The sequence below is a fragment of the Cajanus cajan genome, chromosome 2, assembly GCF_000230855.2.
Source record: "Cajanus cajan strain Asha chromosome 2, NIPB_CcT2T_4, whole genome shotgun sequence".
NCBI lineage: Eukaryota > Viridiplantae > Streptophyta > Magnoliopsida > Fabales > Fabaceae > Cajanus > Cajanus cajan.
In genome coordinates this window covers 75,041,282-75,113,370 of record NC_138518.1, presented here as the reverse complement: position 1 = coordinate 75,113,370, position 72,089 = coordinate 75,041,282, and the positions used below count along the sequence as shown (strand labels likewise).

Here is a 72,089-nt window from a genome sequence, read left to right as displayed (position 1 = left end):
CATTGACATCAATTCAGATTAATGGTCTTTTACTTGTGGCTTATCCAAGTTCAAAAGGTGATGTAAATAGCCACTAACAGTAGGTGCCGTCACAAACAACAGCTTTATCTTTATAACTTCTATGACCAAGTTTAGCCCATCTCTTTAAATTATTTAATCAACCGTATACATCTATTTAGATTAGAGGAATATTTAAGCAACTATTGAAATTAAATTGTTTAAAATTTTAAAATTTTCCATACAAGTGTTTGGGGTACTTAATGAATTTCTTTTCTCAAGCTTCGTTTCTCCCAAGTCACCCTTAGTCCTTGTATTCTCCACTGCCCCTTAACAATGCAAAGTTTTTTAGTTGTTTCATTGAATATTTATATTAATCACAACTTAACCATAAAACCCATAAACATGACCAGCAAGGCACACACACCATTCTTTCCTTTCATTACTTTCCTTTCATTACTTTCTTTCAACAGAAATGTCAGAGTTCATCTCTCCTTTTAGATACGAGAATAATCAAAGCAATCTAGCCACTCTAACCTTGCAGGTTGCAATCCCAGATCAAACCACAAAATCAAGCCTCATTTACACATCAGCAGAAAACTTAATTCATATTCTTTAAACCTGTTTAACTTAAAGTTACAGTATATCCTGATTTCCAATAGTTTTACTATCATTTTGGTGAAATATGTTTATTTCATGAAAATTACCATTAAAAAAAAAATCCTTCATTTTAGAAGTTACTGTTTTTTTTTGGTATAAAAAGGTAACCATGATATACTTTGAAAATCATACAATGTATATCCTCAAACTGATAACAGATAAAGCTTAACAATTGGTTTAGAAGAATAAGTTGAAAAACCTTCACTCCACGAAGTATAGGATCATTACTGATCAAGTCGATCAATGGTGGGCCGCTTAGAGGGGTTCCAGTTGTCAACAAGTCACCTTCTATTCGAGCACCAAATACATTAGCTCCATCCCAGAGACTGGTAACAAACAGGGAGAGGGAATAAGAACAGTAAGATGTATCAGTCTACAAAAAAATTTGAGAAATAATGCACCATATATAACCTGCTACTTCTGCTCATAATAGAAGCAAGATCGAAGCGAAAACCATCCACGTGCATTTCTGTTACCCAATATCTGTTGTATAAGAGAAAAATAATAAGACCTTGATTAGCAACTTGTAACCTTAGTAAATAATAGTTGAAACTTGAAACAAATCTGACCAGACTGCAATAAACAGAAAGAGTATACAATTATGCATTATAAATGTAAAGGTAAAGCTTGTTAAGGTAAATTATGTTAGAATTAATATGCTAGCTGTGTGACAGGAGACTCAGAACTTAATCAATAATCAAGGATCTAGATTTTATATATTCTCATGGCTTTAAGATTACATGCACCTTTACATATGAAATTTATAATATAAACATGCTTGTAATTGTACATCAATGGTACAGCAATGTACACAAGTGTGTAAATGCCCATAGGCATGAAAGTCAACGATCTTATAATAGTTAATTTTCAATCAAGAATTGAGAGATATGATATACAGAAATAGATTTAAAACAAATTTTAAAAAACCCAAGAGAAATTAATTTCACAAAACCATACAACTGATAGTCATTGTAATACCTTAAGCAGTCCACTATAAACTGTCGTACAACTGGGTGATTGCAATTGAACGTGTTTCCACATCCTGAATAGTTATAAAACTCCCCCTAAAAGATCATGAAAGTAGGTATAATAATGTGGTTGACATTATCCATGAATTAGAAGTAACAAAATTTACAAGTATAAATTAAAATAAATTTGAAAATAGTCATAGAGCCATAAAAACCCAATCTTCATAAAACTACAATCCTTAAGAAGTAAAGATGCAATTTATAAAATAAAAAGGTATTTTATTCAGGTCAGTTAGTTATTTTTCATAATTGGAAATATTTTTACCAATAATCCCTTCATATAATTTTAGGAACCTTTCACTTTTATATTTGAGTTCCTCCAACAACTACAACAACAAAAGGCATTTGCTACCAAGTGGGGAAGATTTAGTTATTCCAAGTCTTCAAAACTTCCAACTGATAAGCCATTAACACACGCATATAGGAGAAGGGAAAACAAGGAAGGGGCAGTTAAATCAGGCCAAGAAGGGCAAGGAGTTGGGCATTGTAATCGGCCTATGTGAATATGTGAGAAGAAAGAAGATGGATGAGAAAATGAGTTAGTTAGAGGAGAGAGGGGGAAAATAACAGAAAGGACAGGTGGCATGAAAGGAGTAGAGGAAGGGGATTCTGCTAATGATTAACAAGAGCAGAACTAGAATAGGAGGAATGGAGTGGTGGTGGGTATTTGAGGATTACAGTTTCTTGGGGAATTTTTATTCTGTAATTTAGCAATTATCTATATATTTTCCGTATTTCTGCTTCATTTATCAAAGGAGCTGAGTTCTGCTAGAGTGATTCAGTTTCTGTTAATTCAATCTACTTCAGAAATTCAGTCTTAACACCAACTAAATAGCTGAAACACAGCAAAAATAGAGCTCACCTTGGGTGCTAACATGTAATAGACACTGTTGTCAACACCTCTGAAAGAAATAATGGGACCATTCTCATTCCCTTCAGCTGTATGATTGAAAACAACATCCATGATAACCTGCAGTAGTAATATAGTAATGAAATCATAATTCATTTATTAAAAAGAACAAAAAGAAAAAGAAGCAAAAGACAATTGATGAAATAAGGAAGTAATATAGTATTTTTAGTGACCTCTATTCCTCGCTTGTGTGCCTCTTTGATCAGGAATTTAATTTCATTAATCCCATCATGGCCACAGTTTCTTATGCCAGCAGATGAGTATCTGATCATTGGGGAGAAGTAATTGATGGTTGAATAGCCCCAAAAATTGACCCTAAAACAAAGATACAGCATTATAATATAATTAAGATAAAAATTAAAAGAGAGGTAAAAAAAAAATGCTAAGAGCCTCAAATGTAGGATATCATCCAATGAGATCACAAGTTGATCAAAATAAGCTACGAAATTGGAAGAAAAATTACGACATAATTACTTTTGCAAGATGCAAGGCATCAAGGGTTAAAAAGTTATCCCAAAGAATCTAATGAATAGCAAAATATGAATAAAATCTGACTTGAAGATTTGAATATAACCAGAAGTCAATGATAAAAATAATTACTCCATCAGCAAATAACTCCCTTACCTGTAGTCCCCTTGTACAGAATTGTAACTGAAGTATTCCAGCTCGTTGAATTCATGACATGGCATTAATTCTAGACAATTTACTCCAAGTTCCTGAAAAATAAATAAAGCCAAACAAAAGCAGTTTCATTGTGGATTAGCAAACAATTTAAGCATTCATATCTACTTTATGCAGTAACGCGAAACAGAGACCAAACAAATAATGTGCAATCCCAAGCTCATGAAAAACAAATATTGTAGACCAACAGCATGCGAAAATAGTATGGAATTATGGATAATGACGCTATATGACTGAATAATGTCAATGGCTTAAATAATTCCATACTATTTTCGCATTGAACTGGGATATGAACTGTCATAATCCCAAGCTCATGGAATTTACAGTCATACATTGAACTGTCTCACTGAAAAATTAATGTCAATGGCTTAAATAAAGACACACAAATGTTTCCTTATACCATTGAGGATTTCATTACAATTAGTTCAAGAATGTACAATCTATTTGATACTTTAATGTTGTTGCCATCAGAGAGATGCTAGAACTTTTAGGTTCAGAAATAAATTAAAAAAGTACTGGATTGTTTTCACATAATAACTATTTGTAGAAATGTTGGAAGGAAATCTTATCTACGAAAATGATCAGAAACTTCACCTTTAAGTGGTCAAGCTTCTCCACCACACCAAGATATGTACCAGGGAACTTGGTATTGCTCGACTCATGCTTCGTGAACCCACGCACATGCATTTCATATATAACAAGATCCCTTTGTGGATACTTGAGAGGCAAATCTCCTTCCCAGTCAAACTAAACAAGTTGCACAACATCAATACAAAAATGAAACATAGTTTTCAAAAAGTTAGAGTAAAAGCTAAAAAAATATTAAAATAAATAAAGCACCTCATCATCATCCGAAGGTACCATGCCAGCCATCTGGGGCCAGCAATTAGCATCAGGACCTAAAGCCCCAAACTCCCCTCTGCTTATAACTGCCTAGACAAATCAGAAATATAATATTAGGGTCCACTCCAACAACCCAATTAAATATTATAACGAAAAAACGGACAAATCAACAACAGATGGAATTTTGTTGCATCACTCTTCACTAGCCTTCCAATTTATACATCATAAATAATCAAAACAAGAAGGGTGCAGAGGGACTAACTTTTGCATAAGGGTCCAGTACTATACGAGAAGGGTCATAGTAATGTCCCTCCAGAGGAGAAAACTTTCCATCAAATTTGTATCCATAAAGCATGTCTCTAAAATCCCCTTTCAGGAAAACATGCCAGACACCTCCAGTCCTATTGATCAACGGGTCGAGAGGAACATACTCCGTCACTCGATCCTGCAACAAACAAATAAACTCCAATTGTCAGCAACCACAAACCATTACTGAGTTACGTTTCAGAAGTTTCAGTGCATGTTTGGGCGAGCATTTGCAAAATTGACGTGAACAAAATTAATTTTAGTTAAAATTGATTTTACATTGAAGTGATTATGTTCGAATATTTTAGTAGTAAAACTTAATATAAAATTTTCTACACCACAGACTTGCTTTAATTCATAACCTAGAATGAGTTTCTGCACATGCAACCAAACATGTGAACACTTTTACTTAAAATTAAGCTAATTAGTATTTCAGCGTGATTTTTGGAAGATCCAACATGCATGAATCCAAACATGCAGTATATTATTGAATTGATTCTGCGACATCGGGAAATGAAGGGAGGAGTGACTGACATTCTGAAAATCAGAGAGAGTAAACAAACAGAGAGTGGCGGAGAGTGCATTGAGAGAGTAAATGGCGAAATTGACCCCGCCGTCTCGAACGGTGGCACCAAAGGGAGAAGCGTAGCCTCTGGAAACTTGAAAGAGAGTTTCCAATTGCGGCTTTTCCACCACCGCGGTTTCGGTCTCAAAACTAGCGTTTCCAGCAGCGTGAGTTTTCGTCGCTGAACGAATAACGGAATTGGTCTTGCGGCGATGGGAGAGGCTTCTGGTGAGAGAAACCGTGACGGTAACTGTGACGGCGCATTGGGAACGGGAGTGAGGGAGGAGGGTGAGAGTGGGAGGAGAGAGTGTGGAGGTCATTTCATCAAACAGGTGCGAGGCAGAGATTTGAAAGGTGTGGACTGTACTAGTTAGTGACTACATCGGGTGAGGGTTACTATACTCGTATCATTCATCATCGATCGTTTCTTGAATCGAACACATTCTCTTTAAACGCATATCTGACACCTTTTCAATTCAGACAAATGGCATGTTTGTTCGCCCTTTCTCATGGGCCCTCTCTGCATTTTCTTCCTTCGTTCTTTGCAACCGTTAATTTTTTTCTCGCTCTACTCATTCTCCTTCTTATTTTTTTATTGTTGTTGCTATCAGTGCCATGCACTTTTGGATAGGACGCTTCTGAGATCGTCGTCCACTTCTGTTTTTGCCAATCGCTAATTCTGGGCTGGAAAAACAAACCCAGGCCCATTTTTCTGTTTTCACTTTTACTTGTCATAAAAAGGGCCCGTTTCAATAAATTACACTAGAACAAATTATTTATGTTCTCTTCGCACGAAACAAAGTTGTGTGGAGAGTTGAGGATGAAGCATTACTTTGGCTACATCAAAGAATTTTTTACCATAGGTCTTGTCTTCTTGTCGTACTTTGTGTTTGAGTTTGAAGAAACTTGAAGAAAAACAAAATGCTTCTAGTAAAGTGGAATAACGATTTCAATAAATGTTAATTGAATAATGGGTGGTGGGGTCAATGACTTAATGTAGTCTTTGGAAGACTAACCAGTAACCAGCATAGATATATTCTTTTCCTCTTCTTTATTTGTTTACTAGTTGAGAGACTTGAATTGTTCTCGTATTGTCTTTAAGCTTTCAATTTTGTTTGTTTTAAATAAATACCTCATTTGACCTAATATGATTCACTCGTTTACAAATAGGTGTTTTAAGAAAGTTTTTGTAAAATAAAAATAATATACAAAATTTAACTCCTTTATTGTGTTTATTTATATATTACAAGTAACATATCATCATTTTATTATCGGAAAAGGAACTTGAAATGGAATAATGTCTCTTTTATGTAATCTTTAATTTTACTAAAAATATATACTGCAGAATATAAACAAGTATCAATATATAACAGGAAAACATTTGTATTTTTAAAATTAATTATTTTATATAAACATGAAAAAAAAAAAAAGGTTATCTCTTAATCAAAATTATAATTCTTTCGTGATAAAAGAGTGTATGGGTTATATTGGACAATTTTTTCTTAGCAAAAAGTTTAAAAGTGGAGTAAATTGTAGCAGGCGCATATATATATATATATATATATATATATATATATATATATATATATATATATATATATATATATATATATATATATATATGGCCTTGTTTAAAATAAAGTTAAAATAATTTATTTAGACTTATTAATTCAGTATATCTTCATACGACTCTTAGTATATATATTAGTTTAAGTATAACTTATAGGACTCTTATGAAAAAAATTATACATTTGAATCATTTTATGGTCCGAAATATAAAGCTAGCATTTTTTTTATATATTTTTCGTTTTTTCTCCTAAAATAAATGTATTTTGTTTTTTTACCTAAATTTAATATAAATATTAAATATCACCTTTTACACAAAAAAATATATATAATTATTTGTTCCTAATAATTTTTTCTTTATATACTTTTATAACTCAACCCAAATAACTAATTAAATTTTAAAAATTACAACATAAGGTCTTATATAATAGAATAACTTATTAAAAAATATCTTAAGTTCTTAATTAAATTGTTTTTTTTTTCAAACGGATCTGAGTGGAAGAAAGTGCTTGTCTTCAACACAAGAAAGAACGGCATTATTGCAATGCCGACTTCTCTAGAAAAAAAAATGAAATGGAAAGTGTAATTTACATTAAATGTTAAGATATTTTTATTTATTAGTTACCATCTAGATATTTATATTTTTTGTATTCATTACCTAAATATATATACGATGCACAACTAAATGATTTTGACAATTTTTTTTTAAGAAAAAAGCTTAAATGACGGATAATTTGATATGAAGAGAGTATTGAAAGATTCTTAGAAGAAAGTACACCACCATTCATATAACTTGTCAATTAAGAAAAGAAAAAAATGCTAACATGAACGCAACTACTAAAATAACTGGGAAAAAAATGCTTTATAGTGTGTTTGGATGGGGAATTTTACAAATTCAAGAAATTTTAAATTTTTTGTATTTGAATTACTTTGATTTCAATTTCTATCATTCTTAAAATATTTTGTTTTGATGAGTCTATTCAAATTTCTTAAAATTTAAATTGTTAGGTTGAATATGATAATTTGATTCCTGATTTTAAAAATATATTTATATATTGAGATTTTTAAATTAAATTTTATAAAAATAAATATTAACCCATTTTAAATATTTAATAATTTTAAAAAGTAATGTTAGATAATATTTAATAATTTTAAAAATTAATATAAGATAATATTTAATAATTTTAAAAATTAATATAAGATAATATTTAATAATTTTAAAAATATTTTTGAATATCCAATAATTAAAAGGATGAAGAGATAAAATAAAATATATAGGTGAAATAAGAAAAACAAATATGAGAAATTTCAAATTTTTCTATTTTTGAAAGAATTTGAAATTCTACTATTTTAAAGAATTTCACAAATGCTTGAATTTCAAATTCTTTGTAAATTCTTCATCCAAACAAAACATTTCACCTCAAGGAATTTGAAATTCTTCAAATAAATGAATTACCCTATATAAATTCTTCATCCAAATACACCATTAGAGATTTCATTCCGATTATTCTTTGTACATTTGGTGATCGCGAGATGTTATAGTCACCGGTTTAAGGTTATGTAAAAATATTTTTTAATGTATATTTTTATATAATATTTATTATTTGTTAAAAATTATTAAAATTTACAAAATAAGAATTATAAATTAAGTAAGCTTCGCAAAGTTTTATGATTTTCTAAATATTTTAATCAATAATAAAAAAATGTATTTTTTTAAAACTGTATTTTAATCAATAAAGTTTTATAATACATTACAGCATTTTTCCATGTTTAAATATATTCAGTATTAAGTTTGAGAATACTGATATAAAAAAAAAAGTTATAAGTCAAATAAAAATATTTTTAACTGGATAAAGTAAAATGAAGTTACTAATTTTAAAGTTAACATTATGAAAAAACGGGGAAAAAAGAAAACAAAATGATACTGGTTGAATTTTACAGTTTAAAGCAAAAGTTAAAAAGTTTTCCTATAAAACTACATTTTTGTTTTCACCACCACGTAAATTTTCCGTCAATTTGGTTTGGCATCTGTATTAATGAATGCATGTAAAGTCATTTAGTTTCTACTCCTCCATGTTTAAATATAAGTAAAAAAAAAATCTGATAAATTATGAATATAAATATAAGTAAATTTTAATTAAATTTATTCTAATCAATGATATTGTCTTTAAAATATTTTATTTAATTAAAATTTTATTTTTTTTATTTTTTATATAAAATTCTAATGAAAGATAATATAAAAAAATAATTAAAATTAAATAAATTAACCAATTTTCTTGATTAATAAAAATCATTTAAATTAACTTATAATTGAGTCTGGTTTTTATGAAATTTTGAAGTGGATTTGCATGGAAACGTGGTCCTTCAATTCTAATACGCACTTTATTTATTGTATTCTTTATTCAAACAACTGAGCAAATTGTCAAAATTCATTTTTTTCAACCCAAAACTGTCGACGTTTTGTTTCATGCCTCTGGATTCTAAAACAAATTACTACTGTATAAATACAGTATTTTATAATAAAATGAATGAAACATACATTTAATTATTTGGTCAATATATGACATTAGTCATGCCTCGTTAGCATCACCCGAGAGTGTTTTTGCATGCATGATATCCTGACATATTTAATGTAGCGGCTCCTGCCACTTGAATGCAATGTATTGACATTTGAACATATTGCCCATAGCCATAAATACGTATATCTCTGTCATTAATCAATGACATACTATAATAGCAGAACCCTACAATAATAGCGCAGTGGTAATGGATAGCAATTTGATTTCATATACAGCGGATCCTTTATCAATGATTTTAAGTTATTTTGATATATATTTTATTTACGAATGCTTTCAAGGTATGTTCACCGATATGGTATGTTAGATTTAGAGATAAAAATAAATAAATAAATAAATAAAAGTGTTTCGGTATGGAGAATCATACCTAAAGATATTTAGTGATTGTCTAGGTTTATTTAAAAGGGTAATTTGTGCGTCTTAACTCTAAGTCTTGATTATATATATACTCCTATTATATTAGATGCAACAATATTACGTGATATTTGATGATGAGTGCTATAAGTCTTGGCAAAATTATGCGATCACTAATAAGATTATTCTCAGCATTTTATGAATTTTAAGTAAAATAATAAATATAAGTTTTTATATATGAATTTTAGTCTAATGCAACTAAAACTAACGAGTAACGGTTTGATGGTATAAGTATAAGACTTTATATATAAATATTTTAAAATATAAACATTTATAGTATAAAAATATATGCATTACTTAATTAAAAATAACATTTTATTACATTAAGTAAATAATATAATGCTAAAAAGTCTCAAAAGGATGTACTATATTTTTCATTTAATTTAGGTTAATTATTTTTTTAATCCTTTTATTTATTTATTTTAATATATAGTGACTCTTTAATTTTTAAAATATTTATTTTGGTTCTTTATCTATTAAATTTATATTAATTTGGTCTTTTTGAATTATTTTTGACTAATTTAAGACTTAAAATATGTCTCATAAGATCCAATTTATGTAAAAATTATTGAATGAAATTAAAATTCAAACGAAATGTGTTATAAATATGATAAAAATAAAAATTTTAAAATTTTTGTATTCATATTATTTTTTAGTTATTCAAGAGACAAAATTTTCACACGGTTTTTATTATGTTTATAACCTTTTTAGTTTCAAATGTCAATTGCATTATATACTTTTCATATAGATAATTCCAATGTTACAAGTTTCACATTTTGAATCAATAAAAAATTAATTCAAAATTATGTCGCAAAATTGAAAATAATCATTATCTTAAAAGGAGCAAATTGATTCAAATAAAAACAAAATAATCAAAATGAACATTTTAACAAATAAGGACTCAAAATTAATCTAAAAAATAAGATAAATGACCAAAAATATAATTTAACCTTTGATTTACTTTTATACCATCATTTATTATAAAAGTGCTATATAAGTAACTTCAAAGATCAATAATGGTGCATCTTAAAGTTATAATGACCCAAATTTTGAAAGACTAAAATCAAACTTGAAATATTCTAGAGCCCACAAAAATATATTTACTGTTTTATGAATATAATATATATAGCTAAAAAAAATAAAATATTTATAATTATATCATAATTTTATATTTAAATATAAAATGTAAGGGATAATTTTATTTTTAAAAGTAATATAAAAAATTATCTCACAATTATATATATTTTAAAAATCTTAGACCTCTTCTAATCATGGGCTCAAACTAGTTGCACCTCTAAACGACTTCGAGACTGGTCTTATTACTTACCATAAATAATTATGTATAGTTTGCAACATTTGAGAAATAATTAACCACGACTAAAAATAAAATAAAATGATGTAGGGAGGAAAGAATTTTCAATAAAAGGAGAAGAAGAATGTTTCGGAGTCTAGATAACTTTTCTCTTAAATTTCTTAAAACATGCACTTATAAGATTTATGTCTTAAAATAAATTTTATATAGCATTATTTAAGTTAAACTAACTTAACTCAACTACTTTATAAACAACTTAAGTCTCAATAATTTTTTAACTTTCAAAATTTCAAAACAACAACACATGCAATATTTTTATGAATTTTTTATTTTCAGAGTTCTAAAACAATAATGCTAACAATACATATCATTTAATCATATATCACACATGTAATTAAATTAAATACTCCAAAATTAATAGTGTTACAGAATCAACAATATCTCAATGAAGAATAAACACATTAACAAAATCAAATAAAAAGGTTAAACAAAACATTAAAATAGTTTAATTCGTAGCTTTAAATATAATCCCACAGATGATATAAATGATTATTAATGACCAAATAGGAAGTTAAGATCCTATATATAAGATTCTATATTTAAATCATGTTATTATTATTATTAGATATTAAAAAAATCCTAAAAATAATATTTGATTTAAATTGTCATAATTTTATTAAATGAATATAAATTGTTACGATTGCCTTACCTTAATTTTAGAATTCGATTTTTATGTTTAAAAACAAATTGAGCAGCCTCTAAAATTTAATTTGATGTTCGTATGCCAATAACATATACTTCCTCTTTTTCATAATTGTTAATTTTAAAATGTTTTAATATAATATATACTTCCTCTTATTTAAAGTTAGTATAATTTTTTTAAAATAAATGTCTTGTTAATTTTTTAATATAGTGTTATTTTTTATTTCATTTATAATGTTATTTAGAAAGTGATTTGTGTTGTATAGTTTAAAAAATATAAAGTTAATTTGTAAAATAAAAATATTATTTAAAAAAGTGTAATGTTAATTTTGTAATGTAATATTATTATTTTTTAATTTATTTCGTTCATAAGATTATTTAGAAGGTGATTTTATGTTATATAATTTTTAAAAAATTATAAAGTTAATTTGTAAAATAAAAAAAACTATTTATTACTTGTAAAAAAAATTTAGTCCGTTTAAAATAATTTAGATAATAAAGTAGGATGATTCCGAGAGAACTTTAATTTGAAGTTGACAGTTCTTTGAATTGTATGATCCCGTATCAGCTACCACCGATCACCATGACCGAGGGAGATTTTATTGCATTTTATCCGGCTAAATGACCATTATAGTGTAGTTTTACAAACAAAATACCAAAATGGGGCTGTTTTGAAACATTTTACACTTTTGGGATAGTTTTCATGGGTGTCGCTATGGGTCATAGCGACACCCATGACACATGGCAATTTTGAGTGTGCTTCTAAGCCATGAACGCCATATTAAAGGAGGCGCTGTAGCTGGTGGCGACCCTCAGAAGTCGCTATAGACTACAACGACTTCACTTGGCTACCCCATTTATATAATAAATTTTTAAAAATAGAAAATTTTATGTGAAGAAAAAGTAATAAAAATAACTTAATGTAATATATAAGAAAAAAAATTAAAAATGAACAAATATTATGTGAATAAAAAATTAAAAATTTCAAGTCGCTATGGGCCATAGCTCCAGTTAAAAAATATATATATTATTTTATAAATACAAAAATTGTTTACAAATTTATAAAAAATTCACAGATAAAAGGGAAAATAAAAATTCATATAATATAAAATGTAAATTTCAAAAAATAAGTAATATAATGTAAAAAAATAATTCATAAACGAAAAAAAAAATTAAAATTTGGGGCGCTATGGGCCACAGCTGCACCCAGGCGCTGTGGCCCATAGTGCCGGTTAAGGAAAATATATATATTATTTTATAAATACAAAAATTGTTTACAAATTTATCAAAAATTAACAGATAAAAGGGAAAATAAAAATTCATTTAATATAAAATGTAAATTTTTTAAAAAAAGTAATATAATGTAAAAAAATAATTCCTAAACGAAAAAAAATAAAAAAATTTTGGGGTGCTATGAGCCACAGCTCCACATAGGCGCTGTGGCCCATAGCGCCAGTTAAGGAAAATATATATATTATTTTATAAATACAAAAATTGTTTACAAATTTATCAAAAATCAACAGATAAAAGGGAAAAAATTAATTCATATAATATAAAATGTAAATTTTAAAAAATAAGTAATATAATGTAAAAAAATAATTCAAAAACGAAAAAATAAAATAAAATTTTGGGGCGCTGTGGGCCACAGCTCCACTCAGACGCTGTGGCCCATAGCGCCAGTTAAGGAAATTATATATATTATTTTATAAATACAAAAATTGTTTACAAATTTATAAAAAATTAACAGATAAAAGGGAATAAAATAATTCAAATAATAAATAATGTAAATTTGAAAAAAGAAGTAAATAATGTAAAAAAATTATTTAAAAACGAATAAAAAAAAATTTGGGGCGCTATGGGCCACAACGTCAGTTTAAAAAAATACATATTATTTATTTAAAATTACTTTTTTATAAAAATTTGTTTTCTTTTTATAATTATATAATAATAACTTTCAGTTTATTATATTTATTCTACATTATTATTAATTTCGTATTTTTTTTTTCTTTGCTTAGTGTCGCTATGGGCTATATAATTTTTTTTAGCCCATCAGGTGTGGTGCTTCAGCCTATAGCGACAGTGGTCCAGCCCGGTCCAGCCCACCAAGCCACAAAAAAAAAAAGCCACGTGTCATGGGTGTCGCTATGGCCCATAGCGACACCCATGAAAACTACCCCAAAGGTGTAAAATGTTTCAAAACAGCCCCATTTTGGTATTTTGTTTGTAAAACTACACTATAATGGTCGTTTAGCCCATTTTATCCCCGTTGTATGTTTCTAATGAAACTAAAGATCCACGTGCAAACTTATCCATCTTTCTATTTTATTTTGTGTTATTATTATTATTTATTTATTTTTAAAGCAACGAAATGCCATATTTTTATTTTTCCCCTCTTTTTAACTAATTCAAACAAAACATAAAACCTCAAGTTTGGTTGACCAACTTAATATTTATCTAATAAATTAGAAAATTTAAAAAATATATTTTATTTCTCTTCGTTCTTGTTCTGACCTGAAAGACAATTAAGATTCTTCATTAGCGAGTTTCTAAGGTCATAACATTCAAGTGTGTAACCTGTCCTCTTAGTTCTAGGGTTCGAGGCTTTATATTTACTTGTTAATGGGTCTCATGGGTCTCGTGAGTATCGGGATTTTTTATGATAGTTTTTATGTTGGAAATATTCGATCATTAATGATAAAATTTTATTCCTAATATGGCCACCTCTATCAAGGGTCTCGTCCTGGAACTCTTGGTGGACTCTCTCCTTAGTAACAACATCTTAACATTTGTCCGATGCGTGTTGGGGATCTTAACTTAACTCAGGCTCTTGGTGAACTCCTCATCTTTGGAGGCATATTGACATTTACCCAAATGTGTTGTGGGTCTCGACCATCCTCTAAGTGAAATTATCTCGAAATTGATCCGAAATGGTACACTTGCCTTCCAGCTTTGAGTCTATAAGAGGAAAGGGTTTGAGTAATCATAATAGTGGCTTAATATCTCTTGGTAAAGCAATAAAGAGACACATCTAGAACGATGTAGTGTCTCCCCTCGATGGCGCTATACTAGAGATTTGTAAGAGAGTAATGCTTCAATTTAACCTTTACAATTTTTACACTAATTTTAAATGTACAACTCCCCTAAAAAGAAACTATAGAGAATACACTTTTACACCAATTTCAAATATAAAAAACATAAAAATTAAGTTGAAAGATTCTTTCTTACGAACCTTCTTCACAAAATATTGGGAGAGTACATGAAGAATAGTGAAAAAAAATCAAATTGAAATAAAAATAAAAGAAGTTTTTTTTTTTTTTTTAAATATGTCTTTAAGAATCAACTTTCATTCCTTTCTTTTTCACTTTCTCTCCAATAAAAAAAATTATATTTTAAAACTTTCTTTCTTTTTTATTTTTTATTTCTCTTTATTTTCATCTTCCAAACATAATACGAATTCCTAAAAAAAAAAAAAAAGAAGAATAGGAAGAGTTATTTATGGTTGATGTTGATTTTACCATTTCAGGAAACTAACGAAAGGAGACGAAACAGAACTGTAATCTGAAGCTTTCCCGACCGTCGGATCATGGTTATCTTGATCCTCTGGTGCACCAAACTGTAAAAACTGCCAAGGTTATGTCTCGTCATTCGAGGCTACTGATCAGGCTTCAGTTATCCATAGCGTCACGCGCAAAGAAGCGCGTCACTCAAACAACCCACCCCTCTTGCGCTCGTACACTACACGTGTCTCCACAACTGTGGGTCGACGGTTTTGCATGGTCACAGCACGAATCTGTACTTGGTATGCGTGGTTCCATATTTTACCCGACACAAACCTCTGCCTTCTGCATGCTCTCTGCACAAACACTACACTACTACCTCGTTGCATCTCCAGTGTTATGTTCTCCCATTTGTTTTTTTAGTAATTGCTGTCAATAATTATTAATTTTTAAAATGAAATCGTGTATTTTTGCACATTTGTAAAATTATTTTTTGTATACACTTGTGCTAATAATGCACATTGATCCTAATGTCGAAATCAGTTAAGCAGTGGAAAATGAAGTTTCTACGTGGTGGATTATTTTTTTAATGTTTTTCGTAAGTGTTAAGAGAGTGTGGAGGGGGTAATCGTATAATAGAGTGATTTGCGGCAACCGATCCGTAACTTGCGATAAAAAAAAGTAAGGTTGAAGTAACGGAAAAGTGACTTTATAGAGAGGAGTGGGTCAAGAAATCACGGGTCTACTGTCTCCATCTTCATGTAACTAATATCCATCAGAGCCATGTGAAGTGACTCAGAAGTCTTGACGGGTAAGTAGCAAATTTTCCCCCCTACTTTTTTTAACTTAATTGCTTTGGACGGGTCTGGAATAACTGTTGTTGCATAACGATAAATTTTATAGAAAATGATGTGGTGATAATAATATAAAAATGTAGCAATAAGGTAAGAAGAGCAGAAAAAGGAAAAGGAGAATATAGTTATTATGAATGCATGTGATGAGAGAGAGGAGAGAAATGGGACTTTTTCAGTATCCGCATGCATACGGAAAAGTACTACGGCGTTTTCGGAGAACGCCGGCGCGGCCGTGCAATGACTTTCTCTTGCTTTTGTACGGCCACAACAGCAACACCGCATAATTTTGCTTTTTCATTTTCAGTCACCTAGTAACTAGAACCATAGGAATGATGATTGAAGAAAAAAAAGTAACTTTGTGTCGATTTTCTTTTTAACAGGGAGGTGTAAGTGTAACTCCTTTCTGAGTGGCACCTTCCGTGACTCTACTACTGATTCATCTTCAACATAGAAATTGAATCATGTTTTATTAAGGGTTCTATAAATTAAATTACTTTGTATTAACAACTTTTGATTTCGTGTTAATTTACTACATTACTTTATTTAGATCTTTAAATTAAAAAATTATAATAACAAATAAGATTCTTAATCCACTTAGGTTTTTTTAAATTAAAAATTTGTTTATAGTTCATAAAATTTGATAATTTTATTCATATTTTCATACCTTCACCAATATCAAATAATTATTCTATGTTATTATTTATAAATATAAGTATTAATTCTTACTTATAAAAATTCTTATAATTTCTCTTATCATAAGAATTAGGATTTTAACATGTAGGGATTCAAATCGACATGTAATAATAAACTAATTATATTGTTAAACTGCGAGAATATAAAAAATATTTTATCAAATTTTATAAATTATAAAACTTTTGATCTAAGAACTAAATAACAGAAATATAGGGAAAAAATAAAAAAATTTAACAAATATTTTATTTTAAGGACCTAATTAAAAATTTCTACAAAATTTAGGATCAAATAATGCATTAATTTTTTTTTCTTTTGTTTCATAGAAAATAGAAAAAGAATGTGGGTCTTATATATATATATATATTAAGGAAAAGGAGATAGAGAAGCTGATAATAAGGGTATAAAATGAAATTTCAAAATAAAAAAATATTAAACCATATTTTTGTATGAAAATAAATAATGTTTAGTTATTTATTTTTGTCAAACTTCTCCATCAAAACTTTTATGTCATCTAAATAGTTGCAAAATGTAAAATATGAAAAATACATATAATAATATTTCATATGTCAAATATCAGAGAAATTTTAAAGAAAATATTTAAAACAATAAAATAAAAAAGGTAGAAACTTAAATTGGAAAAAATAAATAACAACAAAAGGAATGTATTAAAGAAGGAAAATGTAAAGGACCTAAAATGTTTTTAAATATGAATTGAACAAAAAATACCAAACCGTGAAATAATCCTTGATGTGCAAATGTAAAACTTACATGAGAGAATTTACATATAATGTTTTTTTTTACATGTTTAAACTAAAAATTATTAAAAAATCATTATAATATTGATCGATTGGTTTATTCAAATAGATACAAATTTATTTATTATAAAAATACATTTTTAAGATATTGATAATAAAAAAAAGTTATGTAATTTAGTTGTACTTTTTTAGCGAATAAAAATAAACTATTTCATCGATAACTATTTAATTTTAGTCACTGAAGTATAAAAGAAAAGAAAACAATGTAATCTTATAAAAGAAAAATCATTTCATATAATATAATTAAAGTATAATTAAAATGTATAATATTAAAGGTATAAGTTATTGATGATTTGATTTTATAATATTTTATTTTTTATTTATACAATATTTGCAAATATATGTACGTTTTTTGTTTGACACGTTTAAGCCACACATAATTTATTTTTATAATATACCAAATATAACTTATTTTCATAACATATATCAAATAAGTTATGTTAATGTTTACGATTTTTTAATACTATATTAGTTGAGAGAAACATGACGCGTCTCTACTATTTACAAAAATAAAAAAGTAATTATTGATTGGTTAGAGATTTATAAAAAGCAAAAAAAATATATAAATTAAATAAAAAAATAATGAAAGAGAGATGGTGAGAAAAACTAGTTTGAAAATTGTTACAAAGATAAAATTGACCAAAAAAAAATGTTTACAGCATGTGAACTCTTTATAGATGTTTTTATCTCCCATTTATATATTTTTCTGATTTTATTCTAAAACTAAAAAGTAATTGTTCACAATTTTTTATGCAGAAAAAGTATAATAATTATTTAATTATTTTATAAGTTAAGTGTTGTAGTAGTTGGTTCAAAATTTGCATAGGAGAGTGATTACACACCTCATCTTAAACATTTTTGTATCTAAATTTTCAAATTCCAATTCATATCGCACAATTTTTTCAACTGGATAATAAATTAAGTGTTAAATTGAATTTTATTAATTTCGAAAGCACAAAGATTTGACTTTAACAGTTGAAACATGGATTAAAATCATGTCCATTTGATAAACTACAGAAAAATATTAATTATGCTTTATTTTAATTAATATAATTTTATTTTAATGAATTAAAAACTAATTAATGATATATAATTACGGGTAAAAAAACTTCCCTTCAAATATAAGAAGCGCGAGAAAGTTCACGGAATCTGCTACCCCATTACAATCAGTAATATATATTTAATAATAATATCATTAATAACAATAACAATTTATTAAAAGTAAACATTTAAAAAAATTATCTTTTATCTTTTATCTTTATTTCTCTTTCTTCATGATCTATTGTCTTCTTCTTTTCACTTTTTTAATAATATTTTCCCCCCTTTATTTCCGTCTACTCTCCAAAACATAGGATTAGTTTAAAGTATGCCGTAAATAAACAGAGTTTTAACTATTGTCTACTGAAAAAATATATTCGGATTAACATTTTACTAAAAGTTTTCAGTTTTTTTTTTATATATTATAATTATAATTTTTTTTATAGATATCAATTATTAAAAAAAGTAATAAACATTTTATATTAATAAAATATAATAAATCTTACTAATCTATACTGATATACAAAGATGATTCTCATTTTAGTAACTACCTTTACTTTGGTCTCCATTTTTTTACTATTTTACTTTCTTATTTTAAAAAATTTTAAAAATATTTTTTAATCAAATTTAAGAACATAAAACTAATGAATTAATTATAATACTAATTAGATCAATATACTTTTATTATTTAATTTTTATTTTTATTTTATTTTTAATAGAGACACGAAGTGCCTCTACCCCACTATTACTGATAACACAATATAAAGAATCATTCTCACTTTTTTTCAAAGATTTTATTTAAAGTGCCAGTTATAATAATTGTTTTTTTTTAATATTCTTATTTTAATTAACAAGTTAAAAAATATTAGATAAAACCTCTCTCTTAATAAATTTGGAGAAAATAAATAAATGTCTCATAATTCTTTCATTTCTTTTGACATTATTTTCTTTGTAAATATTAATTAATTTGATGAAAAGTAATTAAGTAAAAAAATGATAAATTAAGAAATAATGAACTTAAAAGAAAAATTTTGGATTTTAAAAAATGTGATCAGAAAACAAGATTTTATTAAAGATAAAAAGATTAATCATCGATAAAATTAATATTTTGTATCAATAAAATAATTAAAAAATATTCTAAAAAGATAGTTTATTATTAATAAATTTAATATTATTAATTAATTTTTTAAAGAATATGATTTTTTTTAATATTTTTTAATAGAAAATATTAAAAACACTTTTAACCGTGTGTAATTTTTTTTTAATTTTTTAATGAAATTATAAAATAAAAAAAATGAAGGTGAATCTTTTATTTAAGTTATTGAAAAATAAAATATGGGAAATTTGGGTTGACTGAAAAACACAATGATTCTCCCAAGGAGAGAGTATGAATTCCCTCCCATTGATTACTATTACTATTACCCCCCTCAAGAGTGAAGAGTGAAGTATATTGAAAAAGCGAGGCACGGAATGAAGAAGGTGGAGAAGATTCGTCAAATCGTGCATCTGAAGCAGCTGATGGCGCGGTGGAAGCACATGAGCCTCCGGCAGACGGAGAGGCCACCGGCGGGGTCGATCTTCGTGTACGTGGGCCCGGAGCGCACCCGGTTCGCCATCCCGGCCCGCTTCCTGAACCTGCCGGTGTTCGAGGCCCTCCTCCAGCAGAGCGAAGAGGAGTTCGGGCTCCGCGGGCAGGGCGACCACGGCGGGCTCCTCCTGCCCTGCCAAGTCCCCCTCTTCTCCCTCCTCCTCAAACACCTCCACAAAGACCACCACAAATACGGCAACTTCCCCCTCCAGGCCTTCGTCAACATGCTCTCCGACTCCGACCCCTGCAAGGACCACCTCACCCTTTTCACCCCCCTGCTTCACAAAGCCCAAGTCTAACCAATCTTTTTTCCTCTTATTTCTACTCATCCTTGGATCCACTCTCTCAACTTTTCGTGGCTTTCAATGAGATGTCATATCTTTCCTTACCCTTTTCTTTTTTATAGATTGCCTTTCCCAATCTTGCTTTCTGTCCATGATCAAATTTTAGTGATCAATCAACAATTGCATGCTTAATCGTTACTATGGATCTCTCACATACTCTCCCTCTGGTGTTTTTTTTTTTTTTTTTTCTCTTTAGGAATGCACCAAACTAGTGCATGTTTATTACACATTCAAGCAAGTTAGTCGTACTGTGATACTATCCAATTCCGGCAGTGTTATATTTTTAGAAAAATACTTAATAAAAATAAATTTAGAAATTAAATTGATTCATGTTTGGAATTTTAGAAAGACGTGGTTTTTTTTTTTTTTTTCTCTCTCTCTCTCTGAGTAACATTTGCTGCTTCAGGAACTATTTGGGTTTCAGAAGCTACAAATGTTTCTGCAATGAGAGCAGTTGTGGAGTTAGCAAAGGAAACACGTTTCTTTTTCTCATCTAATCTAATCTAATAACGTACATTTTGAAGAAATTAGGAATGGGTTAATAGAATCAAAATGAGGTGTACACTTGAAAAGCTTAATCTTTTTAATATTTGGTATCTTTCGTGTTTGTTAATGCCACTCAACTGGATTTGTTGTCATGCTTATTATTCTCTAAACAGGCGAAATGAGATTCTGTAAAAAATTTCAGTTTAATTTTTTAGCAAAGGAATCTCATCTCTGCGATATGTTTTCCTATTTTAGAATTTTATTTGGTTTTTGCTTATCCGAGTCCTATTTAACCTTACCCTCGAACCTTAGATTCCGCATATGTCAACAACACCGCTACTTTTTCTTTTTGTTTGTTATAGGAGAAAAAGATGGGCATGTGTCAATCGTTGGCGTGGGAGATTCCGGTGATATTTCTAGTTTTTATAAAAGTGTTTTGTTCTGCTTTAACTTAAATCGATCAGATTCCAATTTTTCCACATGACTATACAGGTGTTGAATTTGATCAGATTCCCATTCTTTTGTTGGGCTCTTCAAATTTGTTGTTTCTCTTTGGTATGAATTTTGATCCACTTCTCATTTGCAGCCATGAAAATTTGTTTTGGACCACTCAGTCCTCTAATTATTGCATAGATCATATCCTCCTTCTCATCTATGATTTATGATATATCTATGACTAATATCTATAATTATTAATAAAATAAATACTTTTTAAATAATATTTTCATCTTCATCGTTTTTTTTCCACTCAATTATATAATAATTTATTTATTTTAAAAGTAAATTTTACTAGATTTACATCATTCAATAATTCATGTTATATGTTAAATTTAATATAATTATTAAATAAGTTTATAACTTTTGAAAAGAATTAAAAATTATTTAGTATTTTGTTACAGTAATTTAAATTTTTATGGTTATTCATAAAATTTTATACGTTAGTTTGAATTTATATAAGGTATTATATAGTTTTAAATTTTTTTAAAAAAATTAATTTATATATTAAAAATTTTAAATATAATGATTGAATCCATCGAATCGTTGAAATTGATTTTACAGTAAAATTAATTTAGTTAAATAAGTATAGAAAAAAGACTTGCATTTAAACAAGTTGCAAAACTTATGCTATTTAGAACCGAGAATGGCGTATGAGAGTATGAGGCCATACACAATTTGATTGTAGCCAATCATTCAAATTACATTGTTTTATTGAAGTATTATTTTATTTTCGTTAAATATAATCTCTATAATTTCTTCGTATATGAAAATAAAGTATTTAACATTCACGTCATTTAGTAACTAATAAACTTCAAGACGATGAGTTAGGAACCGTAAAAAAGGACTATATTTTTTTTTTTTGACATCTATATAAAATTATTTTTAATCTTTTGTAATATTTTTCACTAATAAAAACACTATTGAAGAATGGAGTTTTTAGGAAATATCTTTAAAAATCACGATTTCAAGCCGAGTTTTCGACTATGTTTCATGGATTATGGATTATCAAACATAAATTTTTACATTCTCATATTATAATAGGATATGACTCCTTTATTGTTTTTTAATTCTTGAATGATGGGTGTCTTTGAACATATTCATGTTACTCCCTTATCAACCTGATTGTCAGTATGTCAGGAAAAAAATTTAAATTAGATTGTGTTCATGTCCTTTGAGAAGAAAATCAAGTAGTTGATAATTTTACTAAGTTAAGATTAACTCTCTTTGACTCTTCACCAAGTTGAACGCACTTTTTATTATTAGCGGATAGGTTTGTTATTTTTTTTTTCTCGTGAATTATAATTTATTGTTGGATTTTTAAGCTCTCTTATTGATAAAAAAAATATCTATCATTAAGAGTATTTTTAATTATTTTTATTTGATAATAATATTGTTAATTATAATATAATTTACATATTAAAAAATATTTATTTATTATAATTTTAGTTATATATTTTAAAAATATAAGTTATTTTGAACTATTTCTTATAAATTAATTACTTGTTTAAAGAAAATTGTTTCTTAAAAGTAAAAATAATTAGAGACTCTTAAATCTTTTTGTAACGTAGTACTACTAACATTTTGAAAATCAGTTTCTCCCACCGAGTCACGTGTCCACTTTGACTTAGGCTCAAGGCTGTAACGGTTGAAACTTGAGATGATCTTATTGATTTTATTTATTTATTTATTACAAAACTGTTCTTGCAAATATGAACACAACTAACGTTATGTGGTTCAGCGGTAGGTGTTGATCCACACTTAAGCAATGTCAGGGATTCAAATTCTGCTATCGGCGATGGATACTTCAGGAACGAACAAAAAAAATATATCAACACAACTGATGGGACCACAGTCCACCCGGTACGCAAGGGTTCTGAGTTTTGAGCTCAACAGTATGACATTACTCTTTTATGAATAAAATATTTAAGGAAATAGTGACAAGTAATCCTGTATTGTTTCTAGAAAATTACAATTTTTAATAACAGAATTGATAGTTCAAGATAGAAAAAATTGAAAATTATAGGTTAAAATACTTATTTGATCTCTTACAATATTTTTTTGTTTTAATTTAGTTTTACTTTAATTTTTAGTTTCAATTTAGTCTCTAATAATTTAAATTATTGCAATTTGGGACTTTCATCTAAATGATTTAAACGAAGTTAACTGTTGGTCACGTGGATGTCAGGTGGATGCCATGTAGATACATAGGTAGACGCCAAATTTCATGAATACACCTGGAACCAGAATGATCCGTTCTGAAACCATAACGGCACATTCTGGTGTTAGAACGAGCAGTTCTGGATTCAAAACGGTTCGTTCCAGATGCCAAATTTACACACCAATAGTATAACCAGAACGGGCCGTTCTGATTTCAGAACGGGCCGTTCTGGTTCCAAGTGTATTTGAGAAATTTGGCATCCATCTACGTGGCATCCACATGACCAACAGTTAACTCCGTTTAAATCATTTAGACGGAAGTACCAATTGCAATAATTTAAATTATTGAGGACCAAATTGAAACAAAAAATTAAAGTGAGACTAAATTGAAACAAAAAAATATTATAAGGGACCAAATAAGGGTTTTAACCAAAATTATATAAGCCACTAAATTATTTGTCTTATAAAATAAAAATTTAATAACATTTTACAAAATAATGTCTATTTATTATGTAACAAATACTTACTTCTGCCTATTACAACTAGAAATGAGATAATGGTGAACTATATTATGGGATGATAGAACTCAAGTTTACTCAAACTAATGTTAAGAGAATAAGAGATGATTAAGTTTACATTGAAGAAAATAGATTAGTACAAGAACATTGGTCAACTATATTATGGGATGATTAATTAAGTCCACTTTTAAGCACAAGGTTAAGGTTATTTTCTCTTTCAGTTCACAAAAGGAAGAAACATAAGATGGAAGGTTAGGTTATTTACCGTTGATGAGAAACTCCACACAAGGATTGGTTGGAAACTACTATTATCGATACCCTCTAAATGACGGTGAGAAAGAGCTTCGTCCTAACCCAAGCTTAGATTTCACATTTTTTTCCTACATATTTCTATGTACATTTGCATTATTCTTTGTTGATTCTTTCTTACCTTCCAAAACAATTTTTGAACCAAAAATTTTCATTCTTCTTTTCCGATAAAATCTTCCAAAAATTTAAAGTGATTTTGATTTGTATAATCATTGAAAATCAACCTCGTGTATGGTTTCTCCATTCCTTTATACTAAGAACTAATAACTTATTTATATAATTTCAAAGTAAAATACATTGTTAATGAGGGAACAAAAAGAAGTAGACATGATTCTAGATGATATATTATGAATTTTACATCAAAGGATCAACTTGAACAACATTTGAATGTTGTTGAGCAACATTGGATAAAAAAATTTGTATAAAAATCCCATGAATCAACAAGTTACAAAGAACTCATGAAGAAATAAGAGATATTATATCTTTACTATCCTCCGTTTATTTCATTTAGAGCATTATATGTAACTTTGTGAATATTTTTAAAGCATATATATCATAATTTAAGAGCGAAAAGAACTTGTGTGTATCATCTAAAATAATGAAATTTCGAGTTACCATTAAAAAAAAGAGACAAATTTTGTAATCATACTTATTGCATATAAAGTAGAAACATTGTATTGAATTAGGTTTCATAAGTTTTTTATTGGTCACATTAGGAAAATTTTTTACATGTGTTTTTTGATGTGCTTTTTCACTATATATTTATTTTTGTTGTTACATAATGTCTATTTTGCATTTACAAAGAGGGAATTTAGTCTATTAGTAATTCTTACCACATGGTAAAAAATAATTTGCTAAATTATATTTTTGATATTTTATTTTTATCAATTTACAATTTTGATTTTTTTTTATATATTTTAAAATAGAGATATTTAATCTCTCTAATTTAAAAATATAGATTTTTTGTTCTCATGTAAAATTGATATTTATTAATTATTAAATTTTAATTTTTATTCATACTTAAGTGATGTGACATTTAGTAATATGATATTTAAAAATAAAAAAATAAAAATGCATATGAAGTTTATTAATAAAAATATAAAATAAATATTAATCACTTGTTAAAATATATATAATTTTTTTTATATTTTAGTTTATTTATTTATATATATATATATGTCATATTACTAAGTATCACGTCATTTAAGTAACGACATGTCAACATTAAAATTTAATGATTAACAAGCATCAAATTAATGACAGAATTAAAATTTCATATTTATTAAAATAAGAGGCTAAATGTCTTTATTTTAAATTAAAGATTAAAATTACAAGTCAGAAAAAATAAAAGAAAATAAAAATATAATTTAATCAAAATTTAATCCATTTACTTAACATGAATATTCTATATTTAAAATCAAGTTGAATTCTTAAAATTCTGGTAAAGAAAAAAAAGGTTTGTTTAACTTAATCCATTTTGCTTGATAGGCCAAGGTAAACTAAAATTTTGGTTTAAAGAAAAACAGATTTGTTTGACTATGGCAAACTAACTTTTTTTTTTTTTAAGTTTATATATATTATTATGATTTTGTATGTTAAATATGATTAGTTTTAAATCTCAAGCGTGTGGTTTAGCGGTAGGGGTTGATCCACGCTTAAGCAAGGTCAAGGTCGGGAGTTTGAATTCTGCCTTGTGTATGCAGTCGCGTTAAATCTTGGGACCAAAGGATGCCTCCCTCGTAACGAGGAGATTAGTCACTGCTCCATGCACGAAAAAAAAATGATTAGTTTTAATGTTATGTTTATTTAATTAGAACTGATTGGCGTATTAGACTGGGCCATGACATTTGCATTTATAAAAATATCAAATCGACCCAGTTTCACATTTCGGCTCAACAAGTTCGGGACGAATGGTTCAATTTTATTTTTTTTGCAAACAAAATTGAACATGTACAAACATAATTAATTACACGCTTTTATTAGTATTGAATTATTTGACTGATAACGAATTCATTTGTTTTTAAATAAAGTAATATTGTAATAAAAAGCTAATTAAAAAATAAATGTCAGGACTCAGAAACTTAGGCTTTTTGACCAAAGTAGGGTTGCATGGAAACTTAATTACGTAAATGGGGCTGTTTCGAAATTATTTACGCCTTTGGGGCTGATTACAACAGTGTCGCTGTGGGCCACAGCGACACCATTGCCACGTGGCATTTTTTACATTTCAGGATAGCCATGAGAGCCACATTTATAGTGTCGCTACAGCCGAAAGCGCTACAACACAGCTTAACTAAGTCGCTTTAGCCTACAGCGACGAGTTTATCATAAAATATTTTTTAATTAAAAAGTGATAATAAAAAAATTGATTTATTAATTTTTTTTTAAAATAAAAAAACAGTGACGCTGTAGGCCACAGCTTCACTTTTTTTACGTATATATTTTTTAAAAATAAAAAATGCAAATAAAAAATAAAAATATTAAATAAAAATTAGAAATAGGTAAATATTTATACGTATATATTTTTATGTATTGGTAAATAAAAAAAAATGTGATTAAAAACAATTAAATTATTAATTTATATAAAAAAATTGATTTATTAATTTTTTTTTTTAAATAAAAAAACAGTGACGCTGTAGGCCACAGCGTCACTTTTTTTACGAAAATAATTTTTAAAAATAAAAAATGCAAATAAAAAATAAAAATATTAAATAAAAATTAGAAATAGGTAAATATTTATACGTATATATTTTTATGTATTGGTAAATAAAAAAAAATGTGATTAAAAACAATTAAATTATTAATTTATATAAAAAAATTGATTTATTAATTTTTTTTTTAAAATAAAAAAACAGTGACGCTGTAGGCCACAGCGTCACTTTTTTTTTGAAAATAATTTTTAAAAATAAAAAATGCAAATAAAAAATAAAAATATTAAATAAAAATTAGAAATAGGTAAATATTTATACGTATATATTTTTATGTATTGGTAAATAAAAAAAAATGTGATTAAAAACAATTAAATTATTAATTTATATAAAAAAATTGATTTATTAATTTTTTTTTTTAAAATAAAAAAACAGTGACGCTGTAGGCCACAGCGTCACTTTTTTTACGAAAATAATTTTTAAAAATAAAAAATGCAAATAAAAAATAAAAATATTAAATAAAAATTAGAAATAGGTAAATATTTATACGTATATATTTTTATGTATTGGTAAATAAAAAAAAATGTGATTAAAAACAATTAAATTATTAATTTATATAAAAAATTGATTTATTAATTTTTTTTTTTAAAAATAAAAAAACAGTGACGCTGTAGGCCACAGCGTCACTTTTTTTACGTATATATTTTTTAAAAATAAAAAATGCAAATGAAAAATAATAATATTAAATAAAAATTAGAAATAGGTAAATATTTATACGTATATATTTTTATGTATTGGTAAATAAAAAAATATAATAAAAAACAATTAAATTATTAATTTATATATATTTTTAAAAAAAAAAAAAAAAAAAAAAGAGGTGGCGCTGTGGCCTACAGCGACACCTGGGTGGTTGTGGTATTTATTACAGTGGCCACGTGTCAAATTACCGCTGATTCAGCCAGTAATAACGCGACACGTGGCAACAAACAGTAAAAAAAAAAAAAAAAACCTTTTACCTATATATACTCGTTTTTACCTTGATGGTCCCCTCCCCCCTTCGTTTTCGTTTCCACAGCGACTCAGGTAAGTTTTTAAATTTTTTTTTATTTGTTTATAAATTATTTATTTTGTTTTAATTTTTGTTAATTTGTTTATTTAATTTCAGGGAAATTTTTATTTTGTGAATTTGTGGAAAGTTTGTTGAAGCTTCCATTCCAGGTATTTTAATGTTTATTATTTTCTTTAATTTTGAGTTTATTTAAATTTATTAATTTTTATAGTTATTGTAATTTAGTTAGAATTATTTATATTGGTTTTTTGTTATTATTTGAAAGTCGCTGTAGGGTACGTCAATTTTATAATTAATATAATTTAGTTAGAGTTATTTATATATTTTTTGTGTAAATATTTTCTGTTTTAGTTAGAAGTATTTAGATATTTTTTGTGTAATAATTTTCTGTTGAATAATGTGTTATTTAAATTGTGTAAAATAAATGTATTTGAATATAAAATAGAATTAAATAATTTCTGTCTAAGTTTTATGTATTTTAAAAATAAAGATATTTAATTTTTAATTAATTTATTTGTATTCTGTTTAATTTATATTTTTGCAGAGATGATTTTAAATTAAAATAAAAATAAATTTAATTAATTAACGTGTTATTTAATATAATAACGTGTTATTTAAGTTTAATTAATAAAAATTTATTTAATTTTAAAATTGAATTTAATTATTTCTGTGTAACTTATATTTAATTTATTTAATTTTAAAATTGAATTTAATTATTTAATTTTAAATATTTTCTGTTTTAGTTAGAAGTATTTAGATATTTTCTGTGTAACTTATATTTTTTAATAGAAAGTGATTTTTAAAATTTGAATTCATTTATTCTAATTTTGTGTAAATTTTATTTATTATGAAAATAATTTTTTTTAAAATATAAATTAATTTATTTTAATAACGTGTAATTTAAATTAAATTTTAAAAAAATTTAAAATTTAAAATTGAATTTAATTATTTCTGTGTAACTTATATTTATTAATAGAATGTGATTTAAAAAATTTGAATTCATTTATTCTAATTTTGTGTAAATTGTATTTATTATGAAAATAATTTTTTTTAAATATAAATTAATTTATTTTAATAACGTGTAATTTAAATTTAATTTTAAAAAAATTAAAATTTAAAAAAATTTAATTTAAGTTGTTATATTAGTTTTATTATGTTTTATATAATGGATGAAATAATGTGTTGTTAAATTTTATTATAGATGGCATCATCTTCTACATCTATGCATGTGAGTTGTGGACCCGTTGAGGATGATTTATTGTCATTGCAATCCATACATGTTTCACAACATGTTTGGAATAGAGAAGAAGATAGGAGATTATTAGCACGACGTGCTGCTCCGACACGTAACGGAATTGACGGAATTCCACATCAAATAGTTCCGTTAATAGACCAGGCTGGATTTGGATGGATTGCTCGGTTGAGTTATATCAAAATGACTCCTGGATTATTAACTGCTCTGGTGGAACGATGGAGACCAGAAACACATACATTTCATATGTCATTTGGAGAGTGCACAATTACTCTCCAAGATGTTGGTATGATTGTTGGTCTGCCAGTTGACGGTGAAGCACTGTTAAGTCGAGGCAGTGCTAATATATTTGAATTAGGTACTAAAATAATTATACTTTAACTTGTATTTTTTTGTCATAGTAATTGTGTTTTATAATATTAAAAATCAGTAAATAATTTGTTTTATTTTTTGCAGCTCATGATTTGTTAGGTGTTGTTCCACCTCAGTCAGAAATGAAAGGACATCGGGTGAAATTATCTTGGTTGGCAACATATTTTAATGACATTGCAGATGATGTACAGGAGGTACATCAGTTGCTTCCTTATGCTCGAGCCTGGATACTACGCTTTATAGGAGGGCTTCTGTTTTCTGATAGATCTTCCAGTTATGTCTCATTGAGGTGGTTGGCGTTCTTAGGTGACTTTCAGACCATTAAGACGTATGCGTGGGGTGCTGCTGTGCTTGGATATTTGTATCGCAACTTATGCACCTCAACTGATTACAAGATACCTCCATTTTGTTTCGCCATCCAAGCCTTTCTATACGATATTTTGAACCCAGTTTGAGATGTTATTCTCTCTTGGATAAGGCTAATCTTGATTGATGGATCTTGGTTAACCATTCCTACATATTACATATTAGTAAACACTAAGATAAATTATTATTCATATAAACTATAAAATTTGCAAAACTTACCTTGTATAAATGTTGCAATTAACTCAGAATCTAACTTAGCATGATCTTGCGACAAAGACATGTTCAAACACGTATGACGTCCACCCCACTGAGTCACTTTCCACTTATCAGATCTCTTTGACTCAATGGCTCTCATGTACCATCCACATCCATCATGTGCATTTGGACATTTAACAACCCACTTAGTCTTTTTCGACTCAACCACATAAAAACTTTGATGCATTCTCATTGCATTTTGCTTGACTGCATTTTTAACTGCATCTTTATTCTCAAACTCCAACCCGACATATAAATCTTGCCCAATTGACCAAGTACTACCGACATCCATCCCTGGGATATCTTCTTCATCAGGATGATTCCAATTGATGTTAGTGTAGTGGGGTAAATTACCCCAAAATTGACTTCCACCTATTTTCAAAATAATGAATTTAGTAATTTCAATAAAATCAATTTCAACAAATTATTTTAAACAAATAACAAATTATTGACATATTTAATTTTCAAATGTTACCTTCAGTAGATGGATACATTGAAATTGGTTGAACCATTGGACTATTAACAACAACATTTGGTTGCACCTCATCATCAGATGGTTCACAATTATCAATTTCATCTTCATTGGATTCATCAATGCTTTCATATGATGATGAAACATGATAGTCTTCATCATCTTCGTCATCTTCATCTTCATCTCTTGTGATCAAAGGTGATCGTTCAATTGACAAATTTTCTAATGAAAAAGTAGAAGATTCTTGCATACCTATTTCAGCATATAATTCCATTATTGCCATCACATTCTGGCTCTGAAATGCTTCTATCATGCATTGTACATCATCATCGTCACTCAATTCCAATGAAGAATATATGTTGTTCTCACCTTGTGAAACTAAAAATCTGTAACTTACGGATAATATCACTTGATTTGAGTTAAGATTAAACTTGTTGTGAATTCTTCTTTTTAATATATCCAAAGTGATACCTCGTTTGATATACATTCCTTTTCTTGGTCCATCAAATGTTACACCTTCAGCACCTTCATACATCTTTCCAGTGTAAATATAAGCAATCATTTGATCCATAATATCTACAACCAAAAAAATTAATTAGTGCAAATACGTACTATTTATATCTTAAAAAAATAAATACTCACCGAATTACAAGCAAACGTAACTGGTTCAGAGAATTCACTCACACCAAAACGTAACTGATAAATATATAATTTGAACTGTGAAAAAGACGTAGCTGGGAAGTGGTATATATAGTGATAGTGGCGCTATGGGCCATAGCGACACAGTGTCGCTGTAGGCCACAGCGCCTCTTTTAAATAATTTAAATTAAAAAATATATTCTGAAAATTAAAGAAATTACAGAAAAATAAACTTTATATTTATAAATTCATATTTAAATGGTTATATAAAATAAAAAAATTTTCAAACACAATAACTAAATCATTTACAAAAAATAAAAATAAAAATAAATACAGGCGCTGTGGCCTACAGCGACTTTAATGGCGCTGTAGGCTACAGCGCCTCTTTTAAATAATTTAAATTAAAAAATATATTCTGAAAATTAAAGAAATTACAGAAAAATAAAATTTATAAATTCATATTTAAATGGTTATATAAAATAAAAAAATTTTCAAACACAATAACTAAATCATTTACAAAAAAAAAATAAAAATAAATACAGGCGCTGTGGCCTACAGCGACTTTAATGGCGCTGTAGGCTACAGCGCCTCTTTTAAATAATTTAAATTAAAAAATATATTCTGAAAATTAAAGAAATTACAGAAAAATAAAATTTATAATTATTTATAAATTCATATTTAAATGGTTATGATAAATAATAGAATTTTGCACACAAAAACTAAATAATTTACAAAAAAAAAAAAAAAAAAAAAATTAAATTTGAGGCGCTGTGGCCTACAGCGACTTGGTGGAGCTGTAGGCCACGGCGCCACTTGCATAAAATACTTAAAAATTATTTTTTAAATTACGTTTATTAATAACTGTTTTTTATTTTTATAAATAAATTATAAGTAAACTAAGTTGATCTTTTTAAGGTTACATTTAAATTATTTAAGTTTTTTTTTTTTTTTTTTCTTAGGTGGTGTCGCTGTGGGCTACACCATCTTTTTTGGTCCAGAAGTTGTGATGGATCAGCCCATAGCGACACTTGTTTGGCTCATTCCAGCGCCAAAAAAAAAAAAAACCACGTGGCAGGGGTGTCGCTGTGGGCCACAGCGACACTGTTGAAAATAACCCCAAAGGCGTAAATACTTTTGAAACAGCCCCAATTGCGTAAATAAGTTGGTCAACCACCCCACTTTGGTCAAAAACCCCAGAAACTTACCTAACTATTGTTAGTTCCAATTTGTGATTAATCCAACCTTGACTCCCATCATCATTATCATACTGACCAAACTTAAGGGCAAAGCATGGAGGTTGGATAGTGTTATCATTGTTTGGTTAAGCATACTTTTTATTTTTGACGGAGACTAATTTTAATAATACATGTTTTGATACAGAATAAAATTTTAAAATTTATTTACTAAAAATATTCTTTATTTTTTAATCGAAAAATTCTCCAAACTCATTTTATACTGTATTCGAATAGATTCAATGTGTGAGAAGAAAACCATGACAATGGACAATTTCAATTTTTTTTTTTCCAAAAGAAACAAAAGTTCCTTTAAACGAATTAAATTTCGAAAATTGTATGTTAATAATTAAAAATAGTACTGTGCCTATCTGAATTAAAATATCGACAACAATGTTGTACACGTGTAAGCGTCATTATATTTCATGTCTCTCCTAACTTCTATGGGTTTTTAAGATAAAGATGTCAACTCGACCTAGTCCTACACCAAACATGATTATTGGTGACGTACTTGCCAACCACAAACAAACATTATGAACTAAACACTTCACACGGATTTCTACATTCTTAATTTATTTCATCATTTTATATTTCATTTAATAAAAATACTTAAAATTTATCGATATTCATTAAATTATTTGAAGTTGTTTTTAATTCTCATATTTTAAGATTTTAGATTCAATATAAGAATAATTAATTTTTAATATTATTTAAAAATTTAAAAATAAAATCATCTAAAAATATGTATATCAAATCATATTATCATCTTTGTATATAATATAAATTATAGATAATATTTTTTCAACTAAATTAACTTGCTTTAAAAAATTAGTTAATTTTTTTAATTATGTTATTGGTACATAAAATCTAAGCAGAGGAATTAGCTAACATTTTTAAGGAAAGTTTTAAATTCAAATAATATTTTTTGATAATTAAAAACCTTACTTGATGTTGTTAATCATAAATTAATTAATTTAGCTAAAAATATTAAATTTATTAATAATTTAAACTACTTTTCAAGATTGTAATTCTAATCGAATTAGATAAAATTATTACACATGATAAAGTTCTTTTTGCTAATACTCTTTTGTTTCAAGGTTAAAACATTTTTTAATCTTTGTATTTATCTTTTTCAATCTCTTTTAATCTTTGTAGCTCAAGATAAATTTTTTCTAGTCTCTATTTTTAATTTTTAAAAATTTTGTAATCTCTATCTTTATTTTTTTTTTTGTTATGTGTTGACATGGTAGAGGTTTTTCATTTTGAGAGGTTAAAAAAATGTGTCTTAACAATTAATATAGTAAGTGAAGGTATAAAAAAAACACATAGCATCGCGAGACTTAACCTTAAATAACTTCAATAAAATAAATTTGACATAAAATACAATAAAATAAATTAATACTGCTATTACAAAGGGACAATTTTATATATAAAAAATATAACACTAGTAACTAAAAGATTAAAATATAAAAAATATAACACTAGTAACCATAGTTTTAAAAACCGGACCGGTCATCGAACCGGTTAAGGTACTGGGTCAATGGGTCAAAGGTTGAACCGGTGAGTCACTAGTTGAACCGCATGACTCGATTTTTATTAAAAAATATTTATATTAAATATATTTTATACTTATAAATTTTAATAAATTCATATCTTATTTTAAATTTCAATTTTTCTATCTTATTTAAAATTATTTTTATTTTTATTTTGTAAAAAAATACATAAAAAAATTACATGTTAAACGGTATATTAATACAAATTAAAAATATAAATAATATGTACATATATAATATGCTTGCAATTAATATCACAAAATAATATATGTAATATTTACATAGATATTGCATTATTAAATATATAATTTAAAATTAATAATATACTATAAAAGTTATTTAAGTTGTATATATTGCAAACAAATATATTAGAACAAGTAGTCATTGTTATATTTAATAAGATTCCTTGCTTTTTCATTAAGAGATTCAATTTTCATTATTATTTTTGTGATTTATGGTCCCTTAAAAAAATTAAAAAAAAAAAATTTAAAAAGAAAGTGGTTGAACCGGAAAATTGACCGGTTCAATCCGGTTTGAAACGGGTCGACTGCATAACTGATCCAACTTCAGATTCGAACCGGCTGGACCACCGGTTCCCGGTCCAACCGGTCCGACCGGCCGGGTCGGTCCGGGTTTTAAAACACTGCTAGTAACTAAAAGATTAAACAATTATAAGTATATGAACTAAAAAAATCTATCTTAAACTATAAAAACTAAAAAAGATAAATATAAAGACAAAAAAAAATATTTTGAATTATAAAGATAAAGTAAGTAAAATTATAAAGATTAAAGAAGTATTTTTACCTTGTTTTAAATTGGTTACAATTTTAGTATTAAAAAATATTTCAAAATTATTGATATTTTTACGTTTTTATTATAATATTTTTTTATTTATCTCTCCATGAATTATTCAATAATTATAATTTAAAGTAAGGTTTTTATTTGACAAAGTGATACTATTTTTTAAATTTTGTATAAAAGGATAATATTTTTATTATTGTTTTAATTTATGTGTAGAAATCTTGAGCGGCAAGGTAGTATTTAACAAAACTACTCCTTATCCCACAAAATTTTTACACAAAAATTATGAAAAGTAATAAATATATCACTTTTGATATAATTCTCCTACCCTTGTTTTTAAATAATTATGTTATTTTTAATTGTGATGAGTTGAATAATTTATAAGAAATAAATTAACCATTTTTATATTGTTGTGTTAAATGATGAGAACATTAATTTTTTAAAAATATTTTTAAATTAAATTTGCATTTAATTTAAAACGTATATATATATATATATATTATAAACACAATACATTATTATAATTTGAGATGATTAAAAAAATTAAAATATATTTAATTACTTCAAGTGTTTTGTCCGTCTTCATAAATAATCGATGGAAAAGTATACAACTATTCTATTTTCAAGAAATAAGATTAGAAGAAAAAAAAAAAGTTATTTTGTGATTGACGAAAGAAAATAAATGAATTTTGAAAAATATGTTGTACATGTATTAAGATACTCTCTATTCTTTTTTTCAAAGTGTTGTTTATTGATTTTCTTAATTCGGTTATCTTACTAAATCAAAAAAATGTATTTACAAAAAATGATGCTTAAATAAGTAATTCACTTGAGATAATAAATATAAGAATTAATCACTTATACATTGTTAGTATAAATTTTTTTTACACTAACAACTAATTATATCTTTTAATTGTGTCATGTCAATAATAAAAGTAAATGTATTTAGAATGACATGACATAATTAAAAGATATAATTTCTCAAAATACAATACTATTTATATCACGATAGACCCAAAATATAATGAATGTCAACTTGAAATTATTAATTAGATAATGTGCATGTAATTAAACTACAATCACCTTAATTATCTTTTCATAAAATAAAGAGTTATTTATCTCGTTCAATACAGTGGAAGATTAGGTGCCCATAGAAACCTTGCATCCATCTGCCTTTTGGATCAAAATCTTCTGTCTCCAATTCCTGTCTCCAAACTCTGTCCTCCCAATCATAAATTGCCATCTCAACTAAATTGCCACATCATTACTTTTAATTTTAATTTTATTTTAAAAAAAATGTAACTGATCCATCAGGGCTATGCACCCCACGCACGGGCGTGGGCACGTGATCGAAGAACCCACCATGCTCGTCGTACGTGATGAGGAACAGGATCAGGTTCCACTACGGGCTCGCCCCAGCCATAACGACGATGATTTCCGGCCACCGTATCTCAAACTCAACGACTCGCCGGAGCTCAACCCGCTGCCACCACTCCCGCGTCACAAATGTAGCCTTCTTCCTCCTCCACCGCCGCCGCCGCGCTCCCTCCGCCGCCGCCCACGACAAGGCCTCCGGATCGGACAGCCTCCGCCTTTTCCTGCCCTCCTACCCCGCCGAAACGAAACCCCCCGCGACGGTCGCGGGGGGTTTCGTTTCGGCGGCGTCGGAGGGCGGGAAGAGGCGGAGGCTGTCCGATCCGGAGGCCTTGTCGTGGGCGGCGACGGAGGGAGCGCGGCAGCGACATCATTCCCTAACCCAAACGAAGACGCTGTGAACGCGGTGGTGGCGGCGTTCAAGGGTATCGTGTTGACGGGTTCCGCGGACGGGACGATGAAGATGTGGAGGAGGAAAATCGAGGAGAATGGCGAGAAGCTGAAGCACGTGTTCGATCGTGTTTTGTTGAAGCAAGAGAACGCCGTGACGGTGCTGGGGGTGAACCGTTCAGCGGCGGTGGTATACTGCGGTTCCTCCGACGGGTTGTTGAACTTCTGGGAGCAAAATTTGGTTACACTTTTTAAAAATAAAAATAAAAAATAACTGCAATGACGTGACAATTTAATTGAGATGACATTTTATGATTGGAGGGACAGGATTTGGGGACAGGGGTTTGAGACAGAGGATTTTAATCCCTGCCTTTTGAGTCCCGCACAAGACCACCAAATCCTGCCAATCTTGGTATAAATACCTGATATGGTGATGCAAGCATACATTTCACCCAGCGTTGGTTATTAAGAACATTTTCAGCAGGAGTTGCTTATGTGCCACGTCATTGTTACATCAGTTCTAATTTACTTTATGGGTTACTTAAATTTTAACAAAGTTATTTTTACAAACAATTTTACTAAAAATTAAATAATCCAAAAAGTGGATCAGGATTGATATGATAATGATGTGGCAGCAACCCCACCGGAGATGTTAATATGAATATGTCCTCCATAGAGCTTCGAATGTGAGCCACAATCTGTTGACAGGTCATCTGTTTTCCCTAAAACACCATTTCATCATGAGTCTTCCATATCTCCCATGAAGTAACAGAAGCAACCTACCCACTTGAACTACGTACGATCCCAAATAGCCAATTTAGCCACGACATACCATCTCTGATTGGTTGGACTACCTCTATATTCAAAAGGCACCAAACACCTGTGATATCAGAAACTCATGATGCTCACAAGTAAAATAAATATTGTTCTACTCAAATTGAAAGAAGAAGGAAGAATTGTTTTGATTCTGCTGCACACTTCCTACGAATACATTAGGCCTTTGATAGGCCAAGGTTCACAATAAAATATTAAACAAAAAACAAGACAACGTTTAGTGGTCATTCAACGTGCAACCTTAGTGCTAATAAAATAATGAGCATTATTCTTAGTGCACTGATCATTATACTTAGTGCAATGAGCATTATACTTAGTGCCTTCTCCACCAATAATAATTGGTTTATTTTACTTGGTTTATTTTCCACATTGCCTCCCTTAAACCAAGTTTATCAGATTTTTGTCATTCCAAGCATTTTCTTTAACTTATAGAATAATTCAGCTTTTAATGGCTTTGTAAAAATATCCGCAATTTGTTCTTCAGTGTGACAGTAGTTTATCAACACTTCTTTCTCAGTTACCAGTTCTCGGATTTTATGAAACCGAATATCTATGTGCTTAGACCGTTCATGAAATACAGGATTTTTGCATATTGCAATTGCTGACTTGTTATCACAAAATATCACTGTGGGATTATCTTGCTTCTGATGCATTACTTCAAGCATTCTTCTCAGCCACGTAGCTTGGGTTGCACAACTTGCTGCTGCTATATATTCTGCTTCGGCAGTTGAGAGCGCCACCACTTGTTGCTTCTTTGATGACCATGATATTGTACCACTTCCAAGATTGAATGCATATCCTGACGTGCTTTTCCTTGTTTCTATATCTCCTGCCCAATCACTATCTGTATATCCAACAAGATTCACATCAAAGTCTTTATCATAGAAAATTCCTTCTGTCAGAGTACCTTTGATGTATCTGAGAATTCTTTTAGCTGCCTGCCAATGAGAATCTCGAGGTTTTTCCATGAATCTGCTGAGTAGTCCAACTCCATAGACAATATCTGGCCTGGTTGCAGTTAAATATCTGAGGCTTCCAATCAAACTTTTATAGAGAGTTGGATTGATTTTCTTCCCTTCAATGTTACTTGTCAGCTTCAACTTTTCTTCAACAGGTGTTGAAATCGGCTTTGAATTCTCCATCTTGAATTTCTTTAAAATATCACCTGCGAATTTCTTTTGAGAAATGAAAATTCCATCATCTCGCTGATCAACCTCGATGCCTAAAAAATAGGACATTAGGCCCAGATCCGTCATTTCAAAACTTTTAACCATAGCCTCCCTGAATTCTGCAAACATTTTTGGATTATTGCCAGTAAAAATTAGATCATCAACATAGAGGCACACAATAAGAATATTGTCAGGATCAACTGATTTGATATACAAAGTGTGTTCAAATGGACATCTCTGAAAACCATTATCCACAAAGTAAGAATCAATCTTCTTATACCACGCTCTGGGTGCTTGCTTTAAACCATACAATGCCTTCTTCAATCTGTAGACTTTATCTTCTTTTCCTTTAATTTTATATCCTGCAGGCTGCTCAACATATACTTCTTCTTCCAAAGTTCCATTCAGAAAAGCAGATTTAACATCCATTTGATGAATTTTCCAATTATTTTGAGCTGATATAGAGATAAGCATACGAATTGTATCTAATCTCGCTACAGGAGCGAATACCTCAAAATAATCAATACCTGGCTTTTGTTTGTACCCTTTTGCTACCAACCTTGCTTTAAAACGATCAATTTCTCCATTGGACTTGTACTTAGTTTTATACACCCACTTTACTCCAATTTGCCTTTTGTTTGCTGGTAAGTCTGTCAGCTCCCATGTTTGATTCTTTTCAATGGCATGAATTTCTTCATCCATTGCTTTTCTCCAATATTGATTATTTGAAGCTTCTTCAAAAGTTACTGGTTCACAATCTGCAAATAAGGCAAAATTGATAATTTCTTCATCAGATGGGTCATTATCATTACCCACAACATAATCCTCCAATCTGGCTGGTAATCTCCTTTGTCTTTGTGGTCTGCTTGATGTTTCTGGCTCATCAGGTGTTGTATCTACATGTCCATTCTCCTCTTCATAGTTTTCTGAATTTACAGCAGGTACCTTTTGGGCTTTGAAAGACCAATCCCACATTCCTTCTTCATCAAAGGTCACATCTCTGCTGATAATTACCTTCTTTGTCACTGGATTGTAAAGCTTATACGCCTTTGAGTTGGTGCTATAACCAATGAAGATGCACTTCTCTCCTTTGTCATCAAGCTTCTTTCTGAGTTGATCTGGTACATGAGCATATGCTATACACCCAAAAATTCTGAGATGCCGAATTGAGGGCTTCCTTCCACTCCAAGCTTCTTCTGGTGTTTTATCACAAACACTCTTTGTTGGACACCTGTTCAAAATATACACAGCAGTAGAAACTGCTTCTGCCCAGAATTCTCTAGGCATTTGTTTTGCCTTTAGCATGCATCTCACCATATCCATGATTGTTCTGTTCTTCCTTTCTGCTACTCCATTTTGTTGAGGAGTGTATCTAGTTGTCATTTGATGTTGAATTCCATGATGGTCAATGAAATCTGCACAGGCAAGGTATTCTTGACCTCTATCTGTCCTCAATGCTTTAATCTTGCAGCTACTTTGTTTCTCCACTAATGCCTTAAATGACTTAAAGGCATCACAAGCTTCTGATTTCTGTTTCAAAAAATACACCCAAGATTTTCTGCTAAAGTCATCAATAAAAGTAATGAAATACCTGCTACCGCCATGTGATGGTATCTCAACCATGCATAAATCTGAATGCACAATCTCTAATGGCTTTCTTGCTCTCCAGGACTTTCCAGTTGGAAAGGATTCTCTGTGTTTCTTTCCAATTTCACAAGTCTCACATATACCTTTAGGAATGTTTATAACAGGCAAACCAGATACATACTCTTTTCTAGATAAAAAATTTAATCCAGAAAAGTGATAATGTCCAAAGCGCATATGCCACAGCCAATCATCATTTTGTATAATGGAGCTCAAGCAAGGAATTTTATCGTATTGAACATTCAAAGGAAATAGTCGATTAGGAGACATTTTTACCTTGGCTATCAATCTCCTATTTTTGTCAATCAACATACAGTAGCCATCATGAATCTGTATGTTGTAACCTTTTTCTGATAATTGTCCCAAGCTCAACAGGTTATGGTGAAGACCAGGAGCATAGAAAACATCAGAGATGAAATTTTGAGTACCGTCCTTCAATCTAATTGCAACTTGACCTTTTCCCAAAATCGGAATATTTGAGTTATTTCCAAATTTCACAGTAGATTTTACTGTTTCATCTAGTGAGGAAAATAACTCCTTTTTCCCACACATGTGGTTGCTGCAGCCAGTATCTAGGTACCAAATAGCTTCATTGCCTGAAAAATTATTTGTTGCTAGAAGTAAGGTTTGTGGATTATCAGAAATCTCACCAGTTTGCTCATATTGATTTTCTGCTATATTTGCTTGTTGTTTGAATCTACAATCTGCAGCTCTGTGCCCGAACTTTCCACAGTGATAGCAATTGAAATTTGTCCTCTCCTGGTTGGTGAAACTGCCTCTTCCTCTTCCACGGTTGGTAGATCTAACATTGTATCCACCTCTTCCTTGATTAGATGGCCTGAAATTGTTGTCTCTCCATTGTTGATTAAAATTACAACGACCTCTTCCTCTGAAACTACCACGACCTCTTCCTTTGAAATTTATATTTCCTCCTTCACGACCTCTACTGTCTTCATTTCGACTGGGTTCTGCTATGTTGGTAAAATTCACCTGGCTTTTCAATGCTTCTTCATTTATTTTCTCAGTTTTCTCCAAGATTCTGCTCACATGGCTTTCAATGCTACCTTGCAATTCTGCAACTGTCATGATTTCTATGTCGTGGGACTCAATTATTGTAGTCACCACATGATCAAACTTCATCGGCATGGTGCGTAGAATTTTCTCCACCACCTTGCTTTCAGGAATATCTTCTCCATACACCCTCATTTTGTTGACGAGATCTGTAACTCGTGAAAAATATTGTTCCACGGATTCAGAATTCGTCATTTCATATCTTTCATATTCCCTTCGTAAAGATTGCAACTTGGATTTTTGAGCTTTCTCAACACCTTTGTATGATAGCTTCAAAATGTCCCACGCTTCTTTGGCTGTTTTGGCATTTGCTATTTTGCCAAAAATTGAATAATCTACACCTTGATGAATTTGTGATAGCGCCAACTGGTCCTTCCTTTGAGTTGCATCATCAGCTCCTTGTTGTAAGCCTGGTTCAATAAAGCTCCAAATATTGTGAGCTTTCAAATGGGTGGACATCAACAATGCCCAATAATTGTAATCCAGTTTCCCATCTAATTTGGGACCGGACCAAACAATATTGTAGTTTGTGGTCATCTTTCTCTCTCAAATAGACTCTGAAAATTTTGATAAAGTGAGAACTCTCTTGTTCCTCACACACTCAAATTTTTTTTTAAAAATCTTTTCACTTTCTCACAAACTCACAAAACTAATGCTGGATCTAACCAGCTTTGATACCAATTTGATATCAGAAACTCATGATGCTCACAAGTAAAATAAATATTGTTCTACTCAAATTGAAAGAAGAAGGAAGAATTGTTTTGATTCTGCTGCACACTTCCTACGAATACATTAGGCCTTTGATAGGCCAAGGTTCACAATAAAATATTAAACAAAAAACAAGACAACGTTTAGTGGTCATTCAACGTGCAACCTTAGTGCTAATAAAATAATGAGCATTATTCTTAGTGCACTGATCATTATACTTAGTGCAATGAGCATTATACTTAGTGCCTTCTCCACCAATAATAATTGGTTTATTTTACTTGGTTTATTTTCCACAACCTGTCGTAACCCGACACTCCCAAAAGAGATGATGTACATCCTCAAAGTCCCTTAACATGTTGGAGTAGAAAATTTCTTGTAGGAACCACTTCATGCGCCAATTGCCAGAGGAAGAAAATGATAGTCTTCGGAAGTTAAAAAACTTTAATACATGTTATGTAACTATTAATTGAACCATGAACATCCATGATTATCTAATAATTTATTCTCTCTAACAATCCCTTATTTTCATTAGTTACTTAAAAAAATACAATCTGTACGAGTCTCTCCTAATTAAATATCACAATTTACTAAATTTTATGATTTTTCAACTAATAGTAAAAAGAATGTATTAACAAGAAAATAATTGTAATAAGTGTTGCTATCATTCCTCAAATAAAGATTAACACTTTTATCTTTACATACTACTTATTTTAGTCTATAATTTTTTACGAGTAAGGTTTCTACACACCTCATAAAAAATAATTTTATCAATTATGAAGTAAAAATAACAATCATTAAATATAAATATATGTAAAAAAGTAATTAATATTATTTTACATGTCTAAAATATCAAAATTCTTAAAAAATATGGAGTGAAAAGAGTATATAATCAAGACATTTAAATAAAAAAAATTAATAAAAAGTGCAAAATTAGTCAACATCATAATAATATTATACTCTTTAATAATTTCTCCTACCGAAAGAAGATTGTACAACCCCATCCATACTCCATAGTTCCATACTCTCTGCGTGCTACTCGACAACTCAAATAATTGCATTTTATAGGTAGATTTTGATCATCTCCTGTTGTTTTTCTAAACTGCAAGATCTTGGCCCTTAATACATCAAACTTGTTTGTATAGAAGAATTATAGATATAGATTAAAATTATTAATTCGTGCTTAAAAATACAAAAATAAAACAAACTAATAATAATAATTTTTTGAATAAATTTATAATTTATAATAATATATAATCTACAATAATATATAAAAGTAATGTTCTCTTTTAATATCCACTTTTTTTTTTAAAAATAATAATTATATTCTTATATTATATTTTATTTATTTTTCACTAATTTATAAAATCCATTATTTTTCTCGAAAACACTATTTTTTTTTTCACAAAAAACACGAAATTTTTTTTCTCTACTAGTAATATATAAAGGTAATACAATATTTTTTATACACATTTTAACGGTATTTTTACCTTTTATTTATTAAAGAGAGGAAGTGTTTTTATTTTGCTGCTATACTGTAATTGTAAAGGTAATTTAAAAAAAATGGAAGAAAAAAAAAACTTGAGTAGATAAATAAAATTGTCCAAAAAAGAAATGTACGCATAAATGCGTAATCTCTTTATTAACAGGGTATAGATAAATAAATGATCCAAAGCCGTTGGATTCAAACCGTTGATCATTTTCATCTTATATATTATAGTGAGCCATAGTGCACCGCTTCATTAATCATTTCTATCCCAAACAACGCTGCATGTGCCTCGGTTGGTTCTGTATATCCTCTCTGCCTTTCTGAATTTTCCCTCACAGTTGCGGAGATGGCAAGTCAGTGCTGGCCTTCTGATGCAGAGGTACGTGATTTGTGTTTATGTATATACTCTCGTTAAATTCGTCTTCGTTTTTTGACATTGCCGTTTTGATTTCATTCGCCGTTTTTGTATTCTATTTCTACGATCTGAATCTGCTTGTTAAATGAACTATGTGTTTCCTACCTGCATCGATTAGTTTGCAATTGGCGTTTATTGCTGGAAGTTGATATTTGCCTCATACACATTTTTTTTTTTCCACATAAGTTTGTGCGTCACATTGTTGTTTCGATTTTATTCGCGGTTCTGTATTATATTTCCACGATCTGAAACTGTTTGTTCAATGAACTCTGTGTTTCGTACCTGCATCTATTAGTTTGCTATTGGCGTTTATTGCTGGAAGCTGATATTTGCGTCGTACGCATATTTTTTTTTCCACACGAGTTTGTCGGTGACATTGTTGTTTCGATTTTATTCGCGGTTCTGTATTCTATTTCTACGATCTGAAACTGTTTGTTCACTGAACTCTGTGTTTCGTACCTGCATCTATTTGTTTGCAATTGGCGCTTATTGCTGGAAACTGATATTTGCGTCGTACGCATCTTTTTTTTTTTTTTTTTTTTCACATTAAGTTTGTCGTCAAGCTTTCAAATCAAACAATTCTGATAATTATTATTTTTTTTGTTGAAAATTCGGTAAAATATTCGTGATGGAGATCATTCAATGTTTGAAAATTATTATTGATTCTCGAAAAATTGTTGATAATAATATAACGTGCTTGTCTGTCATTTTTCCCCCAATAATACTTTAGTTGGATAGGGATCGGTAGCTGCACATCATTTTCGCATTTAGCTTGCTCTAGAAGGCAAGATTGTTTGCGTCGGTGTTACTTTGTGATGGCCTGAAAGATAAACTACGAAAGGTTTTGGATAGTATTCTAGTAATTGAATTGATTGATCGTGAGCAAGGAATTTCTGGTGAAACGTCTTTATTGTGGCTCAACCTCGGATAATGTTAAGCGTGACTGTATTGTTCTAGCCACTTATTTAATTCATGATGTGACTTTGCTGATACTTTTCATTGTTGAAATTTTTAAGCCTTTTGAAATTGAGGAATGGAATGTTAAAATAGAAGTGGAAAATAACTGAAAAAAATATTAAGAGAACCTGAAAAGTGAGTGGAGGAATAATTGCCTTTGATCAACTATTCATCTTCCAATACCATTTGATACTCTCTGATTAATCTACATGTATGTAATCAGCAGCTAGATGAAATGAAAGAGAGGGTTTCCAAAATGGCAAATGTGAATAAAGAGGAAGTTCGAGTTGTGGTATCTCCCTATCGAATTTGTCCTTTGGGGGCACACATAGATCATCAGGTATTTTTATAGATCTTTCTGTTATGTTAATGCAAATGAAACTCAATGATTGATCTTGAGCAATATGTACTAGAACTAGAACAGTGGTGCTGGGCAGATAAATTTCACCCGCTCAATTGCTGGCCAATATTCTAAAAAATTTCATTTGAAGTTTGAATGAGTTCTCTTGTAATTTGCTTTGGTATTTGAAGGGTGGAACCGTTTCAGCTATGACTCTCGATCGGGGAATACTTTTGGGGTTTGCTCTTTCAGGCAGTAATCAGGTAAAATTTGATCCTGTTCTCGATCTGTAATCTTAAAAATATACTAGAAAACATCTGGAAATTTCCTTTGTTCAATTAGCAGCAGCTAAGCAGCTAAGCAGCTGTATGGTTGTAAAGTCAAAATTAACTTCGTTCATGCTTTCACTTGATACGCTGTTCCCCACACTCACAGGGTTGTTATTCATGATGCTTTCATTTGTTTGATGAATGACCCTGGAACTTTTCTTTTAGGTTGTAATTCATTCTGGACAGTTTCAGGGAGAAGTTAAGTTCAGGTCTGTGGTCAGTGATTATAAGGCTTGCTGTTTCTTATTTATTTATTTTTTCAGTAAGTTCTTCTCCATTTCTTATGAAATCTTCCTGGGTGAATGTTTGCCAGATGCATTAATTTAGAGGTGTGCTACCTCTGAGAAAATCATTAGGATTACAAGACATGCTACATAATGTTTAATGAAGATGAAATATAATTGCTAACTCTTACTAATTGACAAATGATGTAAAGATTCACTATCATTACGTATATGGCTCATTGATGGACTCTCTAAGCAGTGATTGGTATATGATTTTGACTTATATTCTTTATTTTTTTATTTCAATTACATAGTAGGTGCGAGCAGCCAAGTAGGGGGTGGGGATAGCTAGCCTGTTGGAGGATCAAACCTCCAACGTCATCATCACACCCAAATTTTCAAGATTTAGGGCCGGTGCTTATTGAGCTATTACATGCATTTCTACTGTCATTCTGATCTTGGATTACTATTGTTTTTATTACATAATATTTTTTTCATTGAGAACATTATATAATTTACCCAATGTTGAGTTATAAAGTGATTGATATTTGATAGAGTTGACGAGATTCAACAGCCAAAACAAATCAGTAAGATAAAAGACAAGAGTTTGGATAAAGTTTCTTCTGAGATACAGGAACAATGTAACTGGGGGTGCTATGCAAGAGGAGCTGTATATGCACTACAGAGTAGAGGAAACAATCTTTCTAAGGTCAGATACAATGTCATCAAGGTTCTCCTTTCTGTTCTATGCCGAGTTTGTGCTATATATATCAAATGGATATAGCAGCTCTGCATGATAGTATAGTTTAACCTGCACTTTCACTTTTATACTGAGAATGATGGGATAAGACAACTTTTAAATTAAATATTTAGGCTCTGCTGTGTAGTTTACTTGGGGCCTAAAAGTTTTTCTCTAAAAGGCTTAACTATGCCTAAATTATCTTTAGTATGAACCCGAGTAGTAAGATGTTATTTTCAACTTCCCTGAGTTTTTTTTTTTCTTTCTTTCTTTCTTTCTTTTTCTTTTTGTGAAATACTAAAATCAATTAGCAAATCAAACAGAACTGATTTTTTCATAATTATTTTATTTTACTGTGCTTATAATTTTAAATTTCTATGTTTGTATTTACAATCAGTTCAGTTGTGAAACTTTGGATATGCCAGTATGATATCATCCTCACTAGTTATATGTTTTGAAGTTGATTACTATGGTTGTCATATTCCTGAATATTGACTTTGACTTGTAGAGATATTTGCATTTTCAAGGGAACAAATATAATGCTTATATTTGCTAGCAGAGCCTTAGAAACTTATGGTTTAATTATGGAGGATACAATTTGCATTTTTGGTGTGAGGTTGCCTCTTCTATTTTAAATGATGGCATGTGAACATATCACAATACTCAGAAGTTGGTGCACTGAGTATATGGGCCAACTGAATTATGCAACTACAATAACCTTATCTCATTAGGTGAGGTAGGTTACATGGATCCACACAACACTAAAATTATTTTGGATGTTATTCACCATGAGATCTATTTTAATAATTTTCTCTAATCTTCTTCTTGGTCATCCTCTACTTCTTTTCACAAGGCTAAAAATCATGAGCCAAGATATTTTGGTATGATGCTCTCTTTGATTATCTTCTCTTCTATAAATAGTACAAATCATTTACAACTTTTAATGATAAGTAAATTGTAATCCCTATTTTGTACAACCTAAATTAGCTAAATAATAAATAAGATGATTCTATTCCTAATTAATACAATATATTTGTGTTGATTGAGAACAATATCTGTGGAGTTACAATGGACCTAAAGACCCAAGAAGTAATGAAAATAATCAAGGTCCTTCATATGAAAGGAAGCTTACAACTACTATTTATGTTGTTTTGGATCCCATTATGACCATATAATCCACATAAATAAGATTAATGTTTGTTGTCGTGTGGTGAATGAAAACAGGAGTCATATTAATTGAGTAATCGAGAATCCAAGAATAGGAGTCCGAATTTTCTCAAATTGTGCTTAGGGATTTGCCACAATCCAAGTTTATTCTCCTCTTCTACACACATGCAGAAGAGGAGAACAAACTTGGATGGGGGGGAGGGTTATATAATTCTCTCATGTCAAGTCATCATGAAGAAAGACATTCTTCACATTCATTTGATGGAGTGACCGGTATCTAGAAGCTATGATAGAAATGACAATTCTAATAGTAGTGATTTTAGCCATAAGTGAAAATGTCTCATCATAATCCACATCATCTAATAGTAGTGATTTTAATTTTTTTATTGTTCTTCAAGTGAGGTTATTGATGATGACATTTGATTTACTAGAAAGACATTCTTCACATTCATTTGATGGAGTGACCGGTATCTAGAAGCTATGATAGAAATGACAATTCTAATAGTAGTGATTTTAGCCATAAGTGAAAATGTCTCATCATAATCCACATCATCTTCTCGTTTGTTGCCTAAAGCAACTAACCGAGCCTTGAAACAATTAAGAGAGCCATTCAAATGCCTCACAACTTTTGTATTTTTTTTGATGTAATAAATACTTTCTCTCCCAATAAAATCTGGCTACATTTTGTTGTTTAAAATTAGTCCTAAGGGTTAATGTCTCACAACATTTGTATTTTTGATGAAACAAATACTTTATTTCCCAATAAAATCCTTCCACATTTAGTTGTTTAAAATTAGTCCTAAGGGTAAATGTCAATAAAACCTTCAATTTTTTTATTGTTCTTCAAGTGAGGTTATTGATGATGACATTTGATTTACTAGAAAATAAAATGGAACTTAATTCTGTCGGTTTGATTCTGTTTAGGACAGGTTCTCATGTAAATATTATATGGGTGCAAGTGCCACTCTAAATATCTGTTCTCCAGCCTCATGGCCAGTAAATAAGAAACTAGTTATGTTGTGTTTATGGTTTTGGTGCAATGAAGATCACTGCATGCAATTTATTCCGATCATTTCAATATACGTTCCCACCCATCCTAATTGTATTGTTTACAGGGTATTGTAGGATACATACGTGGTGCTGAAGGTCTGGACAGCTCGGGCTTAAGCTCTTCTGCTGCAGTAAGATAGTGATTTATCCCCGTCTGCTTTCTCTTTATTTAATTTGGTTTCTAAAATTATGAGGAGTATGAATCAAAGGGCCTTGTAATGAAAATTGAAATGAAATTCATCAAAAGAAGATTTAGCTAGTTTAGCTTTTTGAGCAAAATTTACTTTTGAGCATGGGTTGGGTATATTGGTAGCTTGAAGCAGAAGATGAACTGGTACAGGAGAGAACAATTTAGGTTGTCAATGTTATATGCTTTCCTTTGTGCATCCATAGTTATTCCACTCTCCAAATAATGTTAATATGTATTATTACAACCCTATGCGCAATTATTTTGTTGTTTTTAATAAGCTGCTCATTTTTGTTTCTTTTGAAAAACAACATGGTAGATCCCTGTTTGCAACAGCTCATGTCTTCTGATTTTCTCGAGGGATTTCAACTTTCATTGTTTGGCAGGTTGGAGTTGCTTACCTCTTGGCTTTGGAATATGCAAATGATTTAGTAATATCTCCCACAGAAAATATTGAATATGACAGGTAAGCCTATTCCAGTCCTTGGAGAAAGTAAATACATTCTTCTTGAACCATGGGTATGAAGCAGTGCGGTCAAATGCACCACATTTTTCTTTTTAAGAAATTGAAAGCGTTTGATAAGGTATACTAAATGCTCCTCAACCAATGTACTTAGTGCACTCATTAACAGAACCTTTTTAATTTTACTTTGAACATCATGTCTCAGAAATTAATTTATATGGAAAATCAATGTGAAATAGTCAAATATTTTGATAGTCGTTATTTTCTTCCTTGAATGTTATCGTCAACATATTTCTTTTAGCAAGGCTTTGGCCCTTTTCAGATCGAGGCATTAAAACCCCTAACACCTCGACTTTAACTACCTTGATATTCCCTCTAGACTTATATATAAAAGCAAATAGAACCAATTTCACAAAGATTAATTTTCACTATTTCACATAAAATATATATCACATTTCTTAAATATCCTTAATCATATTCGTGGTAAATAGTGCTCTCATTTGTTATCGTAGGGTAATTTTTGGATTAAGAACATTAAATAAAGATTTCAATGAAATTTGCTTATATTTTTGTCCAAAAAATTTAAGTATGTTTTGCTTTTATATAGGTTCAAAGGGAGTATAAATTAGCTTTTGTTTGTTAAAAAGGGCAATATTTTTCTTCAAGTCTCTGCTTCTCACACTCTTGTTACTCCTCTTTGCAAGCTATTTATTCGCACTATGTTGTAAATTAAAATGCTTTTAAATTGTTATCATCAAAGTTGGAAACTTCAGTTGCCACCAAAGTTTAAAAGGAATTAAACAACCTTTTAGTCATTGTGATTACAGATATACTTCCATTCATTTCTTAAGTGTTAGGCCATCCCTCTTAAAATGTTACTTTTCTCATTATAGGTTGATTGAGAATGAATATTTGGGTCTGAAAAATGGCATAATGGACCAATCAGCTATATTACTTTCAAGCCATGATTGTTTGATGTGCATGAATTGCAAGGTAATACCTGGATTAATGTGTTGTTGCCACAAATTCTTAATGTATTTTTATTATTTGATGCATATACATTGGTTACAGGATCAGATTTAGTATCTGGCATGTTGACCATGTGCCCTTTTACCACTTAAACATTTTATGCCCGTGTGTATGTTTATGCATCTTTTCACCTTCATGGAGGGCGGTAACGAGGGAGTATATGTGTGAAAAGCAATTGAACAGGGTAGGTCTTTGTAAAATATACAAGGAAACTAGAGTAGAGTGGCTCACCTCCTCACCCTTCCCCCTAGAAATAAATTGCCGAAGATATCATTTACCAAAATCCTATTTATAGACCATAGTATTAGTCACACATGGAATTCCTTTGAATCTATCTTATATTTATATTTTACCAATTTTACCGTAATTAATGCAATAAAATATTTAGCATAAGAAACATTGTTATTTATAATTAATTGTCTACAGAATGCAATTCTATTCTATCTTTTTCCTTCCCTCCTTTACTCTAAGAGTGTGTTTCTGAATGATTTTTTTTCCTCCAATTTTCAACTTTTTATTTATTTTTTGTGAAAGTTGTTTGTGAAATAAGTTGATTGTTTGGGACAATAATTTAAATTTGTAAACAATTTTATTTTTGAAAAATAAGTTGTTTTCATGAATCTAAAAATTTGAAGATTATAATGAGGCTTAAATATATTTTTAGTCCCTCAAATTTATGATAAATTTGTTTTTGGTCCCTCAAATTTAAAACTGTGGTTTTTAGTCCTTATAATTTTTAAAAATCTTGTTTTAGTCCTTCAGATCACCAATAACATATCTAAAAGTGACAAATTAAGATGATTATGCAATATCAATTGGTTTTAATGTGATGTTTTCACTAACAAAAACACCAATAGGTAGATTTTATACAATAATGTTTGAGAAATTTTTTTAACAAAATTTGAATATAAAGATTAAAATAAGATTTTTTTTTAAATTACAGGGACTAAAAATAACAATTTTAAATTTAAGAGACCAAAAATAAATTTATCCTAAATTTAAAGGACTAAAAATATATTTAAGCCTTATAATTATTTTCCAATAGTTTTTATCTCCTGAAATTAGTTTATTACATAAAAGCTGTTTTTTTGTGATATCTAAATAAAACTAAATATCTCAATCAATTTTTAGCAACAAAAATTCATTCAAATTATAATCAATTATACCAATAATTAATTAATAAAATAATATAATATAATTTCCACATCTTTCTTGAGTAATTATACCATTAGTAATTTCGACATATTATTAGAAAATATGGAATCACCTTGAGAATAGTGTCACGCTTCCACTGTGTTGATTTCATGGAACTTGATTATCATCAAACCCATACTGATGCGTTTTTGTTCTGATCTTTCCTTGGCGACTTTTCCGATATTGAGTTTTTGGTCTCAAGCTTTTGTTTTGTTGCACATCCTTGTATGTTTTTAGCTTTCTTTTGCAGCAGGGCAACCCATGCATGAGGCAGATGAATCCTTACTTTAGGTCTCTTTCAAAAAAAAAATATTTTGCATTAATATTTGTATAATTTTTTCAAGGTTCATAACTTAAAATCACTTCTTGTATTCTTAAAAGCTCACTTTAAAAGGTCAATCTTTAAAAGATATACAAATATAATTATTTTTTTCATGGCCCAACTCTAAACCATTTTTATTTTTTTTATCAAGATATTATTATTAATTTTAAAAAAACCTGACTTTAAGATTTGCTTTAGGCCTAACGATATGTAGGGTCAGTCCTATTTTGCAGATTGGCTCAATTTCTTTTTTGCAGATAGATTTTGTTCTCAATTTGTTTTTCTGGTTCTGTTCTAGCTTCTCTTTATGCAAATTGGCTCTGTTTTTAGTTTGTTTCTCAACATGTTGGTTTTGTTCAACCTATCATTTCACACACTGGATTCATTTTAACCAGTCTTTTCACATATTAACTTCATTCCAGTCTGTCTTTCCATAGGTTGGCTTGATCCTAGATGCAGTCTTGCTCTATCTCCTATCCCAAATGTAGTTTGTCCTCATGTCCAACCTCATATATAGTTGTCCTCCGTCACCCTGATCCCAAATGTCATTTCCCCTATCTGCCTTCAGCCAAATTTGATCCCGTGCATTATTTGGTTCATTACTAAGGAGTTTAACAGACACCAAATAAGTGAACATTTCTTCCTAACTTGAGATTTCTACATATACAAGGGCCGGAATTTGAACCCTAGCCACTTATTTAAGTGGTGAAAGTTGGTAATTTTGACTCAATGCATTTCCATACATTGGTTTCCAAACTCAAGTTTGTTCTCTCCAACCTATTTGAGGTAGGGGGATATGTTAGCGTAACTAATACAATTAAATATTTGGCATAGTTATCAATTAACCCCATTATTTGTAATTAATTGTCTTCCCTATACTTTGTATTTTATACGCATGGCAAATATTATTCAGAGTCTCTTTTTCTCTCTTCTTGTGTCCCTACCTCATCCCCTTTAATTTTAACAATCATATTCATAGCATAAAAGCCTGCAGCAGGCTTGATTTCTTCAAAATCCACCGGGGTAGCCCAGTGGAGAGGGGTTTGAGTACTATGTACAAAATATTAAATTTTAAACTTATTGCCGTCATCATAAAAAAGAAAGGCTTGATTCTTCTCATTTTTTTTTCTTATTTCTTGTATATGTGGCTTCTTTGGTTGGATCACTTGTTTTGAATTTCTAATTTCTAATGTCAGATACTGTAAATTTTCCTGTAAAAATAATGCATTTTACTCATATGTAACATTGTTGCCACTGTTATCATTGTCATTCTTCTATTTCATGTGTTAGTTTGGCACATGCAGACCAAAGATTATAAGCTTGTTTACCGACCAAAGGTTCTAGAATACAAAGAGAGTGAACAACCGAAAGCAACCAGAATATTGTTGGCACTTTCGGGGTTGAAGCAAGCTTTGACAAGTAACCCCGGGTATAACAAGCGAGTTGCAGAGTGTCGAGAGGCTGCACAAATTCTTCTTGAGTAAGTTTTTCTTTTTTCTTCTCTCGAAGATTTATAACTGTTTTCATTTATATTATATATATATATATATATATATTTTTAAGTGAGGACATGTTTTTATTTTACGTTGGTTGCAAAATATGGAAGACATTTCTGAATTTTATTGTCTCAGGAGTTGCCCTATGTTAACTTTACACTTACAAAAGGGCGCCAACAAACTGAGCTAGAGGATGGATGCAGTTAATTACTAAAATGGATAAAATACGTTTTACTCCTCGCTAGTCTCAATTTAATCTCTCACGAATCAATTTTTGATATTGTCAAAACTTGCATCAGTTTAGTTTATGAGTTAATCACCTATACACTGTCAGTGTAAAATTTTTTTACACTAACAACTAATTATATCTTTTAATTGTGTCATGTCAGTGTAAAGTTTAGATATAATTGGTTGCTAGTGTAAAAAAATTTTACACTGACAATGTATAGATGATTAACTCTTAGTTTATTATAAGATGAAGGTGAGCATCGACATCGGCACAATGAAAAGGTTGCTTGCTGCGTTGTGACCTGGAGGTCACAGGTTCAAAACCTAGAAACAGACTCTTTGTGGGGGCAATGCTGCCTACTTTTTACCTTACCCAAACCCCATTAGGTTGGAAGCCTACGAACTCATGGTAATCAATTTCGAGTGATAACTCGTAATAACTATCTAGTTTATGAGAATGTTCAGCCTCTCCTATATAATTTGAAAATAAACTCGCTTTTGAACAATCTTAAATAATCTGGCCCCTTTTGTTATTAAAAGTCTTTTCTTAATTTTTTATTTATTATTTTAAGAACTTGTATTTTGTGAAATTTTGCATAATTTACTACTAAACATTGTTACTTTAATTTTCTAATTTATTATTTTACTTTAATATGGAGTTAAAATATTGATTTATTATGTTATTTATAAGTATTATAACATATTTTTTATATTAAGTAAGCTCTTACGAGTTTACAATTCGAATTTATAAGATCTCAACGAGATTATGTAAACTCATGAGATTGACAACCTTAGATGTGCTGAGTCACTTTTTCTTAGTTTATTAAAAGATTAATGATGGGAATTTTAATTGCAATAAGAACTGTATTGACATATAAGAAATTAGCTAGAAGTTCTAGTTAGCTATTATTGTGATTAATATTTCAAGAAGATATGTGATAAAGAAAAGGAAAATAATTATAAACAAGTTGGGCTTGATATTTTCAAACAAGCTAAACCTAAACTTTAAATTTGACTCATTTAAATAAATGAGTAATGCTCGAACAATTTTTTTATGCAAGTCAACTAGAGTTTTAATTTTGTCCTTATATTTTTTACTCACCTAGGCTTTCGGCCCTTTACACACCCCTTCCCCCCCACCCCAGACCAAAAATATAGGTCCATATAGTTTCCTATGATCAAGGTTTTGGTCTCTTTGAAACCAATTTACAATTAGATTGATGTATATGAATTTGGTGAGATAATCAACGGTCAGGAAGTTTATATAATTTTTTTTATTCATTCTGCAGAGCATCTGGAGATTACAAAGCAGAGCCTATCCTATCTAATGGCCAGTATCTTGCCTTCTCACGTGAATCTAGCTACATCTTTTATCAAATAGCTAACTGATCTAAGTTATTTTTTGTCTTTTCCTCTGTGCAGTTGAACCAGAAGTATACGAGGCCCACAAGGTATAAAGAATTGACTGTTAAATCGATAAGTAAACAGATTTTTCCCTCTCCTGGTTAATTTGTGATATAATGCATGATTTATACTTTGGGTGCTGACAAAAGTGTTTAACAAACATGAAATGTTTAGCTAAATAAATAGGTTTTTTTGTTCTTGGAATGCGATTTTGAAAATTGTATAACTAAATAAAAGTAATGAATGTACTTAAACAGTTTTCTTTTCATGCACTAATATAGAAAAATTCGTCAATTGGAAAGATACTGAAGTTCTGGAAAACCATCGTTGATGTTGGAAACGGAGATGCATAAGCATATAAACAAAATTGAATGGGCTTATATTATTACTTCCATAGAAAGAATGTCTTCTGAAGTTCCAAATAATTGAGGTTAGTTGAGATTCAGAGTAATATATTTTATGGGCTAATAAAGATCAAATGTGGTTTAATGAAATAAAATCAGCTTGATAGAATTTATTTTTGTTTTACACAGTCGTCACTGGATTTGTCAAAAATGTGTGTTGGTTGGATATGTGAAATTCATTAATCACTAAATTGGAATTCCTCCGGAGTACAGACAACATAATAACAATTGTATTTGGGAAGTATTCTATGTTTAAATATTTTGAGTCTAACTTGAGCTCAAAACAGGCTTTGAAATTCCAAGATAGCAATGGCCCATTCCATACGCAAAAGTTTAATGGCTCTCAGTGCATCTTAATCTTGGTATTTTGAAAGTTCAAAATGTGGATAAAATTATGCATGTCGTATGACATTCGTAAAAAAATATTATAGATTTCCTTTCTATGCTAGTCAAATCCGCTTACTTGTTCCAGCTTATTTTACTGATGTTTAATGCTTCTTTCGTATGTGTCATATGTACAATTAGAATCCCAGCTATTATTTTAGCATAATCAAGTAGTCTTACCATTTTGTTGGTGCAGCACAAATTAGAAGCCAATCTAGCCAAAAGAGCAGAACATTACTTCTCAGAGAATATGCGTGTTATGAAAGGTATAATCAGTTGAATGGCTTTGATAAATCTCAACTTGGGGTTTATGCCCTGCTCGTTTAACCTTCTGTGCTATAATGTAAATTATTTAATTTTTAACCCAGGAGTTGAGGCTTGGGCAATGGGCAAGTTAAAAGATTTCGGAATGCTTATAACGGATTCTGGTCGAAGTTCCATTCAAAATTATGAATGTGGTATAACCTAAACCCCAAATTCATTATTGGAATGTTTTGAAATTCCATCTTCTCGTTCTTCAAAGTTGAAAGTGACATTAAATACATGAAATCAAAATAGGGTGGAAAAACATTTTTCTTGTGCAGTTTTTTTCATCTTTCTTTAAGTAAATAGCCCTGAAAAATTATGCAAAAAAATAAAATTTGAGCCTGGAAAATACTATCACATTTTACTCAAATATTGTTGTTCACTACTCTGCTGAGCAATATATTTTATTTTCTATTCTAGTTCTCCAAATTAAATTATACCTGACCTCAAACATTAGAGTGAGGTTTTTGGTGTCTCATCATTCGCAGTATATCTGGATTTTATTGATAAACAAAAGACCAAGATGAAGTTTAGGTGAAATATTAAGAAGAATCCTACAACTTAATAAAAACATGTTGAATAATTTTTCACCAGCTTTGATTTAAATCACAATTTATGTGCAATATTGGTGGTAGTTGGAGGATAAAAAGGTTATACATTAAATCGTCATAGTTCGAGGGTGGGCTTAGGGGACAACAATCATATGGCCGGTGATGTGTATTAGCTTTGTAGAACAAAATAATTGCTTGCTTCATAAGTGGAGTATTCTTGGTAAAAGGTCTTCTACCACTGCTAGTCATGCAGGTTTTAAGCTTTCCTGATGGTTGTGTATAATATAGTTCTTAAACAACAGAGTTTGAGTTGACATATATATATATATATATATATATATATATATATATTATTATTTTTATTTATTTTTTTGTCCTTCTTGGATTTATCCCTTCCATGAAAATGCAAAATTCAAGTTAACCCTTAGATTAGTCTTCGAAATTGTATGGAATGGGCATCTTAGTTATAAAGATTTTAATAACACCAAGTCCCTGACTTTTCAAAATGTTATTTACTTTAGTCTTTTTTGTGTACAACTACGAAATGATAATAATAGAAATAAAGTAGAAAGGGACTAGAATCGATGAATTTTTGCAAAATTAAGGACTAATGGAGAGTTTCTAACATATTAGGGGCTAGAATCGACTGCCTGGATTGCCATGAGATTCCTCTTGATAATTTCCTCTTAGGCTTTTCTTGGTCTTCTTTTACTCCATCGAAGCTTCTAGTGACCTTCTTTGCATGTATCCAAATCACTTTAACCAATTTTTTTGCCATCTTTTCCCCAACTGGTGCCACACAATATTTCCTTATATATAACTATTTCATATCCCGTCTTTTCTTGTATGACTCCACATCTATATTAACATTCTCAATTTTGTTACTCTCACATTTTTCTTATATTCTTTTAAAACAGAACATTAACTATACTATCACTGTACTACAATGATAGAACAGTATTGTGTTAGAAAGATCTCACCATGTTCGAGCTTCGGATGAATTTGATAAAGTCAACTATTTTAACCTTTTACTGTATTAATTTAAACTAGTTAAAATGTTTCACTTAAATTTATCTGGAGCCTGCACATTGCAGTAGTTTTTTTTAGCACAGGACTGCCCTATTTAACTAAACCAAAGCCTTAAGTTTCTATTGTATTGAGCATGGTTTTGTTTTGGTTTTCATTATACGTATCTTCTAACATTTATAAGACATGAAGCTTACACGTTTTCCTTAGACGATTTGATGTTAGAGTAACTATTGTTGATCATGTGAAATGATGTGTCTCCCTAGGTTCTGAACCACTGATTCAATTGTATGAGATCCTTGTGAGGGCTCCCGGTGTATTTGGAGCGCGCTTCAGTGGTGCTGGGTTTAGAGGGTGTTGCCTTGCATTTGTGGAGGCTCATCTTGCATCTGAAGCTGCATCATTTGTCAGGAAAGAATATCTCAAGGTTCAGCCCGAGTTAGCAAGCCAGATAAGCAATGAGTCAGCAGTTTTAATATGTGAATCTGGTGATTGTGCACGTGTATTATAAACAGCATTTTTGCCGTTAATACCCCTACTTCATCATTCTTGTAATAGCAATCTTACCTGTAATCTTAGGTTCAATCTTCAAAATACTCCTATTTCATTATTCTTATACACTTGTAATCTTAGGGTGCCACCCTGATTGCAATCTTAGGTTCAATCCTTGCGGACAATCTTAGATTCGATCATCATCTGTACTTTTTTCTGTTAATAAAAAAAAAATCTTATAATACAAATCTCATTCGTTCTCAACTGTCAATCTCATTGTAGTTCATCATGTCTTGTTCTCTACATTTATTTAATGGGTGGAATAAACTCACGTTACTTCATATTTGATTCCCATAAACAAGAGATGTATTTCAGAAGGTGAAATGTACAAGTAATTATTGTATAAGTTAATGTTCTTATCATACATAATTCATGATTAGATGATGATGTAGAAATTTTTTAGTGTCAGAGCATTTAAATCATATTCTATGAGTTTAACCATAATTTTTATTCAATGGTTATAATTATTTATTGGTTAAAACCCTTATTTGATTCCTGATAACATTTTTTTGTTTTAATTTAGTCTCATTTTAATTTTTGGTCTCAATTTGGTCCCCAATAATTTAAATTATTGCAATTTAGGACTTCCGTTCAAATGATTTAAACGGAGTTAACTATTGGCCACGTGGATGTCACGTAGATGCTTACGTGGATGCCAAATTTTCTGAAAAAACCTAGAATCAGAACGGCCTGTTTTGAAACCAGAACGGGCCTTTCTGAATGCACTCTTGGTGTATTAATTTTGCATCCGGAACAACCCGTTTTAGGTGAAAAATTAACATACTAAGAGTGCAACCAGAACGGACCATTCTGGTTTCAGAATGGGCCGTTCTGGTTCCAGAATACCAAACATTATAGTTTACGGTTGTGAATCGTGAAAGAAAAAAAATCCAAAGTACAAAGTATTTCAAACACTGAATTTGGTAATATTGTCAATGAAAATTGATAACTTCAATTGCTAAACAGTTGTGCTATACAGTGTATCATTAAGGACAATGCAGTGTATCATTAAAGACAATGGCAACATATTTTATTTCATTGTTAGTCAAACTGGAGTGAACCACTTACTACCAAATTGACACTATACAGTTAAGGATGAAACAAAACGGTGTTTTCCCTTGAGCATTATCCAGATGATTTCCTTTCTCAGTAATTTCTTTGAACTTTTTTAGTATATGTTATGTTCTGAATTTTTGTTTTCAGTTTTTGAATCATGTTTCTGTCTTTGAATTTATGATATGTTATGAATTTTTATTTTTCAATTTTTGAATCACATTGCGGCATTTTGGTCAACGCATGGATGAAGTTGACTTTCTGGAACGGGGCATTCTGAATCCAGAACGGCCCGTTCTAAAAATCAGAACGACCCGTTCTGGTTTCAGAACAGCCCATTCTGATCATGATGTGTGAAATTTGCATTTGGAACGGCCCGTTCCGATTATAAAATTAACACATACCATGTGCAAGCAGAACGGTCCGTTCTGGTTTCAGAACGGGCTGTTCTGGTTCCATGTGTATTCATGCAATTTGGCGTCTACCTATGCATCTACGTGGCATCCACATGACCAACAGTTAATTCCGTTTAAATCATTTAGACGGAAGTCTCAAATTGCAATAATTTAAATTATTGGAAACCAAATTGAGACAAAAAATTAAAGTGAGACTTAATTGAAATAAAAAAATATTATCAGCGACTAAATAAGGATTTTAACCTTATTTATTTTAAGTGTCAGAGCATCTTCCACTTTAGAAATTCCCCAAAAGCCCCCAAATACCAATACTTACAAAGGAAAATTCTTTTAGAATGAAATATATATATCGAAAGGAAATGTATGAGGCAGTGGTTTCAATCAATGTTTTTAAGTTCTAAAAGAGGATTGGTAATGAAACTCATTCACACACTAGTTCACTGTTGTTTATATTCAACTAGAGGTACTCTACTCGTATGATAGGATTATTATGGGAACAAAATTTTCTCTTTGAATATAACGTAATTGCATATTTAAAATTAAAATTTGAGATTAATGATTGATCTACTAACTTGGTGATACACTAGTTTATTGTTTATTAGGCTCTATTATAGTAAAATTAGTAATCACTAAATACTTTTAGTATTATTTAATATGTCAAATGATAAAGTATTCAAATTATATATCTAAAATTATGAATTAACATAATGAATTACGTTATGTGTTAGATAAAAATTATAATAAATAATTAATAATAGAAAACCATGCAAGGACTTCCTATATCAATATTTATTTAAAAAATGTGCTTTTGAATAATAATAAAATAACTTATTTAAATGAATTTCTATAATTCAAATGAATAGTCTTTTTATACTAGGAATTTTTTACTAAAATAATATTTTTTTAAAAAAAAAATACTCAAATAACACCTGTATCAACTTATTTACCCAAGTATACTTGTTTACTGTTCATGTTCAGAATTCGGTAGGAACCGAATTCTGAGCAGCGTTTTATATATTTTTTCTTTTTTTTTTTTGCGTTTTTAGGTTTAAGGAATGTGTAAATTTTGCATTTGGAACGGCCTATTCTGCATTAGGAACAGGCCGTTCTTAAATCAGAACAGACCGTTTTAGAGTTCTGTTTTAACTACTTGGATAAATAAATTAGTACAGGTGTTATTTGGGTATTTTTATAAAAAAAATAATATTTCAGCCAAAAATTCTTATACTAGAGTTAAGAAATGCCAATAGTGATGCCTGAGCTGAGAAAAAAAAATGAAATGTAATGCGGCTAATTATAGCAAGAACAGTTGAAATAGTGATAAAATTACAGTCACGAGCGACTAAAAAACTAACCCTCCCATCTTTCGTTCTTTATTTCCGGATTCTGCCAACTCCTCAGATTTCTGAGTTTTATCCCTCACACTCTGTAGCTTTTCATATAAATTAGAGCCTTTATACAAAACCAGCCTTCAAAAACCTCCACTAGTCTCACTTTCCTTTCCACAAAAATGATTCCGTCTCAGTTATCCAAGTGTGCTCTCCTCTTCATTTCTTGCACCTTCGTCATCAACTTCTTGAACATTCCAGTTTCTGCCCTCAACATAAGTGTTGAAATCGAAACCCCCGGAATCAATGTCTCCATGGTTCGCTTCTTGCTTCATCTTTTTAATTCCAAACACTTCATATTTTAACATACAAAAAAAAAGTCTAATCCTTCTCCCTTTATGTGCAGAGCATAGAGTGCAGCAGAAAATGTGAGTCAAGCTTCTTTTCAGCTACTAGTAGTCTAATTTCTTTCTTTCTTCTAACTTAGCTTATTTTTAATTTGTTATGATGTCTTTGGGACAAAGAAAAGTGTGCTAATTATGTAATTTTGGAATGACAGTGCCTCCATCATTGGGATATGACAATTACTGTGGACTTCCTTATGATGGCCTTGATGCTCTTTGCATGATTCATGATAAATGTGTCCAAGTCAATAAAAGTGAGTTCAATAAATCGTTAAATGTTGATTTCTTGATTCAAACATTTTACATTATGGCTGGGATTCTTGATTTGATTTAATAGTTCAATTCTATCGGACTCCTAAACTGAGATTGTAAAGTTTCTTTCGAGACTAGATATTCAATTTAGTTCTTTTAATAATGTTTCCAGTTCTTTTTTAAGATTTTGATTTATATTTAATGCACACATCCAACAAAACTTTACTTTATTGCTATAATAAGATGTGGTTAGATGGTTAAATTTTATTATATATTTGTGTAAAATCACACATAATTTAAAATGTTTTCTGAAATGAATTGTTCAGTCAGTGGTTCAGAAATGACATATACGGCTATGACTTGCCAAGAAAGGAACCTCATCTCTTGGTTAAATGTTGATTTCTTGTTTTTCTTTTTTGAAACTTTCAGTTATATATATAATTATATTTTAACTATTTTATTTTACCGTGATTACAATTTTAACATTTAAAAAATATCTTAAAATGGATGATATACTTATTTTTTAATATAATATTAATTATTTTTTCTTAATTTACTCCTTCATAAATTATTTAATTATAATAATTAAAAATAATATATTTAATGTGATAATAAACTATTTTAATAAAATTTATAAAATATATTTATTATTCCTCTATATAAACTTTAAACCTAAATTACAGTTACCGTAAGAGGCAGAAAAATGCCTAAAAAATAAATAGACAAGAGTATTCCTATTTTATTGTTTGAGTTTTTTTTCTCTCGTGGATTGTGATTCTTTAATTAATTTTTGCTAAATTTAAGCATTAACAAAGAATTCAGGAATAACATGGATATCAAACAAAGAATTGTATAGCCATTCAAAATTTCTTACCAATATTGTTATCAATTCAAGAATTTAAAATAGTATCTTAAAGAATATTTTATTTACACTCTTCTTAATGGTAAAAATATATGAAACTTAGGTTAGAGTTAGAAAACTTCAAAATCGCTGAAAGCATCTCTTGATAAATGTTTGTGCTATAATTTATTAAGTGATAAATTGTATTTTTAGTTCTTTTATTTTTATAATTTAAAATTTTGATTTTTTTATTTTAAAATAAAAATATTTAATTTTTTAATTTATGAAATATAAAATTTTGGTCTTTCATCAAAATTGACATCTATAAATTATAAAATTTTAATTTTTATGATGTGATATTTAATAATATAATATTTAATAATTAAACAAATATGTAAATAAAATTTATTAATAAAATAAATATTAATTATTCATTAAAATAGATAAATATTTTTAAAATTTTAATTTTACATATTATGTCACTAAATATCGTATCATTTAAATATGAATATTTAATAATAAATTAATATCAAATTAATGCTATAATCAAAATTTTCATAATCAAAATTATGTATTTTTAAAAATAAAGAAAATAAATATCTTATTTTAGAATCAAGATTGTGAATTAAAAAAAATAAAACTGCAATATAACCGATTTTGTTTTTTTAATACTGATTCAGTTCTTAATATTTCAACAACCGCATCTTGTTGTGCATGACATGTCAAATCTAATTGTAGAAATAGTCACATCAAAATCTCAAAGTATGTAACGGACGAGCAAAAGAATAAGAGTAGAATCAAATCAGACATGTATCCATACCAACACTCATATTTTGTAATCTAATACAATTAAAAAAACAAGCTAACCGTCATTAAATTTTTTAATATTTGATACTTTTATATGTATTAGGGGAGCGAAATACTTTATGCCTCAATGACTTTAGCAGTTATCTATAATTATTAATATTTGATATGAATAATGACTATTTTGATCCTTATATTAAAAAAGTATACCTATTTTCATGTAATAATAAAGGAAAAAAGGAAAAGAAAATCTGTATGTCAAAACTTGTTATGAACTTTATTTATTAACGGTGAGATCAAAACATTTCCTGCTTATATATTTAATAAGAATATTTAAAAATTATCAATTTTTGTTAGATTAATAAATATTGTGTTTGATCTTTAAATATTAAGGTATTGAATTTAAATTTTATATTATAGGAATAGTTAAATTTTAATATTATTTTTTATAATTTAAAAATTAAAGATAAAATTATCTAAAAAATATGTACATCAAATCAAGTAATCTCCTTTTTATATATTATACATATAAATTATAAATTAAAATAATTGTGTAAATTTTTTATATGTTAAAATATTATTTATTATATTTGATAAAAAAAATATAATACTAAAAGGGATAACTTTAATGCAATCAAAGTCTCAAGGGAATTTGTTTTCAACAAAGTTGGAGGATATTCCAACCAATATTATGTTACAAAAAAATTTAAAAGATATGATTGGTTGTCGGTGTAAAAAAGTTTATACTGGCAGTGTATGAATGATTAACTTTTGTTTAAATATATTTTTAGTCTTTATAAAATGAGCAAACTTGATTTTGATTCCTGTAAAAAAATTGTTTTTTATTTTTCTAAAATTTGTAAACATTATTTTTTATTCTTGTAAAATATTTGTCCTTGTAAAATAAGTAAATTGTGATTTTGGTTCATGCGTAAAATATTTTTATTTCAATTTTTATCCTTTTAAAATTTAAAATCACTGTTTTTTTCTTTAACAATAATTTTAAAATAATAAATAATAAATATTTTATAAAATTATAAATAAAAAAAATTATAAACGTCATACATCAATAATTATGAGTAACATATGATATTATCACTTAACATCTTAATAAACAAATGAATAGTTAAAATAATTATATAATAATATAGATTAAAAATAATAATTCCAAAATTTTACATGAGTTTTATTAAATAATTTTAAGTTCTAGTTATTTAATAAGACCCGTGTAAAAGTTACTTAGTTATAAATAATTTAAGTTCATCTATATTGTATATAACAAAATATCTTCTTTAATTTTTATATTTTTTAGACACTTATATCATTTTATTACACATTGATTTTTTTTCTATCATCACATCTTTTAAGGATATAATTAAAGAAAAAAGTATGTATAAAAAAATAATTACAGTTTACTTTATTAATAATAACTACCATCTTATTTTTGTAATCATATTTAAAATTATTTTATTTTATTTTAATTATATATTATCTCATTTATCTACATGTTACAACTTTTATTATTTTTATTTTTTTATTTAATAGTGTTTTTAGACAAAATACATATAGACATAGAATAATTCAACTCCACTAATATATATAAAGGGATGTCTCTTTTTGATTTTTACATTTATTTAGACATTTATATCCTTTTATTGTATTTTCTCAAAAGTAAAATAGAATAAAAATATATATAAAAATTAATTATCGACTTATTTTGTAACAACATGTAGTCTCCATCTTTATTCAAGATCATTTACCCTTTTTCAATATATAAATTATCTCATTTAATTTACATATTCTAATTTTTTTTATTAAATAATATTTTTAGAAACATGAAATGCCTATTTTCCACCGTATATACGTGCCTTTTGGAGTTCTTTTTTTTTTTTTTTTGTTCAATGTGTTTGGTGTGTTTGCACCGTCAGCTTTCGTTGACCAATAAAACGACTTATAGAAGGCAAACAGTTGGCTGACGGATTCTAGGGTCTCGCACAAAAATCATGGATTTAAAAACTGTTGGGTGGTATTTTTTTTTCACTAAATATAAATCAGGATAAAATATTTTTATCTCTTTAAAATATGTTTGATTTTATTCTTAAAAAAAATCATCATATTTTAGTTTTTAATTTAGATAACACCTTAATATTTACTTTTTTTTTTAGAAATAGAAATGATCTACAATCAAAACATTCAAAAACAAACAAGTATCTTTAATTTTTTGAAAAAATACTTCTCTCGAATTTTAGAGTCTTTGCCTTTTAAATTTCTCATTGCCTCTCTTTTAGAAGGTAGTTTATAGTATCATGTTTCACTTTTTTGCATAACACAAAATGTGATTAGTTAATTTGTCGTTTGTTAAAATTGGATAATACGTCTTAATCTTAAATAATCGTTGTTTCAATTATCTATTACAAGGTTTATAGTGTCAAGGCAATTTGTCGGCTAAATGTGGTTAACTTGAAGATAATCGACTTAAGAAGTAAAATTAAAGGTGGTTGATATAAAAGTGATTGTTCTAAGGAAGTTATTTCAAGAGGTAAATTTCTTGCTTATGTCAAACTATAAGTAATTAACATGAAGGTGGTTAACTTGAAGGTGGCCAGTCTCAACTCTCAAGGATATCAGCCTAAAAGACATTCTTCATGAGGAGACCAACTTAAAAGTGGTTGACCTAAAAAGTACAATTTTTAAGCACCATCTAAATTATAAACTACTTAGAAGATAAAAAAAAAAACATTTTAAATTAAAAGTACTAAAATAATAAAAATTTTGAGAAATAAAAATCAATTTTTCAAAACTTTAAAGGGACATTAAAAATCGCTTAATTTTAATTTTTTTAATTAATTAAAGGATGTAATGGTGAAAGTAAATTTTTTTATCAATTTATCTATTAATTAATAATATAAAGGAGAAAATTCTATAATAACTCTCTTTCCTTCAAAACTCTTCTAGTTCTCTCCAAAACTTTTCATATAAATGTTTTTATTATAAGAATAAAATAAATTAATAATTGCTATATTTTACACATATAAAACTTTCCTTCAATAATTTATTCCAATAAATATGTTCTAGATATTTATTTCTTCCAATAACTCATTCTTAAACATTTTTATATGTATTATGATAAAAAAATATTATAAGAAGACATATATACACAAATATATCAAAATAAAAGAAAAAATTTGAATAAATATATTTTAATAATTATTGAATGATACAATTATATCAAATTATCATACTAAAGCAAATAAATTTTTAAATCACATATTCTATCGGTTATTAAATTAGTCTCCTTTTAAATACATATTAAAAAAATAAAAAGTTGGATATAAATATATCAAAATTGTATTTTAATATTAAGTTGCTACCAAAAATAATTATAAAAAAATTATACATGAAAAAATATAAAATTACATTTTCCTCAAATATCTTATAAAATATTTATATTAAATATTTCTAATGGTCCTACATAATTTAGAGCCGTCAAAGTGGGCCGGGACCCATGGGCCAACCCGGCCCACCTTGAGAACGGGCCAGGCCGGGCCAAAAAAAATTGAAGTTTTATAGTAGGTGGGTATATCTCAATCCGGCCCACTTTGACCCAGCCCACCCGGGCTAAACTCGTGGTGGGCCGGGTAACCCACCAACCCACCATTTTTTTTTTGCAACAAAAATTTAAGCATGATTATTAGTTAATTTTGCTTGATGTTTATGGTGTGTGTACCTTAGACATTTTCAAGTCACATTAGATCTTTAGTTCATGACTAGTTGCATACGGGTTTCAATGTTGATCATAGAACTGAGCTGAGTTTGATAATTTGTGGATGCATAGCCGGGTGAGGTTTGAGCCTAAAACACTTATGAGTGAACTACGCTTAAGTTGCATGATAGACTTTGCTTGAGTTTCCCTGGTGGTTTGCTTATGTTGTGCACTTATATGATCAAGGCATTCATACTTCTCTATTTTGTAACCATCTAAGCCAAAAAGCCATCTCCACTCTTCACTTGACCCATACCTTTCTAAGTCTAAACACCACACCTTCCACTTGTCCCAAACCATGAAAAATTAACCATAACCCTTGCTTTGGTTAAGAGAGCAAACTGATGACATCAAATAAGTTTGGGGGAGTTGAAGAATGGGGAATTTTGGGAAGAAGAAAGTATGTGGTCAGCCATTACAAAACAAAATAAAAAATAAAATAAAAAAATATAAAAAAAATATAAAAAAAAAGAGAGAGAAAAACAAAGCAAAACAAAAACAAAAATATTAAGATGCAAAAATGTAAATATGCATCTCATAAAGGCTAATGGCTTGGATCAGGTAAAGGGCATGTGCCAAATTGTTGTAATGGGGTATGGAGAGGGACATCATTGTAAAATCTTATTTGGTCTCTTAAGCTATAGCACCTTCAATCCTTGAAAAACCATAAAACTGCTACCGCTTGACCCTGCTTGACCCAGATTGCCCTAATAAAGACCTTGTGATAAGTGTCTGCATTTGTTTTACCACTGGTTTCATTTGGAAACGAAGAGCAAAGTTGAATTATGTGGCGTGAGTAGTAGACTAGAGAGAAACACTCACCCTGATACACTAGTGTGCATAGAGAGAAACATTTTCCTAGTGAGGATACATACACAGATAGTCATTACTCTTCTCAGCTCTTTTATCTCTTTTGAAACCTTTGTTTGCACCTTGTCATGTTCTATTGCAATAATTGTGATTGGAAATTCATCTGAGGTTCATGCTTGTGAAAAGAAGATACAAGTAAACTAGGATGTAGAAATTGACTCACTTGCATTGCTTGTTATCTGCTAGATTAATTACCTTTTGCTTGAGGACAAGCAAGGTTCTAAGTTTGGGGGAGTTGTTAAGTCTCAATTTTACTTCTTTTTAGATGAGACTTATTGAACAAATTACACTCATCCTCTGAACCATTGCAATATAATTGTTCTCTTTTTGGTTCATTTTGTGTGCAGATATAACTAACCCAAATTCAGCTAACAATACCTTAATACACCTCATTTATTGTGCAGGTATTGAGCTAGTGACTTGAGGATTGAAGACTCTTAGGATTGGAAACCTAAGAAGCTAAGGAGCAGAGAAGAGGTTCTGGGCCGGGCTCAATATAACCCGCGCTGGGCGTGACAAAAATAGAGTATTTCATCTCTGCCAGTTATATTGCGCCGGGCGCAAAAGGAATTGCGCCGGGCTTGTGTTGAGACAGAGAGTGCTTGACTTCTCTGGAAGAACTTGCGCCGGGTGCGAAGAATTGTGCGCCGGGCGCGGAACCCTAATCTGATCTCCCGGGCTCGTATTTGAAGCCATTTTCGGGGATCTTTCTCTCCATTCTCACATTGGGCGCCTCCAGGAGCTGCGGAAGGGATTCCCAGGGCTTGGGATCGTCCGTGTGCGGATCTTTCCTTCGGTTCTTCACTTCCTCTTCCATCTCTATTTTGTATTTGCCCTCATTGTTGTGAGTGGTTTCACCCATTTTGTGGGGTTAGATGTAACCAACGTACTCTATTGTAATCTTTACGGTTTTAATGATATATATACATGTTGTTTTATTCCTTGTTGTGTTTGTTTCTATACATAATGTTTGCTTTGGATTGATCACCCTTTGCATGATTTAAGGTTCCATGGATATTGGAAAATAACCTTTGAAACTAGTTCTGAAACATATGCCTAGTGGTGATTGTATCTAGGGATAGAGCTTGACCCATTAGTAGTCTTAAACCCTAGCCCGTAATGCGGGTGTAGATATTGGGTACTCAAGGGATTGATATTCAATATCCGCACCTAGGCTCTTTCTCTAAGGGATTAGATTTGAGTAAACTCTTGGGTTGACTAAGCAATGAATTCAACAAGAGATTAAGGATACATTAGTGTTACGTTTGGTGAAATCTGACCCCCACAACCTCACAATACCACAATACCATTCCTTACCTTTTCCACTCACAAAACAATATTTATTTACAGCTTTCATTCCAATAGTCACAACTTTGAATTCACTGCACAAACTATGAAATTGGAATTATTCTTTAGTCACGAATAGTCAATAAATGCTTATATTACCTTCTAATCCCTGTGGATACGATATTTTTACTACTTGAACGGCCGGTATACTTGCCGTGTTTGAGACCGTTGATAGAATTACACTGATTTACAATTATAACAAAAGTACTTCAACGGAAATCTCAACAGCCGGGCCGGGCCAAATTTTTTTTTAGAAAATCAAAAGTAGGCCGGGTTGGATTGGCTCGTTTTTAAAGTGGGTTAAGGTGGGCTAGCTCACATGGACCAGGTTGGCCCGTTTTGACAGCTCTACTACATATCTTTAATGGTCATTGTATTAGTTCTCTAATTAAATATAAAGGTAAAATGTATTTTTGTACAATATATGTAACAATTTCAAAAGTATTATTTAAATTACTTGAAGAAAGTTCTACATATTTCTAATGGTCTTGTTGTATTAGTTATCCAATTTTGCAAATTGAATAATTATAAAATGTAAAATATTTTTCCTTCAATATTTGAAACAGTTTCAAAAGTACTATTTAAATTAATATAATATTCACTTTATATTAATTTCAGCAGTGATGAAAATATCAAATATCTTTTATGGAACAAAACTATCGTTGAATCATAAATTTGATGCCCATAAAGAATATATGACTAAGTACATTGTTAAATGATTTTTTAATCTTAATTTAAAAATAATATTAATTTTTTTTTTTATGTATATAAGATGGATGAAACACAAACTCATTTGACTCAAGTTTGTGACTTAAATTACTGGTTATCATTCTTTGTGATTATCCAATGATCTCCTTAAAATGCGATAATGTTAAGTTTAATTGAATCTTCTAAAGTAGTGATGTTTTTGTTATATATATTTACTATTATTTAAAGAACTATGCTACAGCCTCAAAATAAAATGTTTGAATCGTTGTCCAAAATATTAAAATATTAATATTTTTTAATAAATTTATTATAAAATAATTATTTAATATAATATTTTATAGCTTAAATGAATATTTTTAATTATTGGAAATAATTTTGGAACATGTTTTGAGAGAATCCATATTTCCCTTATTTAAAAGTAGTAAAATTAAAGGTAGACTATTATTATTTGTTAATACGTATAAAATCAGTTTTATAATTTTTGGCGACATTGGGTTGATTGTTGCTTAGTTATTGGGCATCTTCCAACGATGTTTCCACCAATGACCTTAAAACATTCACTGTCTTTGACTTTGACATCCATCCAACTCCTCCAAACCTTGAATTGGATCTCACTCAAACTCTTGTACTCTTTCTTTCCATCATCCATCCATAACCTCCCAAGAAGAAGAAGAAGGATTCCACTCAAACACCATACCATGCCTTCCTCTGCATTCACTTCCACAAAGCCCACACCACTCCCAACCCAAGACCATGACGACCAACACTCACCTTCATCTTCATCCAAAGCTCTTCTCTCTTTCAACACTGACTCATCATCATCATCATCATCATCATCATCATCACCATCTCCCTCTTCCCACAAAGCCCTCTTCATCATCCTCATCGTCATCACATGCATCGCTCTATCATCATCCTTCGCCTTCGCCTTCCTCTTCTTCTCTTCAAAACCACAACCTCCACCACCACCACCACCACCACCTTCTATCCTCTCTCGTCCTCTCTCCAAACTCAAACGCCCCGCCCTCATCTTAGTCTCCTCCGACGGATTCCGCTTCGGCTACCAATTCAAAACCCCAACCCCCCACATTTCCCGTTTGATCGCAAACGGAACCGAAGCAGAAACCGGTTTGATTCCGGTTTTCCCCTCTCTCACTTTCCCCAACCACTACTCCATCGCCACCGGCCTCTACCCCGCTCACCACGGCATAATCAACAACCGCTTCAAGGACCCTCTCTCCGGCGAAGAATTCTACATGGGTAGCCACGACCCCAAGTGGTGGCTCGGTGAACCCTTGTGGGAAACTGTTGTCAAAAACGGCTTAAAAGCTGCCACCTATTTCTGGCCAGGCTCTGAGGTAAAAAAGGGTCCTTGGTCTTGCCCTGTTGGTTTTTGTATCCACTATAATGCTTCTGTTTCGTTTGAGGATAGGGTTGATGCCGTTTTGGGCTACTTTGATTTGCCTAGTGATCAAATTCCTGATTTCATGACGCTTTATTTTGAGGACCCTGATCATCAGGGTCACAAGGTTGGTGCTGATGACCCTCAGATTACTCAGGCTGTTGCCAGGATTGATACCATGATCGGGAGATTGATTAAGGGTTTGGAGGAAAAAGGGGTTTTTGAGGATGTTACTGTCATTATGGTTGGTGATCATGGAATGGTTGGTACTTGTGATAAAAAGTTGATTTTTCTTGATGATTTGGCTCCTTGGATTGATGTGAATGCGGATTGGGTTGTGACACATACTCCTGTGCTTGCGATTCGTCCTCCTTCTGGCTATGATGCTAAAGATGTTGTTGCTAAGATGAATGAGGGGTTGAGCTCTGGGAAAGTTGAGAAC

General features: G+C 29.5%; 4 protein-coding genes and 1 long non-coding RNA gene across 8 annotated transcripts in view; 4 read left to right on the top strand and 1 right to left on the bottom strand.

Moving 5' to 3' along the window:
• Positions 1 to 5,593, bottom strand: part of ISA1 (isoamylase 1) — a 10,343-nt gene extending 4,750 nt beyond the window's left edge. For 2 of the 3 annotated variants that reach the window (XM_029271470.2, XM_083069063.1), the window contains exons 1-10: positions 4,960 to 5,593; positions 4,382 to 4,564; positions 4,117 to 4,209; positions 3,871 to 4,023; positions 3,220 to 3,311; positions 2,769 to 2,910; positions 2,548 to 2,655; positions 1,636 to 1,721; positions 1,069 to 1,140; positions 857 to 983 (exon numbers count right to left, since the gene is read on the bottom strand). In XM_029271470.2, coding sequence (XP_029127303.1) covers positions 857 to 983; positions 1,069 to 1,140; positions 1,636 to 1,721; positions 2,548 to 2,655; positions 2,769 to 2,910; positions 3,220 to 3,311; positions 3,871 to 4,023; positions 4,117 to 4,209; positions 4,382 to 4,564; positions 4,960 to 5,310 — 1,407 coding nt within the window. In that variant the 5' untranslated portion in view covers positions 5,311 to 5,593. The remainder of the gene's footprint in view (positions 1 to 856; positions 984 to 1,068; positions 1,141 to 1,635; positions 1,722 to 2,547; positions 2,656 to 2,768; positions 2,911 to 3,219; positions 3,312 to 3,870; positions 4,024 to 4,116; positions 4,210 to 4,381; positions 4,565 to 4,959) is intronic. The other variant, XM_020360030.3, reaches the window with a different exon arrangement.
• Positions 5,594 to 19,815: 14,222 nt separating this feature from the next.
• Positions 19,816 to 20,527, top strand: LOC109799727 (auxin-responsive protein SAUR23). The gene has a single exon (XM_020360350.3). It carries the CDS (start codon positions 19,928 to 19,930, stop codon positions 20,342 to 20,344), a length of 417 nt encoding a protein of 138 aa, XP_020215939.1. The 5' UTR covers positions 19,816 to 19,927; the 3' UTR covers positions 20,345 to 20,527.
• A 23,383-nt stretch (positions 20,528 to 43,910) lies between these two features.
• Positions 43,911 to 58,663, top strand: GALAK (galacturonic acid kinase). Of its 2 annotated transcripts, none has more exons than XM_020359981.3 (14): positions 43,911 to 44,071; positions 45,291 to 45,404; positions 45,596 to 45,667; positions 45,899 to 45,942; positions 46,513 to 46,666; positions 48,979 to 49,044; positions 49,487 to 49,566; positions 50,457 to 50,556; positions 53,413 to 53,588; positions 55,122 to 55,162; positions 55,255 to 55,283; positions 56,221 to 56,290; positions 56,393 to 56,482; positions 58,174 to 58,663. In XM_020359981.3, exons 1-14 carry the CDS (start codon positions 44,039 to 44,041, stop codon positions 58,416 to 58,418), a joined length of 1,314 nt encoding a protein of 437 aa, XP_020215570.1. In that variant the 5' UTR covers positions 43,911 to 44,038; the 3' UTR covers positions 58,419 to 58,663. The 2 variants fall into 2 exon arrangements, with proteins under 2 accessions (XP_020215570.1, XP_020215569.1); XM_020359980.3 differs by having other exon boundaries at positions 43,919 to 44,071; positions 45,288 to 45,404.
• A 2,549-nt stretch (positions 58,664 to 61,212) lies between these two features.
• LOC145955338 (uncharacterized) lies at positions 61,213 to 62,386 on the top strand. Its single transcript, XR_014431954.1, has 3 exons — positions 61,213 to 61,573; positions 61,663 to 61,684; positions 61,816 to 62,386. It is a non-coding gene; the product is annotated as an uncharacterized LOC145955338 (long non-coding RNA).
• An 8,412-nt stretch (positions 62,387 to 70,798) lies between these two features.
• LOC109799633 (nucleotide pyrophosphatase/phosphodiesterase 1) overlaps positions 70,799 to 72,089 on the top strand; it is a 2,106-nt gene continuing 815 nt past the window's right edge. Inside the window, exon 1 of the mRNA XM_083069062.1 lies at positions 70,799 to 72,089. This exon is cut by the window's right edge and continues 815 nt beyond it. Coding sequence (XP_082925188.1) covers positions 70,944 to 72,089 — 1,146 coding nt within the window. The 5' untranslated portion in view covers positions 70,799 to 70,943.

Bases quoted from the DNA above. Each gene is read 5' to 3' on its own strand.
- GALAK (XM_020359980.3), top strand. From the start codon at position 44,039: ATGGCAAGTCAGTGCTGGCCTTCTGATGCAGAG. The intron at 46,667-48,978 runs GTCAGATACAAT...TATTGTTTACAG, and splicing joins GAGGAAACAATCTTTCTAAG to GGTATTGTAGGATACATACG. The intron at 49,045-49,486 runs GTAAGATAGTGA...ATTGTTTGGCAG, and splicing joins GCTTAAGCTCTTCTGCTGCA to GTTGGAGTTGCTTACCTCTT.
- LOC109799727 (XM_020360350.3), top strand. From the start codon at position 19,928: ATGAAGAAGGTGGAGAAGATTCGTCAAATCGTGCATCTGAAGCAGCTG.